The 72,089-nt window shown below is 37.0% G+C and overlaps 1 protein-coding gene and 1 pseudogene across 1 annotated transcript; one reads left to right on the forward strand and one right to left on the reverse strand.

The window, feature by feature from the left end:
- Positions 1 to 26,485: 26,485 nt before the first annotated feature.
- LOC149492742 (uncharacterized) lies at positions 26,486 to 27,689 on the forward strand (annotated as a pseudogene).
- A 24,167-nt stretch (positions 27,690 to 51,856) lies between these two features.
- On the reverse strand, positions 51,857 to 53,476 carry LOC105641826 (RING-H2 finger protein ATL51). Its single transcript, XM_037638059.2, has one exon. It carries the CDS (start codon positions 53,022 to 53,024, stop codon positions 52,011 to 52,013), a length of 1,014 nt encoding a protein of 337 aa, XP_037493987.1. The 5' UTR covers positions 53,025 to 53,476; the 3' UTR covers positions 51,857 to 52,010.
- Between the last annotated feature and the right edge of the window lie 18,613 nt (positions 53,477 to 72,089).

Below are 72,089 nucleotides of genomic sequence, written 5' to 3' on the forward strand. Positions count from 1 at the left end.
GGAGGCCCACGTTTTTTGGTTCAGGGCCATGATGGAGGAGATGTGCCCTCTTTTTGAGGAATTCTGCGCTATTATAGGGTGCGATCCCAATGCCCCTTTAGTCAAGCATGAGGTCAAAATTGGGTATGTTCGGTCGTTTGAAAGCCTATTTTAGTTCAGCCGGCCACAAGCTAGGGCCATGATTATTGGTGACCAGGAAGCAATTCTGCTGCCCCTGATTGACGAATTTTCAGAGGTTCACTCAGACGACCCAGACCGGATGAGGCTGAGAATGCGGGCCTTGGTTTTCTGCTTATTAGCTGGTTTCTTGTTCAACAAGGACCCAGGCTTTGGGGATTTGCGACTTTGCCCCATGATTCGACAGATGGAGGATATGGGTTGCATCGGCGGCATTGTGCTGGCAGAGACTATCAGGAGCCTTGACAGAGCTGCTTTAGGCTTCGATGACTGGACGGTCTCTCCGACTATTCTCCAGGTATTTCCCCTTTTCCTTTTTCCTATTTTTTTTCTTTTTTCTTTTGGTTCATTCCTTTGTAATAGAAAGGATCCATTACTCAGGTTTGGTTAAAGGACCACCTCCAAGTGGTTGCTGCTCCTACTCTCTTGCCCTATAGCCCCGCCCAATACCGTACAAGGAGGATCTTGATCACACACCCGTCTATTGATGCATGGGCCTTATGGCTGATTGAGTTGGGTCCAAACGAGGTACTGTGGTTCATTTCCTTGTATGACATCACCCGCTTTATCCAGGTTAGCTCTCGCCATACTCGGGTTTACCTTTTAGGCCTTACACACTGTACTTGGTACTGCGCTTCGCCCGTTTTGAGGCAGATGGGGATAGACCAGACTGTCCCAATTGTAGATGGCACTTCAGCTGATTCAGCCATCACTCCGGGTGTTACCCAAGCCGTCCTTAGGGCTTGGGTTAGAGACCATCACATGGTTAGGCCTTTACCTAATCCTGCCGGTGTTCAGACTTCTCCTGAGTATCGGACCTGGTTCATTGCCGTTGTCTGGCCGGTTGAAAGGCCAAGGAGGAACGCACTGCTGAGTGTACTTGAAGGTTGGGCTCAGGCTGATGCTGATAATGAGATTGGGACTGATGAGAAGATTGTGTTAGCTCCTCGGACAGGCGAGGTTGGAGAGAGTTCAGCGGCTAGGGATGACTCGGAAGATGTTGTCCCACGGAGGCGACGGGACACCTAGACTCTTATAGGCTTTTGGACTTTTGTTGTTTTTCCCTTATTTTGACTTTTTTGACTTTTTATTTGGGACTTTGACCTTGGATTTTGGATGTATGTTTTTTTTTGGACTTGGACTTAGACTTCATTATTGATTTATTTTTCTTGGACTCTTTTGCTTTCTGCTTGACTTCGAATTGTTTGACTTTATTGCTTTAATTGGGAATGCATTTGACTTTTAAGCTTTCCAAGCATTTTCCAACTTTATTTATTCAAGCTCTAATTTTTGCCTAAGCCGCCCTTTCGGGTTTTCAGCTTAGCGAGCTACCCATTTTTGCCTAAGCCGCCCTTTCGGTTTTTCAGCTTAGCGGGCCCCGACTTTTGCCTAAGCCGCCCTTTCGGGTTTTCGACTTAGCGGGTTTTTCTCTTTTTTTTTTCACTTTTTCTCTTTTTTTTTGGCAAAGAAGAATGAATTATGAAATGATTTTTTCATTAATGTTTAAACCGCACCCAAAGAGGGTTGCCTACATATCTCCGATAGATAATTTCTTTTTTCCGAGGAGAATCAGGTCTAATGTAGCTCTTTTTTACATTATGCAATGCTTATTATACAAAATATCTTTTTAACTAATCTAAATTACATGGATTCGTGAATTCCAAACCATCCAAATCAGTCAAAATGACGGCTCCGCTAGACAATATTTTCTTCAACACATAGGGTCCAGCCCAATGAGGACGAAACTTCCCACGTGGGTCTATGATTGGCTGTCTAATTTCCTTCAGGACCAAACAACCTTCTTCCAGTTTTCGGTCTTTAACCTTCTTATTAAAATGTCGTGCCATTCTTCTTTGGTAAACTTTGAGTCTGGTGGATCCCTCCAGGTAGGCTTCATTCTGAAGAAAATTCTGTATATCCCAATACCAGGGCTTGTCATCCCCCAAATTCATGATATGTGCTGGCTGTTTCTGCAGCTGAACTGTCAAAGGTCGAATTTGATTCCCCTCTACATTGTTGAGCCAATTCGTCCAAGCGTTTTAGGTAAGGAACCAAACGCTCTTCTTTAATTTTCCATTTTCTCAAAGGTTGGGAGACTATTAAATTAGAATCCCCGAAAACCTTGAGGACCTTTATTTCCTTTTCCAGGGCTGCTTCTAACCCCTTTATGCAAGCTTCATACTCAGCTTCATTGTTGGTGCAGTCGAAATCTAATTTGACTGCGATTGGGATGTATTCTCCACAAGGAGTTTTGAATACGACTCCAACCCCATTTCCATGGTAGTTTGAAGCTCCATCGAAGTACATTTCCTAGACTTCACTTTCCAAGCTCAACAAGTCTTCATCAGGAAATTCTACCTCCGGCATTTGGTCTTCGACCGGTAATTCTGCTAATTGATCAGCCAAGGCTTCGCCTCTCACTGCCTTCCATTGTACAAATTTTAAATCATAGGCTGCGAGCACCGACACCCACTTAGCCATCTTACTGTCAAGAACCGGCCTCTCCATAAGGAATTTCAAGGGGTTCGATTTAGAAATAATGTATGTGGTGTAGGACGAGAGGTAGTGCTGCAGCTTTGTACAAGCCCAAACTAGAGCCAGACACAACTTCTCTATCTTATTGTATTTTAGCTCGTAGTCTAGCATCCTTTTGCTGAGGATTAACACGGCATTTTCTACCCTTGTATCTTCTGCTTGTTGAGCTAGCATTGCACCCATCGCTTCTTCTGTCACCGGTAGGTACAATAGCAAAGGCTTTCCTAGCCTTGGTGGCTGTAAAACTGGCGGGGATAACAGATATTGCTTGACTTAGTCAAAAGCTTTCTGACAATCCTCATTCCATTTGATGGCTACTCCTTTCCTGAGTAATTTAAAAATCGGACCACAAGTATTGGCCAATTGATTGATGAACCGGCTGATGTACTATAGCCTTCCTAGGAAACCCCGAACTTCTTTTTCCGTCTTCGGTGCTGGCATTTCCAGAATGGCTTTGGCTTTTGAAGGGTCAATCTCTATGCCCTTCCGACTGACCATATGCCCTAGAAATACTCCGGATGTAGCTCCAAAAAGACATTTCGCCGGGTTGAGCTTTAAATTGTACTTTCGAAGTCTAAGGAAGAACTTCTCAAGTGCTGTTGTATGTTGTTTAGCTGTTTTTGATTTAACAACCATATCGTCCACATACACTTCTACTTCTTTGTGAATCATGTCATGGAAGATGGTCGTTGCCATTCTTTGATAGGTTGCCTCGGCATTTTGAGCCCAAAAGGCATAACCCTGTAGCAGTAGATTCCCCACTCCGTGATGAATGTCGTTTTCTCTTTGTCTGGCAAATGCATCATTATTTGATTGTATCCGACAGCAAGATCGATCAAGGAGACCATCTCGTGTCCAGCCATTCGGTCCACCAACAAGTCAATATGCGGCAGGGGGAAGTCATCCTTCGGACATGCTTTATTCAAATCCCGGTAATCCACACACATTCTGACTTTGCCATCTTTCTTCGGCACCGGCATAATATTCGCTAACCACGTCGGGTAGGCAATGGGTTCTATGAACTTATTCTCCAGTTGCTTGGCTACTTCCTCCTTGATTTTCAAGGACCATTCTGTTTTCAGCCTTCTTAGCTTCTGTTTTACCAGCTTAGCCTCACGGTATACTGGAATCTTGTGCACCGCTATTGCCGGGTCAATTCCCGTGATGTCACTTGCCTTCCACATGAAGCAATCGGCAAACTTCTTCAAGCATTCAATGACCTATTCCCTATTCACACAGTCAGATGCAATGTATGTATGTTCATTTTCTTCTTTGCCAATTATTATTTTTTCTTTTTCATTTTTTATTTCGTTTATTTGATTTTCATTATTTTTGCTTGGAAATGCTTAGAAAGATAGACACGCGGGGTAGCCAATAATTTGCAAGCTCTTATTGATTAGGACGGAATCGTCCTAAAAAATTACATCAAATTTGAAGTCTAGATTTTCTAAATCCGACACGGACGACTCAGAACTGAAACTGGACTCTGACTCGGTTTCAGACTCGGGGTCAGACTCAGACTCAGTACAGGACTTGATTACAGACTTTGACTCTAGGTTTGACTCGAGAGGGGGTTTATCAGCAGCGCGCTCCTCCTCGGCATACCAGTTGGTGAGAGGCCCTTTGTACGGCTTGATCAGGCTCATCAGGTCTTGGTTCCCATCATTTGCTGTAATGATTGCAACCTCGTCAAAGAGACTGGGCTGCATGAAGTCTTCCACTTCCAGTTCAGTTATTGTTTCGGGCTTGTTGCCCTAGACATCAGAAAATACTTCTAACCCAGGCAGCATCTTCTTAGCAGTCGGGCAGTAAAATGGTTCTTGGAAGTCACGATAAGGAATCGTTTCTCCCGGTTTGCAGAAATTACCATTCAAAGTCAAAAGGTAAGGCCGCATCTGTACACTCTTCTTCTTTCTTCTCCCGGTCCTTCCAGCCAGGTCTTCATTATTGGGCTCATATCCTAGCCCAAAAGTCCCTTTATTCATTGGACATTCCCAAGCTTGCAGTGCGGGGTATGTCTTTCCGGACCTTGCCATAACCATTCCTGGCAAGTAGGACATTCTCAGCATCAAAGGCACTATGCAGTTTATTTGCATCATCCCGAAATCAAAGAGAATTCGAGAGTTTGCAGTCTTTCCTTCTATGAACTGCACAGTGTCATATTGAAATCCCAAGAGGGGCAAATTGACATTTTCAGGGTTGACCTCAAAGAGAGGCTGGCCCTTTGGCTTCTAGTTGTTCCATGAGATTTTGGATGTCAGCAAGTGATGCCGTTGGTGCAGTTGGTGAAGCTGGTGAGGTTGGTGAAGCTGGTGATGTTGGGGATGGTACCGTAGGTGTGACTGGCACTGATGTTGGCACTTGAACAGTGGGTAAGTATAAGGGTAATTGGATTAGAGTATAGTGGTTCGTGTATCAGGGTAGCTGATGTGAGGTAGATCGACTCTTTGTCCAACAGTGCATGACTAAAAAAAACAAAAGAATGTTTTGTGTTCTTTTTGTGTTTATTCAATGTTTATGATATGTCGTGAATGCGCACAACAACACGTCATAATCCGTTTTAATGAGATGTTTCAAGCATTGGGTACATACAGCCCTAAAGGATAGGTACTATAGGCTATGACACAAATAGAAAATAGGCTTATAAAGGGACCCTTGAACCTTGAGCATGGATATACCTAACCACATGTGAAACAAGGAGTTTCGCGTGGGTCCGACAGTATGCATACTCATGGGCCACCCCCAAAAGGATTAGGGATGGTTTGCGGTAACAGGGAGGACGCTTTGGCTGTCCGTCGACATAATCAAGGAGACCTGTCGATCAGCGCTACTTGCTATCCAGACTCAGAAGTTTGAACAGAAGAGAAGAAATTCATTTGAAATTCGTTTTTTATGCAATGGAGAAAAAGATTCTCAATCGTGCAAATAAATCAACAAATTTAAATGTTTTAATTAAATTTTACAATTAAGTCCAAATTTCCTTATCAAGTATTCTTAAAGAAAGAACACTTTATTCGTGTTAAGGTACCTGTACAAAACAAAGCACAACAAAATAATACCCTGAAGAAGGGCAGGTTAGTTGATGCAGCAATTGTAGTCCACTTTATGCAAAATGATTACATAACGTCTCCAGTGAAGTCGCCAAACTGTGAACCCCTCCCCCAAATATTGACATATAATGAATATGACTAAGGGCAGAAATGCACGTGAATGTGTGAGTCGCCACCTTGTTTAATTATTTTAGGGTAAACTAGGAAAAAACCCTAGGTTGACTCCAATTTTAATTAACCTAATTACTAGATTAATTATCCCAATGTTTAAGGCATAGTTTGCGAACCCGAGGTGGATCCCGAGACCATGTCAGGTTGATGAACTAACCAATGAATGAAATGCTTTGCGAGGTAAATGATGTAATTGGACCAATGAAATGTTTAAGTGATTTCGACTTGCCGCTCGGGGTTAAATCCCAAACGTGCCTACGTACTTCCGTTTGAATGGAAGATCAAAGTCGACGTAGTTCGATAGGCCTTTTTTAAAGGGCTTTGAATGTGTATGCTTAATGCATGAGTGTGTGTATGCTTCGTGCATTTTTAGGCATTTTGCCAAAGATTGATTGATTTTCTGTTTTAGGCATTTGTTGCCAAAAGGTGTTGATTGGGCAATTTATTGCCAAAAATTGATGTTTGGGCTTTTTGTCACCAAAATGGTTGATTGGGCAATTTATTGCCAAAAATGTTGATTGGGCGATTGTCGCCAAAATGACTAATTTAAGGCTTTTAGCCAAAAGATTGATTAATTCAAGGCATTTTGCCAAAGCTTCGATTTAAGCGATTTGTCGCTAAAAATGGCTAATCTTATTTATAGGCAATTTATTTGCCAAAAGTGATCAATTGAATTGCAATATAGGCAATTTATTGCCAAAAAAACGTGGTCAATTAAGGCTATTTAGCCACAATTATTGATTAATTGGACTTAAGCCGGACTGTTCGAAATAAAGGCGATTATACCATAGTCATTAATTGACTTAGATACTTTAGCCGATATTGTCGGATTTAGGCTTTAACACCACTATTATTAATTAACCGGGCATTTAAGCTTAATCATATCTAATTGAGACAGTTTATTTGCCAAATTGATGATGTGAATGCATTTATGCAGCAGTTTAATTCAGAATTGGAGTAGAAGAGAAATTATGCAAATTATTAAAATGGGCAGAGTTTCATTTATTTACCTGAGTCAGTCGTTGGCCGCTTCTTAGCTTCAGCTTGAAAATTCCAGATTAAGCTCCTTGTTTGGGGAATATTTAATTAAAATTAATTTAATTAAGTGACCAAATATCACAACAGCAGAGTAATAAAAGCCTACACTAAATGCAGAAAAGCAGTAAAAGAACCGCAAGGAGCGTAGGGGAGAAGAGAGCGTCCGTCAACACAGACCGAGTCCCTAAAAAAGACGAATCGAGGCTGTATTTATAGAAAAAAATAGGCCGAACGGCGGGCACTGCCGCCGTGGAAGGCGGGCGCCGCCGCTGTGGACGACGGGCGCAGCCGCCGCCGAGGCTTGTCCACTTTCTAGTTTTTCATTCCGAAGGCTTTTTCGGGAGTTCCATACCTCCAAAAAATATTCTGGGACCAGTTCTGCGATCCTCGTAATTTTCCGGACATTTCAAGTACCATATTGGCATACTTTCGGTGAACTTTCCGACTGGCCTCCGGTCCGGTCGGACTGTTTACAGTCCGGAAAAACAGGCTTTTTGAGCCTCAAAATTTGAGTATTCACATTATTCTGCATAAAATTTTTAAATTTTTCCAAAATTGGTTAGTAATCGTTGGTAATTGGTCGATAAATACCTACAAATTAGTGATAGAAAATTTTATCGCTAATTAGTCGGTAACCTGTCAGTAATTTGTTGCTAAATTTCGTTTTTTACCGCTCATTTATATTCTCCAAAATTCAAAATTTTTATAGATATCAGTCAGTAATCTATCATTAATTAGTAAGTAATCCTGGATAATCAGTCGATAAATTATCAAATTACGCACAAATGTATGGTGCGCTTTATCCCAATAAAATACAAATTTATCAGTAAAATTTGTTAATAATTTATCGGTAATCACTCACTAAAATTACATAACATTTTTCCATTTTAAAATTAAATTTTATCGATAAACAGTTGTTAATTTATTGAAATTACTGAAAAAATCTGTCTATCAGTAAAATCTTTCGCTAAACGCTGATTTTTTATAGTGAGACATCTTCCATCTTCATTTCTATAGCATAATTTAATGGGACTCAGAGGATTTGGGAGAGATTATTAGCAAGGAAAGAAAAATAAAGAAGGGAAAACAAGGAGAAGTGGTTTGGCCATTTCTTGGAGAAGAGAAGGAAAGTTAAAAACAAATGAGGGATAAGAGGAAAATAAAGAGGGAAAAAGAGTATAGCACAAATAAAGGTATGAGGTAAGGGGTAATTAAGTCTTTTGCAGTTACTTCCTTAGGATGTTTTGGATGAATGGTGGAGATTTAGTCTTAGTTAATCCCATCTAATGGCTCACAATAATTTCTAATAATCACTCTTTAAAATTCCATATTTCTCCACAAAACTCCTTAAAAGTTTTCAATGAAATAAATCCTCATTTTTTCTAATTTCTAAAGATACCACAAATAACAATTCATTGGTTACTTAATTCCTTCAAATAAATTCACAACTTATTTTCTATCCACTAAAATAATTAACAAAAATATTAAATATTAATAACAATATTCTTAGGCTGAAAAAATATCGATTTCTAATCGAGTGGTACTATTCACAGTCTGGTAAATCATTATTCAAAACACAGAGAAATCAAGGTGTTGCAAATTAGAACTGTTAATAAACCCAAAAATACAAATAGAATTCAAAAAAGGTCAATTAATGAAAAAATTTACAATCAAAGAATTATGTCTTCTTGGACTCCAATGAAATTTAAAGAAACAAATAATGAGAAAAGCGCTTCTCCTGTAAGATCTGAGTTTGAAAGAAATGTTAAATGGATAGCATTTTATAACTTTTCTATCTCTTATGGGGCATTTTAGACTTTTCACATTCTATTAAGGTGAAAATTACTTAAAATAGATGGAAGGACTAATTTATCAGACCGAGCCAAACTATATAGACTACTTATAGATTTTACCAAAATAAAGTGACTAAATAGTAAATTAGTTCCAACTTCAGGGACTAAATAGTACTTTTCATTTTTCTTATCTTTGATTTAAATTGCTTGAGTTCACCATATAATTTTTTGAATGTGGGCTAGCCATGTGGCACCCAGTTACTGGCCAGCCCTATATCTATTACTATTGATATTATTAGCTTTAAAAATTTATATATATATATTAATTGGCCATCATTAAGGGTATTTTAGAGCATTTTAAATTTCATTAAAGGTGATATCGAAAATCTCACTATTCCCCCTTATTCCCACATTTATATATATGAAATGACCCAAAAATTAATTTTCATAAATTTCTTATTTAAAATAAAATTTTAATATTAACTATTGAGATTGTACAATAAAATATTTTATATTACTTAGTCGGACTCATAAACCAGTTTGAAATATTCAAAATCAAGTGAAAATTGGACTAAACCGTTGATTTGGACCAAATCCGATTTGAATCGAACTGGATCAGCCCAGAGAACCCCAGAAGCATCTTTTTCCTTCTTTTTCTTTTCTTTCTCTTCTTCTTCTTCATTCCAGCACTGGTCAGCCTTTCTTCCTCTCTCTCTCTTTGTTTTCTAACCACTTGAGATAGGTTCGATGCACCATCTTTGCGACGACCATCGCTTCTTGATTTTGTTGGGAAAAAATATTAAAAACAACGATAGTAGGAAGAGAAAATGAGATTAAGGCTGCAGATACTTTATTACTTCTTGGCTAACTACATCAAAAATAGCTATAATGTGCCTATATATATAGGCTTACACTGTAACTAAAAATAAAAAATCTCGGAAATCCACTAAGCCTATCAAAGATTTATTAGCAACAGATCCTACTTAAAAAATTGACTAAAAAATAAATTCACAACTTTTTGAAAACTACTAACGAACTCCTCAAAACCCGGTCAACCTTTGAGTCACATCTCAACACTCCTCGTTGATTCAAAGTTGCAGATGCCAAGTAATCCTCTGAAGTAGCAGAACTTTTCTTTTGATAGAGCCTTGGTAAGTATGTTCACTAGCTATTCATTGGTGTTACAATACTTCAAGACAATATCTTCCTTTACAACAAGGTCACGAATATAATGATGCCGAAGTTTAACATGCTTTGTTCTGCTGTGAAATGTTAGGTTCTTTGCCATGGAGATAGTTGCTTTGTTATCACAAAATATCTCTGTCGCTCCTTTTTGCTCTTTTTGAAGATTAGCTAACACTCTTCTTAGCCAAATGGCTTGACACACTGCTGAAGCTGCTGCAATATATTCTACTTCTGAGGTTGATAGCGCCACTATTGATTGTTTCTTTGAGCTCCAAGTGATCACTCCTGATCCTAGAGTGAAAACATTTGCTGAAATGCTCCGTCTATCATCTAACGATCCTGTCCAATCGCTATCTGTGAACCCGTATAATTTGAAATTAGAAGGTTTAGAATACCAAATTCCATACTCCATAGTTCCAGCAATATAACGCAAGACCCGTTTTGCTGCTCCATAATGAACCTTTGAAGGCAGTTGCATAAATCTGGAAATAACACCAATAGGAAATGCAATATCAGGTCGTGTGTGCATCAAGTAAATCAATCCGCCAACCAAGCTTCTAAAACTTCTAGCATCTGCCATTTCTACTTCATCTTCATGCTGCAATTTCTCATTAATATTCATGGGTATGGCTGCAGGCTTACAACTAAGCATGCCAAATTTACATATAATGTCTCTAGCATATTTCCTTTGCGAAATAAAGATCCCATCTTCAACTTGATATACTTCAAGACCAAGAAAATAGTGCAATAAACCAATATCTGACATCTCAAATTCACTCATCATTTGAGACATAAATTTATCCACAAGAGAATTAGAAGAGCTAGTATAAATGATATCATCAACATAAAGGCAGATAATGATGAAATCCCTTTTACCTTCTTCACATACAAAGTGGGCTCATTCTCACTTCTCATGTGTCCTTTTTCCTAAAAATACCCATCAATCTTGCGATACCAAGCTCGAAGGGCCTGCTTCAACCCGTACAGTGCCTTTTTCAGCTTATATACCTTTGTTTCTTTGCCTTTCTTTATGAATTCCTCTGGCTGTCCTATGTAGATCTCTTCTTGTAAATCTCCATTGAGGAACGCTGACTTGACGTCAAATTGATAAACAGGCCACCACAATTCTGCTGATAATGCTAGAACAGTTCTTACAGTTTCAAAGTGAGCTATTAAAGCGAAAGTTTCTTTGAAATCCAGACCATGTTGTTATGCATACCCTTTTGCCACAAGATGAGTTTTATGCTTCTGTATGCCTCCATCTGCTACAAATTTTGTCTTGAACACCCACTTCAAGTTAATTGCATTTTTGCCATCTGGTAGTCAACCATCTCCTATGTTCCATTCTTCTCAATTGCTTGCATCTCTTCCACCATGGCTTTCTGCCACTCTTCTTTTTCAGCTGCTTCTTCATAACATATAGGGTCTGAAATAGTAAGAGCAAATTAACAAGATGCATATATGTCTTCCAAAGATTTATACTTCCTTGGCAGTGTCTCATATGACGATTCTTCAAGAGAAGAGTTATTGTTGGGCGATGCTGAAGATGACGAGTTTGACAAATTTTGTGTTGTTATAGAGGCACTAGTAGGTGCACAGGAGTTGACTCTTGTTTTTTCATCTGGAGAAACTTCAATTGGAATCTCTCATTGCTCTTGCTTTTTACCCCAATCCCAACTTACATTTTCATCAAATATTACTTCCCTTTTAACTTCATTAAGAGGTTTATACAATTTATATGCTTTTGATTGAGTACAATAACCAATGAAAATGCATTTTTCAGATTTTTCATCAAGCTTTTAACGAATTTGAGAATTTATCAAAGTATAAGCAACACACCCAAAGACTCATAAATGACTAACAGATGGTTTCCTTCCATGCCATGATTCATAAGGAGTTCGATTCATGACAGCCTTTGTTGGTGAGAGATTTAATAAATAGACAGATGTTGCTTTAGCTTCTGCCCAAAATTGGTTTGAAAGTCTCATTGCTTGTAACATGCTTCTTCCCATCTCCACAATAGTTCGATTTTTTCGTTCAATGATGTCGTTTTGATCTGGAGTGTAAGGAGCTATTAACTCCCATTGGATGCCATTTTCTTCAAAAACAGATTGAATTCTTTAGATACAAACTCTCCACCTCTATCTGTGCAAAGAACTTTAATGTGGTAGCCATTTTGGTTCTCCACCATAGCTTTAAAACTCTAGAACTTCTCAAGAGTTTCTAACTTGTGTTTTAGAAGTAAACCCAGCTCATGCGATTGTAGTTATTAGTAAATAGTAAGAAATAACGACTCCCACCTAAGGACTCAATTTGCATTGGCCCACATTAATCAGCATGAATTAGTTCTAGACAATTTGAAGTTCTCTAAGCTTTTCCAACAGAAAAAGACTTCCTAGTTTGTTTGCCATAAATGCATCCTTCACACAAATAATTGAATCAATTTTTGGTAACCCAAAAACCATAACTTTATCACTGAGTAACTTCAGGCCCTTCATATAAAGATGCCCATATCTCAAATGCCATAGCATTGAATCATCTTTTGCACCAGCAGCAAGAGCAAAGTTCTCCATGTTAGAAACATCCAATGGAAACATCTTATTTGAAGTCATGGGAATCTGAACTCTCCGGCCTAATTTCTTATTTCCAATGACACATGTGTTGTCGTCAAATAGAATGGAATGCCCTCCAACCATCAATTGTCCAACACTCAATAAATTGTATCCTAAATCAAGCACAAATTGAACATTATTCAATAGCTTTACCTTACCATGACTGGTTTCAACTTTCACCGTGCCCTTTCCTTCAACTTGTATCTCCTTAATTTGTATTGCCAAGTTGCACCTTTATTCTTCGCGTCTCATCAAGCTCCTGGAATAAGGATTTGGTGCCTGTCATATGGTTCAAGCAACCACTATCAACGAACCACAAGTCACTTGCTTTCGGGTTAGTATCAATACAAGCCATAAAAGACTTTTCTTCTCCTTTTTCATTTTCCTTTGCAAATTTCATCCGCTGATCTTTAAACCAACAATTTGCTTTTATATGCCAATATCCTTTGCAATGGTAACATTGAATGCCATTCCTCATGTTACTTTTCTCATTGAACTGCCTTTGTCCGTCATTTCTCCCTCTACCTCTATTATTACCACTAGCACGACACCGCAAAATCTTCCTATTCCTCGACCTCTACTTGCTGAACGAAATTTTCGCCTTGGTTTGTGGTTGTCTCCTTCACTTGAAGTGCCTTTTCTTCATTCTTTTCTGATGATCTATGATTCTTGACTCATGAGCTTAAAGAGAGCCCATTAGTTCATCAATAGAGAGTACTAATAGACCCGTAGCTTCTTCTATAGAAGCCACCATATGGTCAAACTTTGGAGTTAAACTTCTCAACACCTTTGCAACAATTGTCTCATTTGAAATTCGCTCACCATAGGCACGCATTTGATTGACTATTGCCATTGCTCTTGATAAAAAATAGCAATCGATTCACCATTCATCATAAGCCAAGTTTCAAAATCACATCTTAGAGATTGCAATCTCACTGTTATGACCTTTGAATCTCCTTAAAACTCCTTCTACAGAATTGACCATGCTTGAGTTGATGTGATTGCTGCTGCAATTTGTGAAAAAATAGTCTCATGAACTGCTTGCTGAAGGATGAATAGAGCTTTGGCGTCCTTCTTCTTGGTTTCTCTCAACCTTTCCTCTTCTTCTGTTGTGGGTTCTAGTAAATCAACAAATCCATACTCCATTAAGTCTCAAAGCTCCTGCAATCTAAGTAAGGTCTTCACCTTGATGCTCCACTAATCATATTTCTCACCTTTGAAAATTGGTATAAGTGGTGCGAAGGAAGAAAAACCAGCTACTGCCATTTTCGTAAAAAAAAACCAAAAAAACACTCTCTCTCGTGTTTCCCTTTAGTACCCAAAAGAAGTATTCACTCAGTACCCAACAGACCCAAGCCTCACTTTTCACTCAATAGTCCAAATGGACCAACCTGGCTCTGATGCCAAATTTGTTGGGAAAAGATATTAAAAGAAAAGATAGCATGAAGAGAAAATGAGATTAAAGCTGCAGATGCTTTATTACTTTTTGACTAACTACATCAAAAATAGCTATGATGTGCCTATATATATAGGCTTATATTATTACTAAAAATAAAAAATCTCGAAAATCCACTAAGCCTATGAGAGATTTATTAGCAACAGATCCTACTTAAGAAATTGACCAAAAAACAAATTCACGAGTTTTTGGAAATTACCTACAAACTCCTCAAAATCCGATCAACCTTTGAATCACATCTCAACAGGTTTCTCCCTCTGCTTTTGTTTCTAGAGAACACAGCAGCAGCAGCTTCGACCTTGGTTTTTGATCATCGCTTAGCGTCAATCCTCCTCCGGTCACTATTCGATGTCACATCTTCTCATCACTGGAAACTCCAACGGACGCTACAGCACATGCAAGTTACAATTCCTTCCTCTTGGAGTGACAGTGTAACGCCCCATTTTTCCTGTGTTTCAATAGTAGTTTACCGGTCTGTGAATTGTACCACCGGTCCGGAAGTTGGTATTATTTTTGGTCCGGAAAAATTACTATTTATGTTTTATATTTTATTTAACATTTTTGGAGCATGTATGCATGGTTTTTATGGGTAGAAAGTAAGTAAGGAATATTTTTGGAGAATTTAGATAATTAGTGAATAGTGAATTATGGTAGTATATTAAGTAAGGAAATTTGAGCAATTATTTTTATGGAGGAAATTTGAGGAATTATTTTTATGGAATAAATTAGAGAGTTTTGTGGAGATAAATAATATTTTGAAGGAATTTAATTGGAGAATATTTGGAAAAAAGACCAAAACACCCTCCAATTTGGAGAAAAGACCAAAATACCCCTTAGTTGCTTTCTTAAAAGCAACTATCAATTATTGAGCAACACTTTGTCCTTCTTCTCCTTTTCCTACACGTTTCCTTCTCCTTCTTCTTCTTCTTCTTCTTCTTCTTCTTCTTCTTCTTCCTTTTCTTCAATTCTTACTTAGTAAACACTTAGTAAACACCCATCCAACTTGATTTAAGTCATAAATCTTAGAGAGTGAAGCTAGAGAAGTAATCTTTGGTGACTAATTTCAAGGAATTTGGTGATTTTCCTACTTGGGTCAAGTAAGTGATTTTATGATAATCTCATTATTTTTGGGTTTAGAGTTGTCTTTTAGCATATAAATGCTTAATCATGCTCCAATTACTTCTTTTATTTGTTTTCTTCGTTTGATTTTGAGTTTCTTACATGTAGAGGGTGGAGAGCCTTCTGACAAAGATAAGGGCAAGACCAAAGCTTGAGAAGCTTTGATTAAAGCTTGTTAAAGCTTGTTTTGAAGGTTAGTGTTCATAAACACACTTACCTTACTCAAAATTTTGATTTTGTGCCTTTATGCTATTATGTGTATATTTTGAGATTTTGTATGAAATGATTGATTTGTTGAATTTTGGTTGCCATTACATGCTCTTGGATGATGTTTGATGAGTATTTATGTTGTGGTAGACATTTCTACCTTGTATCTTTGTGGTTCATGTTCCTTTCATGGCTAAAGTAAACTGAATTTGGGAAAAACGTGATTTTGAGTGAGATTTAGGACCATTTTCAATCCTTTCTAATTTCCATCTGTGTCTGAGTCCTTCATAAACGTTGTAGGTCTATCTCTTAGCTTTCCAACCCATCCTCTTGTGTCCCATTTGGAGATATATAACTCAACTTATGGCTAAAACACTCAAACTGACTCTGTTTGTGTCGGGCCACATGCATCACTGAATTGAGTGCCCATTTTGACCACTATAATGACAAGATTAGGTTCTGAGTTCTTCATAAAAGTTGTTGCCCTGTGTCTTGAGAATTCTCTCGTTCTAGATTGGTTTAATTTGAGTGTTTGGTTTAGTAGGAATTCAATAAACAATGGACTTGGTTCTGCTGAATCAGGTCTGGTCTGTTAGTTTGTGTTCCTAGCTTTGTTTTGTTATATTCCATATTGATCTGGGCTATGATCCCTTCATAATATTTGTAGGCTTTTGTCTTAGCTTTCTAATGACTCTGATTTCACTTAATTGGGAGACCAATAACTCAAGTTATGTTTTACAAACACGGCAAAGGTCAATGTTAATTTTATGCCAGAATTTTTCTATGTTAAGTCATTTTGTTTAAGTATGAGAATTTTTATCAATTACTTAAGTTTAAATTAAGTTTTTATTATGAGAAGACTAAAGAAAATGAATTTTATGAGAAATGTTTTTGGGCTCTAATATACTTGGTGTGGATTTGATGCATGATTTGATTTTATTATGTATGATGAGCATGCTCGGCATTTGATGCCCATTATGATAAGAAGCTATGATCATATGCTAGGCACGTGGGTGTCTTATGTTAGGGCAGACGCGCTCTATATGTTATGATAAGGTTGGCGACCTAAGGCCATTATGAATAAGCTATGAAAACTTATCTGCTTCTTTTTCTCCTAAGTGTATGTGAGCCCTTGTAAAATATTTTTAAGGAAGTGAAATAAATGAGATCACATTATGTTAATAACTCTTAGTTTACCATAACGTATTTATGGTGTACATGATATCAAATGAATTTTTAAAGCATGATGTGTTGGTGTACATATGTAATACATGTTCAAATTTAATGATTTTATGTATATAAATGATTTTTAAGTATGTTGTCAGCACAACATTGGTTTGTTGTGTTTTATGAGCACCACTGAGTTTTATACTCAGCGCGTTGATTTTATCACGCGCAGGTTGGAGATTGTGCTTGCTGCTTAAAGATCTGAAGAGTAGCATCAGCGCTGAAGAGATATTTTGGTAGTTACTTAGTTTTTTTTTTTTTTTTTTTTGTAACTAAGAATTATGGCATGTATAAGTATTACATTTTTGGAGACTGTATTAGTGAATTTATAACTTAAGCATATTGCTGTAAATTATTTTGGTGTATATATTGGGAGATAAACTTGGACTTATTTAATGGTTAGAACATTAGAAGTTGATATGTTTAAATGAATGTACTGAATTGATGAATATTATAATGTTATTGAGGATATGAAATGATAGAAGTGCTATTGTGTTGTTATTGGAGTTTGATGGGGTTTGGAGTTTGTGTAACATCCCTTTCCGGTCCACCCGTTAACTCAAATGAACCGAGCCGAGACGTTACAAACTGGTTAACTTTATGGTCTGACATGCTGAAATCATAATGTATATTGAATATAATATCATGCTGATGTTGTTTACAATAATAATGTAATTTATATTTACAAGACATGATACTAGTGTCAAATGAAATGGGCCCAACTGTGTGCCCTGTACATGCCATAAAAAGGGTAGACAAAAGATACACATCCAAATGAGTAGCTACCCTGAAGACTGAGTCTTCTACAGATGAACTGCAGCAGTTGCAAGCTGACTCTCTACGGTCCAATCTCAAAACCTGCGAGTTAAACAGGTAACTCGCTGAGCAAATAAAGCTCAGTGGATATCTCAACATATAAAGAAACAATTAAGCACATACATAGATAAAAATGAGCATGTAAATGCATATGGATAACTAAACATATAAGCGCATATAGCATGATCCTTTCCTTATACCTTGATTATCTTTCGTTGAAATGTTATGTCAAGATATTTGTATGGCTCCATAAGGTTATAGTGAAACCGAAGTGATAAGAAAAATTGTATGAAACTGGATGAATACTGTATGCTTGGCTGCTATGGCCCATATATATAATCATATCCACTCAACGGCCTGTAGCCGGAGTACCAAACTGTATGGGGTGCAGATCTGCTATCCTATGTCGCGACATAGCCTTATCTACATGGTTTCTACCGAACCTCAATGGAGCATAATGTTGGTATGTCAATGATATAACACAACATCATATTCATAGTTCATAACTTCATAAATCATAATGTTTATTTGATTTCACATCATTTGTATGCTTGCATGTTGTTTTGATACATGATTTAATGTTGTATTTTTGTTGTAAAATGATTGGAGGCATACAAGTTGAGCAAAGGAATCCAATTGCATAGAAAATAAAATCCAAAAATGCATGAAAACACAAGTTGCGAGCGCGCCTTGCAAAGTCGCGAGCGCGCCTTGCAAAGTCGCGAGCGCGTAAAGTGCAAAATGAGAGTCAGTGTGTTATCGGGCACAAGTCGCGAGCGCGCAGTGCAAAGTCGCGAGCGCGTAAAGCACCAAATGAGAGTCAGAGAGTTTCAGGTGAAAGTCACGAGCGCGCAAATGAAAGTCGCGAGCGTGTAATGTGCAAAATGAGAGTCAGTGAGTTTCAGGCACAAGTCGCGAGCTCGTCATGCAATTCGCGCGCGCACGTCGCGTTTTCCAGCCTGCACAGTCTGTACTCTTTTGGTCATATCTCTCATTATACAACTCCGATTTGGATGATTCAAAAACCCATGTAAAGCTAACACATAGAGGAACAAATAACCCTTCTATAACACTTCCTAATTCCATCATTAAATGGGGTCAAAATCAAGATGAAGCTACTGGTAAAATTTCCAGTAAAACCTGTTTCAGCATAAACTCACTATTTACTTCATTTATTCAACTCCTCCCCTGTTTTCTCACCATGACCAGTCCTCCCACTCAACATAAAGCTGTATTGTCTCATTAGCAATACACCACACAAATTCTCATGCAAAGAAAATGGTAAATGAAAAGAGATATCAAACCTTTACTCCAAAAAGCTTGAGCTCTTCTTTAACTTCTTTTTTCTACTACCTTTGAACTCCCTTCTCCTATACACATCAGAATTCTTATAACTTATCTACAATATAGCTCAATTAGAGGTTGAATAATATAAAGCTTCAAGAAATTCTACTTACTTGGAGAAAATTGAGGTTGCCTTAAACTACCATGAAAATGGATGGAGAAAGGAAGGAGATGGAGAAGATGAAGATAAGAATGAAAATGGGAAAGTGAACTGGTTATTACGGGTAGGCCATCAAAATATCAATGAATTTATGTGAAACTTCCTAAATGGTACCTCAAGTGGCAAAAGGCTATAACTTAATACCCAAGCTTGATCTTTTAATGCAAATAAATCCTCACCCATATGCTTTGATCTTTTTCTGTCAATCAAGTAAGTCCACTTATAATCCCATTCTACCCCAACCGAGTTTGGTTTGGCCCGACTCAACTCGACTCTATGAAATGACTTGACTCAGTAGGATGTCACAGTTCTCCCCTCCTAAATAAAAACTTCATCCCAAAGTTTACCTGTTGTGAACAATTGCGGATACTGTTGTCGCATGGTGTCTTCAGATTCCCAAGTTGCTTCTTCTGTCTTATGATTCCTCCAAAGAACTTTTACCAATGCTATTTTCTTATTCCGTAATTCTTTAATTTCTCTGGCTAAGATCTGAACTGGTTCTTCTTCATAAGTGAGATCCGGCTGAATTTCAATCTCTTCTGCTGATAACACGTGTGATGGGTCTGATCGATACCTCCTTAACATTGATACATGAAAGACATTATGAATCCGATCTAAGGTTGAAGGTAACGCTAGGCGATACGCTAATGGTCCTACGCGTTCAACAATCTCGTATGGACCAATGAACCTAGGGCTAAGCTTACCCTTTCGTCCAAACCTTAGGATCTTTTTCCATGGTGAAACTTTCAGAAATACCTTATCACCAACCAAGTACTCAATATCCTTTCTCTTTAAATCAGCATAAGACTTCTGTCGATCACTTGCTTCTTTCAGCCGTTTTCTGATGATTTCCACTTTCTCTTCTGTTTCTCTAACCAAATCTGGACCCAAAATCTTCTTCTCACTCAGTTCTGTCCAACACACAGGTGTCCTACATGGTCTACCATACAATGCTTCATATGGTGCCATCTTAATGCTCGATTGGTAGCTGTTGTTGTAGGCAAATTCCATGAGAGGTACATATCTGTCCCAACTGCCTTCAAATTCTATCACACATGATCTCATCATGTCTTCCAGGATCTGAATGACTCTCTCTGATTGGCCATCTGTCTGAGGATGAAATGCAGTGCTGAAATGCAATTTTGTCCCTAATGCTTCCTGCAATTTACCCCAAAACTTCGATGTAAACCTTGGATCACGATCAGATATAATGGATGATGGAACTCCATGTAGTCGAACTATTTCGCTAACATAAATGTCTGCTAACTTGTCCAGAGAATAGTCCATCCGAACTGGTAGAAAGTGTGCAGATTTAGTTAATCTGTCCACGATCACCCATACTGCATCATGCTTCCGCTGCGTTTGAGGTAATCCAGTAACAAAATCCATCGTGATCTGATCCCATTTCCATGTTGGCACTGTTATTGGATGAAGTAACCCAGCTGGCAGTTGATGTTCTGCTTTTACTTGTTGACATGTCAAACATCTTGTTACAACATTTCCGATATCTTTCTTCATGCCCGGCCACCAATAGCCTTTCTTCAAATCTTGATACATTTTGGTACTACCTGGATGCATTGTATATGGACTGTTATGAGCTTCATGCAGAATCTTTTGTCTAAGCTCCCCTATCTGTGGTACAACAACTCTGTCTTCATAGAATAAGACTCCACTGTTATCCAATCTGAATTTCCCACCATGATCTTCCTGTACTTGTTTCACCCATAGTGCTGTTTGTGCATCTTTCTTCTGTGCCTCTGCAACTTCCTGAACCTAAGATGGCTGTACTTGCATCTGTGCTAGAATAACTCCCTGCTGTTGTAACTCTATGCTAATTCTCATTGCTCTCAAAGCAAACAATGATTTCCGGCTAAGGGCATCAGCTACCACATTAGCTTTGCCTGGATGGTAATTAATGGCATAATCATAATTAGCCAGAATCTGCATCCACTTCCGTTGTCTTGAATTCAAGTCCTTCTGTATCGGCAAATACTTTAAACTCTAATGATCTGTGTAAATGTAACACTTTTGACCGTACAGATAATGCCGCCATACCTTGAATGCTAGAACAATGGCTGCCAATTCTAAATCATGGGTTGGATAATTCAATTCATGTGGCTTCAATTGTCTGGAGACATAAGCTACCACTTTTCTGTCTTGCATGAGTACACATCCTAACCCAATATGAGAGGCATCACTGTAAATCTCAAAGTCTTTACCTGACACTGGCTGAGTCAACACTGGTGCTTCAGTCAACTTTTTCTTCAAAGTGTCAAAACTCTACTGACATCTATTATCCCATTGGAATACAACTGCTTTCTTCAATAATCTTGTTAAAGGTGATGCAATGATGGAGAATCCCTTTATGAACCTTCTGTAATAGCCGGCTAAACCTAGAAAACTTCGAACTTCTGTGACATTTCTGGGTGGTCTCCAATCAACAATAGCTTCAATCTTATGAGGATCCACTCTGATACCCTCCGATGACACCACGTGTCCTAAGAAAGAAACTTCTTCCAGCCAAAACTCACACTTACTGAGCTTGGCATACAGCTATTTATCCCTCAGTGTCTGAAGTACAATCCGCAAATGTTTATCATGTTCGACCTTATCTTTGGAGTAGACCAGAATGTCATCTATAAACACCACCACAAACTGATCCAGATATGAATGAAACACGCGGTTCATGAGATCCATGAAAACCGCTGGTGCATTTGTGACACCAAATGGCATGACTAAAAATTCATAGTGACCATATCGGGTCCTGAATGCAGTCTTAGCGATATCTTCTTCCTTTATCCGCAACTGATGGTATCCCGACCTAAGGTCGATCTTAGAAAACATACCTGCACCTTTTAGCTGATCAAACAAATCATCGATTCGAGGCAATGGATACTTATTCTTGATTGTCAGTTGTTCAGTTGTCTATAGTCAATGCACAATCTGAGTGATCCATCTTTCTTCTTTACAAATAATACCGGTGCTCCCCAAGGTGATACACTGGGTCTGATAAAGCCTTTATCCAATAACTCCTGTAGCTGAATCTTTAACTCTTTTAGCTCTGCTGGTGCCATTCTGTAAGGTGCAATTGATACTGGTGCTGCTCCAGGATAGACATCTATGGTAAACTCCACTTCCCTCCTTGGTGGTAACCCTGGTGACTCGTCTGGAAATACGTCTGGATAATCACACACTGTTGGTATGTCTTGCACTTCTGACTATTCTTTCTCTGCTTGTAATGCACATATCAAGTATGCTTCACAACCCTTCTGAATTAATCTCTTTGCTACCATGGCTGATATCACATTACCCAGAAAATCTCGCCGCTTCCCGACTACTGTAATCTCTTCCCCTGCTGTTGTATATAATGTCACCCTTTTCTTTGCACAATCAACTATAGCCTGATGTCTGGATAGCCAATCCATACCCAGAATAACATCAAATTCTCTAAATGGCAACTCCATCAAATCTCCTAGAAACTCTTTTCCATGAATAACAATTGGACATCCTTCGACCACTGTATGAGTTTGTACTACATCTCCTAATGGATTAGTAACCAACATACCCTGACTCACATATGCAACTTCTAACCCTTTAACCCAAGGTTTAGGTACACTAATGTATGAATGAGATGAGCCAGGATCAATTAAAGCATAAACTGTATGATCACCTAAAGAAAACTCACCAACTATTACATCTGGAGCTTCCTCATCTTCCCTGGTTCGCATCGCATAGACCCTGGCTGGACCTCTTGTATCGGGTCTGTCTACAGTCTCTGACTGCTGTCTCTGCCCTCCGGAGCTCTCACCTCTCCCTCTGCCTGCTATGAACTGTATAGGAACTTTTGCCCTCTTCGGACAATCCTTCTTCTGATGGTTTGATGCTCCGCATATCCAACATTTACCAGTCACCAACCAACAATCTCCACCATGCCGTCTGCCACAATGCTCACAAGGTGGAAAAGTATAACTGGCTGACTCTGCACCTCTACTGGTGCCTCTACCAATTCCTCTGCCTGAACCTCGACTACCACCAGCAGAACTAGCCACAACTGATACCGCTGGTGCGTTAGCAACCCTAGCTGCGCCTTGGCTAAAGGGAGGTCTAGAACTAGCTGAACTACTAGCACCTCTGAATCGCTTGCTTTTTGACTGATATGCATTGGGTGCACTCTGAGTTTGGTCTCTCCTCTGCTGAGACCGCTGGCGTCTGGTACGCTGACTGGCCTGAATTCGCTCTATCTCCTGAGCTGCCTCTACCAAAGCTGAGAACTCTCTGAATCTGGAAGCTACCACTCCCATTTGAATCTCATCGTTCAGGCCTTCCTGAAACTTTTTACACCTCTCGGCTTCTGTAGCCACTATCCCCTTACCATACCTGCTGAGTCTGGTGAATTCTCTTTCATATTCTGAAACTGACATTCTGTTCTGTCTCAGGTATAAGAATTCTTTCCTTCTCGCATCTAGGTAAGCCTCTGTGATGAACTTTTTCTTAAATTTATCCAAGAAGAATTGCCATGTACGCTGCTCTGCTGATACCCGCTGCTGAACAGTAGTCCACCATATGTATGCCTCATCTATCAGCAATGATGTGGCACAAACCAACTTGTCCTCTGGTGTACACTGTAATTGTTCCAGAACTCTCGATGTCCCATCTAACCAATACTCAGCTATTTCTGGACTATCATCCTTGTTAGCACTGAATTCTTTCGCCCCATATTTCCGAAGCTTCTCTAGTGGGGGCTTTCTTTCTCTTTCTACTACTATTGGTGCTTGAGGTATCACCCCTGCAATCTGTCGAAAAGTATCCGCAAGTTGCTTTAACAACACCTCTTGACCTGGTGCTATTGGAGCCTCACCCTCCACTGGTCTGGAGGCGTGTGACTCGCTCTCACCTTCCTGTGACATCCTCCTAAAAGACAACAACTGCTTAGTTCATCAGGGTAGTCATGGCATGTACACTATACTGACTTATGCATGTAAGCCCGGGGAAACTAGACCTAGGGCTCTGATACCAAAATTTGTAACATCCCTTCCCGGTCCACCCGTTAACTCAAATGAACCGAGCCGAGACGTTACAAACTGGTTAACTTTATGGTCTGACATGCTGAAATCATAATGTATATTGAATATAATATCATGCTGATGTTGTTTACAATAATAATGTAATTTATATTTACAAGACATGATACTAGTGTCAAATGAAATGGGCCCAACTGTGTGCCCTGTACATGCCATAAAAAGGTAGACAAAAGATACACATCCAAATGAGTAGCTACCCTGAAGACTGAGTCTTCTACAGATGAACTGCAGCAGTTGCAAGCTGACTCTCTACGGTCCAATCTCAAAACCTGCGAGTTAAACAGGTAACTCGCTGAGCAAATAAAGCTCAGTGGATATCTCAACATATAAAGAAACAATTAAGCACATACATAGATAAAAATGAGCATGTAAATGCATATGGATAACTAAACATATAAGCGCATATAGCATGATCCTTTCCTTATACCTTGATTATCTTTCGTTGAAATGTTATGTCAAGATATTTGTATGGCTCCATAAGGTTATAGTGAAACCGAAGTGATAAGAAAAACTGTATGAAACTGGATGAATACTGTATGCTTGGCTGCTATGGCCCATATATATAATCATATCCACTCAACGGCCTGTAGCCGGAGTACCAAACTGTATGGGGTGCAGATCTGCTATCCTATGTCGCGATATAGCCTTATCTACATGGTTTCTACCGAACCTCAATGGAGCATAATGTTGGTATGTCAATGATATAACACAACATTATATTCATAGTTCATAACTTCATAAATCATAATGTTTATTTGATTTGACATCATTTGTATGCTTGCATGTTGTTTTGATACATGATTTAATGTTGTATTTTTGTTGTAAAATGATTTGAGGCATACAAGTTGAGCAAAGGAATCCAATTGCATAGAAAATAAAATCCAAAAATGCATGAAAACACAAGTCGCGAGCGCGCCTTACAAAGTCGCGAGCGCGTAATGCACACCTGAAGGTCAGTGAGTTTCCAGGTGAAAGTCGCGAGCGCGCAGTGCAAAGTCGCGAGCGCGTAAAGTGCAAAATGAGAGTCAGTGTGTTATCGGGCACAAGTCGCGAGCGCGCAGTGCAAAGTCGCGAGCGCGTAAAGCACCAAATGAGAGTCAAAGAGTTTCAGGTGAAAGTCGCGAGCGCGCAAATGAAAGTCGCGAGCGCGTAATGTGCAAAATGAGAGTCAGTGAGTTTCAGGCACAAGTCGCGAGCTCGTCATGCAATTCGCGCGCGCGCGTCGCGTTTTCCAGCCTGCACAGTCTGTACTCTTTTGGTCATATCTCTAATTATACAGCTCCAATTTGGATGATTCAAAAACCCATGTAAAGCTAACACATAGAGGAACAAATAACGCTTCTATAACACTTCCTAATTCCATCATTAAATGGGGTCAAAATCAAGATGAAGCTACTGGTAAAATTTCCAGTAAAACCTGTTTCAGCATAAACTCACTATTTACTTCATTTATTCAACTCCTCCCCTGTTTTCTCACCATGACCAGTCCTCCCACTCAACATAAAGCTGTATTGTCTCATTAGCAACACACCACATAAATTCTCATGCAAAGAAAATGGTAAATGAAAAGAGATATCAAACCTTTACTCCAAAAAGCTTGAGCTCTTCTTTAACTTCTTTTTTCTACTACCTTTGAACTCCCTTCTCCTATACACATCAGAATTCTTATAACTTATCTACAATATAGCTCAATTAGAGGTTGAATAATATAAAGCTTCAAGAAATTCTACTTACTTGGAGAAAATTGAGGTTGCCTTAAACTACCATGAAAATGGATGGAGAAAGGAAGGAGATGGAGAAGATGAAGATAAGAATGAAAATGGGAAAGTGAACTGGTTATTACGGGTAGGCCATCAAAATATCAATGAATTTATGTGAAACTTCCTAAATGGTACCTCAAGTGGCAAAAGGCTATAACTTAATACCCAAGCTTGATCTTTTAATGCAAATAAATCCTCACCCATATGCTTTGATCTTTTTCTCTCAATCAAGTAAGTCCACTTATAACCCCATTCTACCCCAACCGGGTTTGGTTTGGCCCGACTCAACTCGACTCTATGAAATGACTTGACTCAGTAGGATGTCACAGTTTGGAATTGGGAGTGCTTTGTATTCATATGTTTGGCAACTTCTATTTTTAGGGGAAACTCTTGCAGTTTTTCTGTAGGACTCTCCCAAATCATTTTCAAAACAAAATATTATTACTTGCTAAACTTATGAATACTAAGTCACTTCTAATTCATAATATGATTGTATGATTTATATGTAGGTTAGGACGGTGCCTCCGGCACCGAATGTGGCATCCACCGTCGGGTCTTTTGGGATCGGGCGGCGGGTGTTACATTTAGTGGTATCAGAGCATAGGTTTAGGCGGTTCTCGGACTATATGCATATATAGGAATTTATCTATTTTGAAGTGAGAGTATGAGTAATTTAAGTTAAATACATGCCATATTGATTTGGTTTGGAACTTCTCTCTGATGCGAACCTTTTGGTCTTTGTAGGAGTTGAGTGATGTCTCAACATCTGTCTGATGAGGAGGTGGATAGTTATGTCCCTCCTAGTGGTGGTATTCCTGTTGGAGATGCCGCTAGTGGTGCTGTGGGTTCTGATGTGGAGCACGCCTCGAGGGTGGGGCAGGCTGCTGCAGGTACTGCTGGGCCTAACCAGGATACGTTTGTTCAGCAGTTAGTTGCTGCTTTGAGGCAGGCAGCGAGAGCTGTTCCCCAGGCTCCAGTTGCTCCAGCCCCTATTCCAGTTCGTACCCCTATTGAGAAACTGAGGAAATATGGAGCTGTTGAGTTTATGGGTAGAAAGGATGATGTGGCTTCTACAGTAGAGTATTGGCTCCAGTCTGTGGAGAGGATATTGGAGCAGATGCAGTGCTCACCTGTAGATAGTTTGGTTTGTGCCACTTCCTTATTGAGAGAGGAAGCTTACCAGTGGTGGGATACTGTATCACGAACAGTTAGTGCTGAGCAGAGGACTTGGGACTTCTTTCTTTCTGAGTTCAGACAGAAATATATTGGGGAGCTTTACATTGATCAACGTAAAGCCGAGTTTTTAGAGTTAAAACAGGGCAGAATGTCTGTGGCTGAATATGAGAGAGTTCATCCGGTTGAGCAGGTATGCTACTGAGATGATTCCTACTGAGTTTGATAGATGCAAGCGCTTTAGGAAAGGCTTGCATGATGAATATCGCATTCATCTAGTTGCTCATCCTCATACATCATTGTCTTCCCTAGTGAAGGCAGCTTTAGAGCTTGAGGAAGTGAGGAATGAGCAGCAGGCTAGGAGGCAACGGAGTCAGCAGGGTCAACAAAAGAGGTTTCAGGGTATGGTATCTGGACAGACTTCTGGGGCTCAGTCTAGTAGTAAGAGGCATAGAGGTTCATCACAGACCTGGTCTAGACCGATTCAGAGACATGGACAGGGTACTCATGGCAGAGTAGCTCCACAGACCACATCTGTTGCTAGTGGTGGAGGTGCTACATGGATTGATATTCCGACATGTACTCAGTGTGGAAAGAAGCATCCTGGGGTTTGTAGGAGATTTTCTGGGGCATGCTTTCGATGTGGGTCTACAGAGCATTTGCTTCGAGACTGCCCTATGACTTTGGCTAGTGCAGTTCCTCAGGTAGGGAGGTCGGCTCCTTATGTTTCGAGAGGCAGAGGCAGAGGCAAAGGCCATGGTGATATAGGAGGCACTGGGAGTTAGAGGCCAGTTTCAGAGACAGTGGAAAAACTTGAGTCCAGAGCACCTGCTAGAGCGTCTGCTATTCGGACTAGGGAGGAGCAGGATGCCCCAGACGTTATCATTGGTACATTCTCTCTCTTTGATAATTCTGTATATGCTTTGATTGATCCTGGCTCTACTCATTCATATTTAGGCATACATGTGGGTAGATTGGGTAATATGCATGCTGATATGTTAGAGCATAGTATTGAGGTTACTAATCCCTTGGGTCATAGTGTCGTAGTTAATCGGGTGTATAAAGATTGTCCATTGGTAATCTATGGCCATGTGTTTCTGGGAGATCTAATAGAGTTGCCTTTCCGAGAGTTTGATGTAATCTTTGGTATGGATTGGTTATCTAGACATGGAGTTATGATTGATTGTAGACTTAAGAGGATTACACTCTAGACTTCATCTGGTGAGGAGATTGTAGTTGTGGGTGAGAGGTCGGATTACCTCTCTAATGTTATTTCTGTTTCTACTGCTAGAAGATTGATCCAGCATGGTTGTGAGGCCTACTTAGCCTGTGTACTTGCTCTAGAGTCAGAATCTCCTAGTGTCCATGATATACCCACAGTATGTGATTTTCCGGATGTGTTTCCAGAGGAGTTGCCTGGTTTACCTCCTGAGAGAGAGGTTGAGTTTGGTATTTAGGTTATGCCTGGTACTGCACCGATATCCATTGCTCCGTATCGGATGGCGCCTGCTGAGTTGAAAGAGTTAAAGATACAGATTCAAGAGTTGCTTGATAAGGGTTTTACTCGTCCTAGTGTATCTCCGTGGGGTGCTCCAGTATTGTTTGTAAAGAAGAAGGATGGATCACTTAGATTGTGTATTGATTACAGACAACTTAACAAAGTTACTGTGAAGAATCGGTATCCATTGCCTCAGATAGATGATTTGTTTGATCAGTTGAGAAGGGCTAGTGTATTCTCGAAGATAGATCTGAGATCAGGTTATCATCAGCTAAGGGTGAAGGCATCAGATGTACCTAAGACTGCTTTCAGGATACGCTACGGTCACTATGAGTTCTTGGTAATGCCGTTTGGTTTGACTAATGCTCCTGCAGTGTTCATGGATTTGATGAACCGGATCGTTCATCCTTACTTAGATCAGTTTGTGGTTGTGTTCATTGATGACATCTTGGTATATTCTCAAACTAGAGAGGATCATGATCACCATTTGAGAATTGTACTTCAGATATTGAGAGAGAGACAGTTGTATGCTAAGCTGAGTAAGTGTGAATTCTAGTTGTCTGAGATTGCTTTCTTGGGTCACATTATTTCTGTTGAGGGTATCAGAGTTGATCCGAAGAAGATAGAGGCAGTGCTTGAATGGAAGCCACCGAAGAATGTTACAGAGATTCGGAGTTTCTTAGGATTGGCTGGTTATTATAGAAGATTTGTCAAGGGATTTTCTCTCATTGAGGCTCCTTTGACTAGACTTCTTCAAAAAGATGTCAGATTCGAGTGGAATGATAAATGTCAGAATAGTTTTGAGAAGCTTAAGGCGATGCTTACTGAAGCTCCAGTGTTGACACAGCCAATTTCAGGTAGACCGTATGATGTGTATAGTGATGCTTCACATAATGGATTGGGTTGTGTGCTTATGCAGGAGGGTAAGGTAGTCGCTTATGCTTCTAGACAGCTTAAACCACACGAGAAGAACTACCCTACTCATGATTTGGAGTTAGCAGCTATAGTCTTCGCTTTGAAGATTTGGAGGCATTACTTGTATGGTGAGAAATGTCATCTGTATACGGATCATAAGAGTCTCAAGTATCTGCTTACTCAAAAGGAGTTTAATCTGAGACAGCGCAGATGGTTAGAGCTACTTAAGGACTATGACTTCACCATTGATTACCATCCAGGTAAAGCTAATGTGGTAGCAGATGCACTTAGTAGGAAGTCCTTGGTTGCTTTACGTGCTATGAATACTCGATTATCTGTAGCTAGTAATGGTGCACTCGTGGCAGAGCTTATGATTAGACCTAGTCTACTTCAGCAGATTCGAGATGCACAGAGGGATGATGAGACAATTGCCTTGTGGAAAGACCTAGTCAAAGATGGAAGGAAAAAGAGATTTATGATTAAAGATGACTTTGGGGATCGGATTTGTGTGCCTAAATTTTCAGAGCTGAGGAAGAGTATCTTAAAGGAAGCTCATAGTAGTCCCTATGCTATGCATCCTGGCAGTAATAAGATGTATCAGGATTTGAAATCACAGTATTGGTGGCCGGCGATGAAGAGGGATATCACAGATTATGTGTCGAGGTGTTTGACGTGCCAGCAAGTGAAAGCAGAGCATCAGTTTCCTTCTGGTTTGTTACACCCTACTTCTATTCCAGAGTGGAAATGGGATAAGGTTACTATGGATTTTGTGACTGGATTGCCTTTAACTTCTAAAAAGAAAGATGCGGTATGGGTCATAGTTGACAGATTAACTAAGTCAGCACACTTTCTTCCTGTTAGGACCGACTTCACCATGGAGCAATATGCAGAGCTATATATAGATGAGATAGTGAGATTACATGGGGTTCCTTCTACCATCATTTCAGATAGAGATCCGAGATTTACTTCTAGATTTTGGTAGAAGCTACATGAGGCCCTAGGTACTAAGCTGAATTTCAGCACAGCTTTTCATCCTCAGACAGATGGTCAATCAGAGCGGGTTATTCAGATGTTGGAGGATATGCTAAGAGCTTGTGCTATTGAGTTTGAGGGCAGTTGGGAGAAGTACATTCGACTTGTAGAATTTGCCTACAATAACAGTTATCAGTCGAGTATTCAGATGGCCCCTTTTGAAGCACTATATGGTAGGAGATGTAGGACTCCACTGTGTTGATCAGAATTGAGTGAGGCCAAGATGGTAGGTCCATATTTGATTCGGGATACAGAAGAAAAGGTCAGAATTATCAGAGATAGATTGAAAGCAGCTTCAGATCGTCAGAAATCTTATGCGGATTTAAAAAGGAAAGATATAGAGTATGCAGTGGGAGATAAGGTTTTCCTTAAGGTATCTCTGTGGAAAAAGATATTGAGATTTGGAAGAAAGGGGAAGCTTAGTCCTAGGTTCATTGGTCCATATGAGATAATTGAGCGTGTGGGTCCATTAGCCTATAGACTAGCTTTACCATCAGACCTGGATAGGATACATAATGTTTTCCACGTATCTATGTTGAGGAGGTATCGGTCCGACCCATCACATGTAATATCAGTGGAATCTGTGACTATAGAGCCAAATTTAACTTATGAGGAAGAACCAGTGAGGATACTTGCTAGGGAAATCAAGGAACTAAGGAATAAGAGAATTTCGTTGGTAAAGGTTCTTTGGAGAAACCATAAGACCGAGGAAGCTACATGGGAAAGTGAAGATATTATGAGACAACAGCATCCTCAGTTGTTTAATTCAGGTGAATTTCGAGGACGAAATTCTTTAAGGGGGGGGAACTGTAACGCCCCATTTTTCCTGTGTTTCAATAGTAGTTTACCGGTCTGTGAATAGTACCACTGGTCCTGAAGTTGGTATTATTTTTTGTCCGGAAAAATTACTATTTATGTTTTATATTTTATTTAACATTTTTGGAGCATGTATGCATGGTTTTTATGTGTAGAAAGTAAGTAAGGAATATTTTTGGAGAATTTAGATAATTAGTGAATAGTGAATTATGGTAGTATATTAAGTAAGGAAATTTGAGCAATTATTTTTATGGAGGAAATTTGAGGAATTATTTTTATGGAATAAATTAGAGAGTTTTGTGGAGATAAATAATATTTTGAAGGAATTTAATTGGAGAATATTTGGAGAAAAGACCAAAACACCCTCCAATTTGGAGAAAAGACCAAAATACCCCTTAGTTGCTTTCTTAAAAGCAACTATCAATTATTGAGCAACACTTTGTCCTTCTTCTCCTTTTCCTACACGTTTCCTTCTCCTTCTTCTTCTTCTTCTTCTTCTTCTTCTTCTTCCTTTTCTTCAATTCTTACTTAGTAAACACTTAGTAAACACCCATCCAACTTGATTTAAGTCATAAATCTTAGAGAGTGAAGCTAGAGAAGTAATCTTTGGTGACTAATTTCAAGGAATTTGGTGATTTTCCTACTTGGGTCAAGTAAGTGATTTTATGATAATCTCATTATTTTTGGGTTTAGAGTTGTCTTTTAGCATATACATGCTTAATCATGCTCCAATTACTTCTTTTATTTGTTTTCTTTGTTTGATTTTGAGTTTCTTACATGTAGAGGGTGGAGAGCCTTCTAACAAAGATAAGGGCAAGACCAAAGCTTGAGAAGCTTTGATTAAAGCTTGTTAAAGCTTGTTTTGAAGGTTAGTGTTCATAAACACACTTACCTTACTCAAAATTTTGATTTTGTGCCTTTATGCTATTATGTGTATATTTTGAGATTTTGTATGAAATGATTGATTTGTAGAATTTTGGTTACCATTACATGCTCTTGGATGATGTTTGATGAGTATTTATGTTGTGGTAGACATTTCTACCTTGTATCTTTGTGGTTCATGTTCCTTTCATGGCTAAAGTAAACTGAATTTGGGAAAAATGTGATTTTGAGTGAGATTTAGGACCATTTTTCAATCCTTTCTAATTTCCATCTATGTCTGAGTCCTTCATAAAAGTTGTAGGTCTATCTCTTAGCTTTCCAACCCATCCTCTTGTGTTCAATTTGGAGATATATAACTCAACTTATGGCTGAAACACTCAAACTGACTCTGTTTGTGCTGGGCCACATGCATCACTGAATTGAGTGCCCATTTTGACCACTATAATGACAAGATTAGGTTCTGAGTTCTTCATAAAAGTTGTTGCCCTATGTCTTGAGAATTCTCTCGTTCTGGATTGGTTTAATTTGAGTGTTTGGTTTAGTAGGAATTCAATAAAAAATGGACTTGGTTCTGCTGAATCAGGTCTGGTCTATTAGTTTGTGTTCCTAGCTTTGTTTTGTTATATTCCATATTGATCTGGGTGTGATCCCTTCATAACATTTATAGGCTTTTGTCTTAGCTTTCTAATGACTCTGATTTCATTTAATTTGGAGACCCATAACTCAAGTTATGTTTTAAAAACACAGCAAAGGTCAATCTTAATTTTATGCTGGAATTTTTCTATGTTAAGTCATTTTGTTTAAGTATGAGAATTTTTATGAATTACTTAAGTTTAAATTAAGTTTTTATTATGAGAAGACTAAAGAAAATGAATTTTATGAGAAATGTTTTTGGGCTCTAATATACTTGGTGTGGATTTGATGCATGATTTGATTTTATTATGTATGATGAGCATGCTCAGCATTTGATGCCATTATGATAAGAAGCTATGATCATATGTTAGGCACGTGGGTGTCTTATGTTAGGGCAGACGCGCTCTATATGTTATGATAAGGTTGGCGACCTAAGGTCATTATGAATAAGCTATGAAAACTTATCTGCTTCTTTTTCTCCTAAGTGTATGTGAGCCCTTGTAAAATATTTTTAAGGAAGTGAAATAAATGAGATCACATTATGTTAATAACTCTTAGTTTACCATAACGTATTTATGGTGTACATGATATCAAATGAATTTTTAAAGCATGATGTGTTGGTGTACATATGTAATACATGTTCAAATTTAATGATTTTATGTATATAAATGATTTTTAAGTATGTTGTCAGCACAACATTGGTTTGTTGCGTTTTATGAGCACCACTAAGTTTTATACTCGGCGCGTTGATTTTATCACGCGCAGGTTGGAGATTGTGCTTGCTGCTTAAAGACCTGAAGAGTAACATCAGAGCTGAAGAGATATTTTGGTAGTTACTTAGTATTTTTTTTTTTTTTTTTGTAACTAAGAATTATGGCATGTATAAGTATTACATTTTTGGAGACTGTATTAGTGAATTTATAACTTAAGCAAATTGCTGTAAATTATTTTGGTGTATATATTGGGAGATAAACTTGGACTTATTTAATGGTTAGAACATTAGAAGTTGATATGTTTAAATGAATGTGTTGAATTGATGAATATTATAATGTTATTGAGGATATGAAATGATAGAAGTGCTATTGTGTTGTTATTGGAGTTTGATGGGGTTTGGAGTTTGGAATTGGGAGTGCTTTGTATTCATATGTTTGGCAACTTCTATTTTTAGGGGAAACTCTTGCAGTTTTTCTGTAGGACTCTCCCAAATCATTTTCAAAACAAAATATTATTACTTGCTAAACTTATGAATACTAAGTCACTTCTAATTCATAATATGATTGTATGATTTATATGTAGGTTAGGACGGTGCCTCCGGCACCGAATGTGGCATCCACCGTCGGGTCTTTCGGGATCGGGCGGCGGGTGTTACAGACAGCGATGCTAACCACGGTGTTAAACTCCTGTCGAGCCTGCTCCGGTTGAATAGAAGGCCGATCTCGTGCAACTAACGCTAAAAACAGACTCCTCGATAAAAAGCCAGGTGGTGCGAAGAATGGTCGATTCTGGACAGCCACGATTTTTTGACCACCGTAGACGGCAACACCGGCGATGGTCTGACGACCGGCCCGCGAGACCCCGGGATGCAGAAATATGGGATTAATACACTAAACTCGAATCTGAAATCCGATTTTTAATCGGTATATTTTAAGATTCAATTTGTTAAATTCAATGTACATTTCAAGTTTAGAAATTGTTGTTATTAATTAAATTAGTTTTGATTAAAATAATTAAGGGTTAAGAATAAAACAAGGTTTTACTAAATTAGACCAAATTATAATTGCTATTATGTGAATAAATTGAGAATTTGATAAATATGAAGTTAATGAGGATTTTAGATTAATTAAGTAAAGCATATAAATTAAATACTTGGTCATAAGGAATACAATTATTTAAAAGAAAAAGTATAATTAAATTAAATTGGTTCCTTAATTTAATTTGAACTAGGTAGTATTAAGGACTATAGACTAGATGAAAAAACAAGTTAAATATTTAAGTGTTATACAAATTATCTTAAGGATGGAAAGTGATTTAAGTAAGAAGAAACTTATTTTTGGATGGGTATCAATTATTTTGGAATTAGAGTTATACTATATGAATTAAAATGATAAGCTAAAGCATTAGTTTTAGTAGTTAATCCAAATTTAATTAAAAGATAATATATTTCAAGTAAAATTAATTAAATAAAGGATTGTTTACATAGCATATATAAGAAATTTATTATTTGGTGACTGATTAAGGAAATAAATTATATCGAGATAAAGTAAAAATATTTAAGGATGTATTTGGATTAGATCGAAGGTTATCTTAATCTATAAGCTATGAGTTGAACGTAAAATTACTACTTGTGGCAGTTAGATATTTGAATCGATTGATTGCCCGATGGATGGCTGTGTGAGTAATAATTGATAGTGTATTAAGTTACTAATATTCAGACTAGTGGAAAATCCTATTTTGAGGGAAATGTTGTCAGGAGTATTGATAAAATTTAGATTAATGCTGTAATTGCTTATTTAAGGAAAGTCATATGTTTAATGCAGTTCTTCATTTATATTCATGTTTTATCTAGATCGTCCGAGTTTGTCTACCGCTCCAGCTAATCAAAATCGAATCAAAGCTTGCTTTATGTCTCATCACTGTGAGTAATAATTAATGGTGCATACCATTATCTGCGTACATACATCATTCATTTTATACCTTATAGATATATATTTAATATTTAGCCCTTATCTCCACGTATTAATATGATATTATTGAAATACAATTATTATTATCGTTGTCTACTTTATAAATATAATACTACAATTATATGACTACTATATATTATACACACCATGACTATACTCATGTATCGCATAATGATTATCGATGAGATCTATTATGTTGAATAAATTGTTTGGATTACTTATGATGTGATAATGATGTGCCTTATGTAACACCCTCCGCCGAGTCCCATGAGACCAGATGACGGGTGCCACATTCGGTGCCGGAGACACCGTCTTAACTTAACATAAAAATCATTAAATAAGATTATGAATTAGAAGTAATTGAGTATTCACAAGTGTAGCGAGTAATTTTTTTTTTTTTTATAGATAATCATTTCATTTCGTTTTCATCTCTTTTTTTTTTTTGAAAAATAAATTGGGAAAAATCTTACATAAATACTGTAAGAATTTCCCTTTTAAAAACTGAGCTCGCCAAACATGTGAATACAAAACACTCCCAATTAAACTCCAAACTCCCAACATCTCCACATAATCATCATAACACAACAACACTCCTATATTTTCATAATTATATAAATCCTCAATAGCAGTTTAATATTCATCAATTAATGGCATTCAGTATAAATATCAAGTCTTAATAAACTAATCATACCAACTCTCTTGAAATATTTTATATTCAATCATTTAATGAATCTTATGCTTATCTCCGAATATAGACATCAACATAATTGCTAATTACATGCTTAAGTTATATACAATCTCTGAAAATATAATACTTATACATGCCATAGTTCTTAAGTACATAAATCTCAATCTACTACTACCACAATAGTCACTTCTGCCCTGATTACTCTTCTAGTCTTCAAGCAACAACCACAGTCTTTAACCTGCGCGTGATAAAAATCAACATGCTGAGTATAGAACTCAGTGGTGCTCATAATTCACATACTTACTAAAGTTGTGATGACAACTTACTTAAAACACAAATGACATAAAATCATTAAATTTCAACATACATGTACATTTATAGCAAAAGAAATATCAAATAAACTATTAATTAATAAACATAAAGAATTTAATTCTTTCAACTCATAAATTCATTACTTGAACATTTATTATACCAATACGTATACTATTTATGTTTAAAACCATGTACCGGAATATCATGCTTATGAAAGCACCACCATGGCCTATGAAAGCACCACCGTGGCCTATGAAAGCACCACCGTGGCCTATAAAAGCACCACCCCCATCACACCACCGTGGCCTATAAAAGCACCACCCCCATCACACAATCGTGGCCTATGAAAGCACCACCCCCATCACACAAATAAGCGTGTCCGCCTATTTATAAGGGCTGATAACCCTAGCATATGATCATAGCTTCACATAACAAAATCAATCTCATCATACCACGTTTCAATCATGCATAGTAGAGCCCAAATCAAAATCATTCTTTCACAAAAGCAATAATTCTTAATCAAAAACTCTTCATTACTTAATACCCATCATTTCAAATTTCTCAACTTACAACTTACAAAAATTTCCACATTCTTCAAAGGAAATATTTCAAATATATATATATATATATATATAGGAAAATTTCTCATCAATTCCTTTTCTTTTAAAACTTTCTTAACATCATAATGAAATTTATCATACTTTCCTTATTCAAAATTCAAAGCACATACACCTTAAATACCCTTTTTTTTTAAACTCTAAACATATGAAAGTTATCAAAATAATCATACTTATGTCATACTTATACCATACAAAAAAAATAAGTAAGTAAGCCTTACCACCCTAGAGTGGTTTGGCCTCTTAATGAAAACCAAGGGGAGGAATTTCCTTCTCCAACCAACATACTAACTGTTTTCGTCGAAATCCCCCCCGAAGGACCCGAAAACATCCTTTTTGTGATTTTTTGATAAAATATTTTTATTTGGATGCGACGCCGATAAATCGGTCTTATAAACAATTTTGAGTCGCCGCCCATTGTTTAGGCAATGGGACCGTTTTTATAAAAATGACTCCATTTTAAACCCAATTTTGTTTTAAGGCCAAATTATTAAAAGACTGGTCAGGCGCACCAATGCGATTCTGGGTAAGGGAATTGGGTACGCCGGCCCGTTGGAAGCCGACACCCGGAAAACCGGCCTCTATTATTAACCTATGATTTCTAATTTATTTTAGTTAGAAAACCCAAATTATTTATTTACTTAAACCCAACCCAAATAAATCGGAACGAGTTCCTATTTGGAAAATTATTTAATCATCCCAAACAAATCTAATTATCACATAACAATTATTCAAATCAAAGCAATTAAACCAAAGTAATTAAACCAAATAAATAAAAAGACCCGCTCTTGCCTTATGGTTAAAGGCGGGCGACAAACCGAATCAAAAATATTAAATGAAATAAATAAATGACCCGCTCTTGCCTTATGGTTAAAGGCGAGTAACAAACCGAATCCAAAAATATATATATACAGATCGAATCAAAAATTAAATCCATAAACCAATAAAAATTCATACAAATAATAAAATAATAAAATTCATACAAATAAATATATATAATCACATTTTAATATTTTAAGCTTAATTAAATTATAATATGTTCATAGTTGGGTATTCTCAGATTTATTGAAGAAATTAAACTTTATTTTTGTACAAAATTTATATTTTTTTTTTGTCATTATTTCTGGAAAAATTGATGAATAGTACTGTTCATCGATGAACAAACAGTTACTATTCATCAATTATTTCTGGGAAAATTGATGAACAGTTACTGTTCATTGAATAAACAGTTACTGTTCATCGATTATTTATGGGAAAATTGATGAACAGTTACTGTTCATCGATGAACAGCTGTGTGATTTTTGCCCAGAATTCATTTTTAAGTAATTTTTTTACATCATTTCTTATTTAAATGTGATTTAAGTACATATAAAATGGCCAAATATGAACAGAATACAATTTAAAAAAGCTTAAATTACTAAAATCACAAAAATAAAAAAAAATACAAAAATATGTAAAGAAAAAATACAAAAAATGTTAAGGAAATTACCCGATCCTCAGATTGAGGATTGTAAATGGATCAAATGTCCAGAAGCTTTGTTTCCAAGGATTTAAGTGTGTTTTCTTTATTTTTTGATTTTTTTCTCTCTTTTTATGGTTTAATTCACCTAAAAATGATATCTAATGGCAATTTTTCTCCAAACTAACTCACAAGAGTTTCTAGAGGAGAATGTGGTTGCAGGGTATTTTTTTGGGTTTTTTAGATTGTGAAGTTGTGAAGAGGTAGTGAAGAAGTAGAGTGAAAATTGTGAGAAAGAGATGAATTTATAGAGCTAGGTTAGACTGTAGCAAACGGCTACTGTAGCACACGGCTACTGTAGCACACGTTAGCTACTGTAGCACGCGTCTTTTTCTTTTTTTTTTAATTATTTATTTTTCTTTATTATTTATTTTTTTAAATCCTTGGATTAAAAGACTTCTAGCATTAAGACAATCCATATCCTCGTGTCCTCATTGGATCAGGTGGGGCATAAAAAACACGCGTCAATAGTTTGCCCCCACTTAAGCATTAATTGTATAAACGATTAATGTTAAAGTGGTCCATTGACGCGCCTTCGATATGGCAATCATCTTCAAAGCTCGGTTTGATTGGCTTGAAAGATGTTGGGTTGGCTTGATCATCTGGTCACCTCCTTAGCTCAGTTTGATTGGCTTTGTCGGCTCCCGTCGAATCTGTGAATAACTCCAAAGCTCGGTTTGATTGGCTTCGAAGACACCTCCGAGGCTCGGTTTGATCGGCCTGAAGGATTTGAATTTGAAAATCTGGTCACCTCCTCAGCTCGGTTTGATTGGCTTTGTCGGCTCCCGTTGAATCTGTGAATGACTCCAAAGCTCGGTTTGATTGGCTTTGAAGACACCTCCGAGGCTTGGTTTGATCGGCCTGAAGGGTTTGAATTTGTGATCATCTTCAAAGCTCGGTTTGATCGGCTTTGTTGTCCACCTCCTCAGCTCGGTTTGATCGGCTTCAGGGGATTTAGAAAGGATCCAAAGCGCGGTTTGATCGGCTTTGTTGTCCACCTCCTCAGCTCAGTTTGATCAGCTAGGGAGGATTTTGTTGTTGAAAAGACCTGAAGGCTCCAGTCGGACTACTTTAGCGTTCTAAGCATTGGCAGTCATCTGGCCACGTTCAAGGGTTCTGTCGAGAAGAGCAATTTCTCCTCAGCTCAGTTTAATCGGCTTCGGAGTTTTTAGTATGGAGAATGTCTTGATCATCTTCGCAATACACCATCACTAATTAAGAAAGGGACCTAGCTTCGCAATACATCATCACTGCTTGGTGGGACCTAACGGCTTTGAGAGACCATCACTGGTTGGTCATTGAGATTGTCCTGATCAGCTTCGCAATACATCATCACTAATCAGGAAAGGGATTGACTCGATCAACTTCGCAATACATCATCATTGACCGGGAGGAGAAAACCCAAACAGCTTCGCAATACATCATCACTGTTCGGAGGTTGAAATTGTTCTGATTAGCTTCGCAACACAACATCACTAATCAGGAAAGGGATTGACTCGATCAACTTCGCAATACATCATCATTGACCAGGAGGAGAAAACCCAAACAGCTTCGCAATACATCATCACTGTTCAGAGGTTGAAATTGTTCTGATTAGCTTTGCAATTCATCATCACTAATCAGGAAAGGGATTGACCCGATCAACTTTGCAATACATCATCATTGACCGGGAGGAGAAAACCCAAACAGCTTCGCAATACATCATCACTGTTCGGTGGGACCTAACGGCTTCGAGAAACCATCACCGGTTGGTCTGAAAAATTTTTCAAAAGAAAAGAGCAATTTCTGTGTACAAACAGATTTCGCCTTTGTTAGATGTTGGAGCATCAAATGCCCCCATGCATTAATAATCATGAATATTTGAAATTTTGGAATTTTTGCATCAGGGCAAAAGATTATATTTTTGCCCCCAGTGTGGAATTCTGTCCTGAGACAAAAAATATTACCTTTTGGGCAAACCTTGAAAACTTTATTATTTTTTTTGAAATTTTAGCAAATTCTCAGTTATGCCCTTCCTGATGTGGGGTTTGAGAGGGTAATCTGGGCAATTTGATGCTAGTGATCAATGTTATTTACATGTTCATTTCTTACAACTTGTGAAATTTGATTCCTGCATAAACAAAATACAAACACAAGAACACAAAATAGCGGTATCCCACTTATTCACAAGAGTGGTCCACCTTGTTAATGATCAATGAACCAATTTATTGTAAATGAATAAATGGAATGAAATGAAATGAAAGATTAAATAAGGAACTTAAAGTGAAACACGACAAAAATCAATTAGAAATAGAAGTGGATCGTAGTACTTACCTGACAGGGCGGTCCACTCGGTGAATGCGGACGTAATGGCTCAAACATCCTTTCTCGGTTAATGCGATCATAAAGGCTCAACTTCCTTATTGTACAAACTGTCCTTTCTTAATGCAGGCATAAATGTCCACCAACTGGAGTGACCTATGCATAAATGCTCTTCCAACCACTATTGACGGTAAATATCAAGTCTGATAATGATGGTGCTTCGTTCATGAAACCCTTTACACTTCTATAAATGGAGGCCTTCCCTTGCTTCTTCTTCACTCCAGCATTCAAAGCAACTCTATCTCTTGAATAATCCCCCCTTTTCATGGCTTTTAGGAACCAAGTTTCATCCTTCGTCCAATCCATCCCTGACGACTTATGGCAGATTCCCCTATGGACCAACTCGCCTGGCTGAAATATTTCAAAGACCTAAAACCCAACCATGGCTTCTTGTCTTGGCTCGTTGCGCACTTCAACCCTAACACCATGGTTTTCCGGCTTGAAGACGCTGAAATAACTCCGACCTATGAGGAGATGTGTGCTGTGATGGATCATCATCCTCAATAAGATGAAACTCCGGCTTTGCCCCCGGGCCCTAGTGTGATTTAGCCGAGATTGCGGCCCTGTGTCTAGTTTACCTTCCTAACGGCATAAACACGAATCAAGGTCTTCCTTTAGAGCCTTTTCTGAGTAAGGTTCTGGCCATGGATCTAGATCCCTCTTGGATTCAAGCTTGTTGCTTTTTGCTGTTGAATGTGTATGCCATGAAGAACCGTCAACCCGGAGTTGGAGACTTCCGTCTTCTGACAGTTGTTCGTGACATGCAATTGTATCATCGTACCGTATTCATGATGATTCGGTGTGTTCCCAGGATCCATAACTTTGAGAGCAGTCTAATGACACTGCATCTGCTGACCAATTTAGCTATCCGCTGGCGAAGCCGAAACACCAGGTACCTAGGTGAAGGAGTGATGCAGGACACTGTGACACCCGAGTATGTGAACTGGTTTTTTTACCCCATGATGATGTTAAGTTCTGCAAGGATCGGTGTCTGATGGTAGCCCATACTGAAATAAATGTTGTTATTGCTTTCTCTATCCTCTTTTCTTTTTATTAGTTCCTTGTATTCCCGGGCCATGAGCTCCCAGTTAATGTATCTCTTTTCTTTCAATTACTGACTCCGTTCTTTCTTTATTAATTTTCGCTTTCTGCATACAAGGACAACAAAAGACAACAAAACTTTTCTTTCGAACTTATTTGTTGTGTTAGTTATTTGGACCCACTGCCCCTAGATTAGGAAATGAAAGAACATTAAAGTGGATTATTTAACTAAGGACGGAAATTTACATTTTTTTTTTTTTGAAAAGATAGGGTGATCTGCAATATTCAAAAAGAGATAAAATATGCAACTCCCTCATGTATAAAAAATTTTTTTTTTGTTTTTTTTTTTATTATTTTGTGAACAAAATTTTTTTTTTGAACAAATTGTATTCCTATAATCATTTTAAAATAACACGAGCAAATGTAAAATGTATAAAAACATGCAGTCATGCAAATCATATGAAAATAACATAACAAAATTTGCCCGCTTTGCGAGGCTATCAATTCCTCCACACTTAGTTCTTTGCTTGTCCCTAAGCAAAAACATTCATCTTTTTTTTTTGAACTCATGTTGATCACGTTTATTTTTGCTCGTTGATTTAGACTTCTTAAGTAATCTACCGAAGATAAGAGATTGAAGTGTTTATGAACCAAGTAGTATGAATGAATATGACATTTAAAATTGTTAATATAGCTATACAAAAATCTAAATTATACAAAATCTAGTCATTTAAAATATGAGATAGGCAATCCTCCCTCCTTAGAATGCAAAATAGGAAGTACTTAGGACAATTCTAGCACACATGTATTGTTTCTTATCTCAAGGTATTTTTAGGTAATCTATTTCTTTTTCACAAAGTGGTTGCATTTTATGCTCCATACCACATTTTTCTCTCTCTTTTTTTTTATGGAGAGATATATGTGGGAATGTAAATGGTAAGTGGTTGCATTTTATGCTCTGTACCACTTCGTTTTAGAACGGATTTCCGTTACTCCCTCTGTCGTTTTTTTGTTTTTCTCTTAAAATACCCTCATCCTTTATTGACTCGAAACATACAAGCATTATGGCTCTAGTTTCCCTTTCCTTCCTATTCTTCATTTAAGTTTAGGATTCCTGCTTCTCTAAAGTCAAAGATAAATTAAAGATTAATATTTGCAAAGAAAAATTTTATATGTCATATCTTAATAACTAAGTTCATAAAATCATTTAAATCTCTCAATCACGGTATACTATTTAAGACTTCTATTTCAACAAGCAAAATATAAACAAATCAACATGTAGGGACGAAAACATTGAACTAAGGAAAAGGAGTTTGACCCCTTTTTTTATTTATATATTTTTTTTAATTGTCACACATTTTTTTATAAGTGGAATGAAATGAAATGAAAATATAGTTCTCCTCCACACTTTGAAAGACACAATGTCTTCATCATGGAAGGATACACGCATAAAATACAAAATGCATATGCATAAAATACACAAGAAATTAAAAAGAAATGAAAAACAAAGGACAGAAAATCCCTAGGCCTCCTGAACCTGAGGGTGACAGAGTAAAAAAGATTTTTTTTTTATTTTTTTTATTATTTTTTATTTTTTATTTTTTATTTTTTTGGAAATATTTCATCCACTTCCATACATGCTTAGTTTGCCTGGATCATGTGCAGTTGTTGTCCCATATCAAAAACTGTGATATGCAAATTCTCCTGTGTTGCTAAGGCATCCATTTTGCTCACAATTTGCTTTCATCCATCGTCTTCTTCTTTCGCTTGAGAAGATGATGTGACTGGTGTTTTGCCTTTCCTCTGTCTTTGCACTTGCACATAGGATGAGAAATGCAGATCTAATGTTCTAATAATCAGTATGGTAATGAGATCTCTTTTTTTTTTTATTGGACCTAAAATTCAGCATGAATAACATAGCAATAATTTATTTTGTATTCAAACATTTCCGGTATTATCTGTCGTCGACCGTTCCTTTTGGATTTTACGTTCGGCTATTTTCTCTCAAGTCCCTAATTTTTTCCTTGGAATAAAAGAATTTCCAAGCGGGATATATTTTTTTTATTTTTTTTTTTTTTTTGCTTTTACTTTTGTGCCTTTACTTTTTGCCTTGGAATAGATGGTCCCAAGTAGGATACAATTTTTTTTTTTTTTTGCAATCTCACACTTATTTTCAAATAATGCGAGAAATGTGAAAATTCAAAAGAATCTCAACCCCCTTATAGCTCTCCCTTTTTTTTTTTTGGTATTAATTCACTATAAATGATTGCATTATGTTATTCAAAATGAATTAGAGGTCCACTCTCAAAATCAAAATCAAGATCAAATGTCCATACCAAAAATTGGCTCTTATTAATGCATGGCTGAAAAAAAAAATGATGCATGAATATCACAACATATGTACAGTTTATATCATACAGGGGAACGGGAGTTGGGAAATGCATGCCTTCCAACCTTATTTCTCCCACACACGGATTCCGTTGGTATAAATTCCGACATCTGTTTCCTAGGAATTGGTCTAATCTCGACAACCAACAAGGGGTTTTGAGATTGACGATATAAACTCTCGGAAATGAATGCGGCATAACAATAGCAAACAGAATCGGGTATACCTTAGGGGAAATAACTAAGGTTTTCAACTATATGCATTGGCTTCAGTCTTATTGGGCTTAACAAAGTCTAGGTTCCGCAAACAGGATTCGAGCTTTGTTGGGCCTACTCCTTTTGACGTACCTTTAAGGTACTAGGCTTGCGGTTGGTAATAATGTTAATTCTCGGATGGATGCACCTAAATCGCATGGTTTAGGCTAGATCCACCGTCAAACTTAACACCAGTACCGAAGGGTAGCATGGGTAGAATGAGGTGAGAAGAGAGAAATGCGGTATGAATGCAAAAAAATCCTAGAAAGAAAAGGAAAGCAATTAAACATATACGGACGATTAAAAATTTTCCAACGGCTTTTCTAACCAATTTTATTTTTTTTAAAAAAAAAAAACATAGTTTTTGAGAGTTAATTCCTAATCACAACCATCTAATTAAAAAACAATCGGGGACTAGTGGTTGTATCCCCAGCAGAGTCGCCAATCTGTTTTCGTCGAAATCCCCCCGAAGGACCCGAAAACATCCTTTTTGTGATTTTTTGATAAAATATTTTTATTTGGATGCGACGCCGATAAATCGGTCTTATAAACAATTTTGAGTCGCCGCCCATTGTTTAGGCAATGGGACCGTTTTTATAAAAATGACTCCGTTTTAAACCCAATTTTGTTTTAAGGCCAAATTATTAAAAGACTGGTCAGGCGCACTAATGCGATTCTGGGTAAGGGAATTGGGTACGCCGGCCCGTTGGAAGCCGACGCCCGGAAAACCGGCCTCTATTATTAACCTATGATTTCTAATTTATTTTAGTTAGAAAAGCCAAATTATTTATTTACTTAAACCCAACCCAAATAAATCGGAACGAGTTCCTATTTGGAAAATTATTTAATCATCCCAAACAAATCTAATTATCACATAACAATTATTCAAATCAAAGCAATTAAACCAAAGTAATTAAACCAAATAAATAAAAAGACCCGCTCTTGCCTTATGGTTCAAGGCGGGCGACAAACCGAATCAAAAATATTAAATGAAATAAATAAATGACCCGCTCTTGCCTTATGGTTAAAGGCGAGTAACAAACCGGATCCAAAAATATATATATACAGATCGAATCAAAAATTAAATCCATAAACCAATAAAAATTCATACAAATAATAAAATAATAAAATTCATACAAATAAATATATATAATCACATTTTAATATTTTTAAGCTTAATTAAATTATAATATGTTCATAGTTGGGTATTCTCAGATTTATTGAAGAAATTAAACTTTATTTTTGTACAAAATTTATATATTTTTTTTGTCATTATTTCTGGAAAAATTGATGAATAGTACTGTTCATCGATGAACAAACAGTTATTGTTCATCAATCATTTCTGGGAAAAATAATGAATAGTGCGTGAATAGTGTGTAAACAGTGTTATGAATAGTATCGATTTCTGGAAAATTAAGAACAATTACTGTTCATCGATGAACAAACAGTTACTATTCATCAATCATTTCTGGGAAAATTGATGAACAGTTACTGTTCATTGAACAAACAGTTACTGTTCATCGAATATTTCTGGGAAAATTGATGAACAGTTACTGTTCATCGATGAACAACTGTGTGATTTTTGCCCAGAATTCATTTTTAAGTAATTTTTTTAATCATTTCTTATTTAAATGTGATTTAAGGACATATAAAATGGCCAAATATGAACAGAATACAATTTAAAGAAGCTTAAATTACTAAAATCACAAAAATAAAAAAAAATACAAAAATATGTAAAGAAAAAATACAAAAAATGTTAAGGAAATTACCTGATCCTCAGATTGAGGATTGTAAATGGATCAAATGTCCAGAAGCTTTGTTTCCAAGGATTTAAGTGTGTTTTCTTTATTTTTTTGATTTTTTCTCTCTTTTTATGGTTTAATTCACCTAAAAATGATATCTAATGACAATTTTCCTCCAAACTAACTCACAAGAGTTTCTGGAGGAGAATGTGGCTGCAGGGTATTTTTTAGGGTTTTTTAGATTGTGAAGTTGTGAAGAGGTAGTGAAGAAGTAGAGTGAAAATTGTGAGAAAGAGATGAATTTATAGAGCTAGGTTAGACTGTAGCACATGGCTACTGTAGCACACGTTAGCTACTGTAGCACGCGTCTTTTTCTTTTTTTTTTTAATTATTTATTTTTCTTTATTATTTATTTTTTTAAATCCTTGGATTAAAAGACTTCTAGCATTAAGACAATCCATATCCTCGTGTCCTCATTGGATCAGGCGGGGCATAAAAAACACGCGTCAACACTAACATAACTCTTATGCACCAAGGTATCCATTTCTATCCTCATCATGCATTATCTAAACTAATTCCACACTTTATCCCAAAATTTCCAACAATTTTTCCCATTTATATCCATTTAAACATATCCACAATACCACTTTTCAACCTTATATCTTATTTTTGTCAAATCAATCCTCAAACATACAAATAATCAAGAGAACCTCATCACACATGATTCATACATACATTTATCCAAATAAACCTATGAGTCAAGGCATAGGAAATTTTCAGCATTAAAATATCCTTGACCTTTGCTGTGTTTTTAAGACATAACTTGAGTTATAGGTCTCCAAATTGAATGAAATCAGATTCATTAGAAAGATAAGATAAAATTCTACAAGTGTTATGAAGGGACCACAGCCCAGATCAATGCGTAAGGTGGTAAACAGAAGCTAGGAACACAGACCAACAGTCCAGACCCGATTCAGCAGAACTAAGTCCAATGTTTATTGAATTCCTACTTAACCAAATACTCAAATTAAACCAATTCAGAACCATGGAAGTCTCAAGACACAGAGAAACAACTTTCATGAAGACCTTAGAACCAAATCTTGTCATTATAGTGGTCAAAATGGGCACTCAATTCAGTGATGCATGTGGCCCGACATAACAGAGTCAGTTTAGGTTTTTCAGCCATAAGTTGAGCTATGTATCTCCAAATTGGACACAAGAGGATGGGTTGGAAAGCTAAGAAGTATACCTACAACTTTCATGAAGGACTCAGACACAAATGAAAAATAGAAATGGTCGAAAACGAGTCCTTAATCTCACCCAATAACATTTTTTCCAAAATTCAGCTTACTTTAACCATGAAAAAAAAACATGAACAACAAATATGTTAATTCTTTAGTTAAGGCTTGTACTAATACAGAATGAACATAAGCAGATTTGATCGTGGCCTATGAAAGCACCACCGTGGCCTATGAAAGCACCACCCCTATCACACAATCGTGGCCTATGAAAGCACCACCGTGGCCTATAAAAGCACCACCCCCATCACATAATCGTGGCCTATGAAAGCACCACCCCCATCACACAAATAAGCGCGTCTGCCTATTTATAAGGGCTGATAACCCTAGCATATGATCATAGCTTCACATAACAAAATCAATCTCATCATACCACGTTTCAATCATGCATAGTAGAGCCCAAATCAAAATCATTCTTTCACAAAAGCAATAATTCTTAATCAAAAACTCTTCATTACTTAATACCCATCATTTCAAATTTCTCAACTTACAACTTACAAAAATTTCCACATTCTTCAAAGGAAATATTTCCAATATATATATATATAGGAAAATTTCTCATCAATTCCTTTTCTTTTAAAACTTTCTTAACATCATAATGAAATTTATCATACTTTCCTTATTCAAAATTCAAAGCACATACAAATTAAATACCCATTTTTTTTTTAAAACTCTAAACATATGAAAGTTATCAAAATAATCATACTTATGTCATATTTATACCATACAAAAAAAATAAGTAAGTAAGCCTTACCACCCTAGAGTGGTTTGGCCTCTTAATGAAAACCAAGGGGAGGAATTTCCTTCTCCAACCAAGCATACTAACATAACTCTTATGTACCAAGGTATCCATTTCTATCCTCATCATGCATTATCTAAACTAATTCCACACTTTATCCCAAAATTTCCAACAATTTTTCCCATTTATATCAACATATCCACAATACCACTTTTCAACCTTATATCTTATTTTTGTCAAATCAATCCTCAAACATACAAATAATCAAGAGAACCTCATCACACATGATTCATACATACATTTATCCAAATAAACCTATGAGTCAAGGCATAGGAAATTTCCAGCATTAAAATATCCTTGACCTTTGCTGTGTTTTTAAGACATAACTTGAGTTATAGGTATCCAAATTGAATGAAATTAGATTCATTAGAAAGCTAAGATAAACTTCTACAAATGTTATGAAGGGACCACAGCCCAGATCAATGCGTAAGGTGGTAAACAGAAGCTAGGAACATAGAACAACAGTCCAGACCCGATTCAGCAGAATGAAGTCCAATGCTTATTGAATTCCTACTTAACCAAACACTCAAATTAAACCAATACAGAACCATGGAAGTCTCAAGACACAGGGAAACAACTTTCATGAAGACCTTAGAACCAAATCTTGTCATTATAGTGGTCAAAATGGGCACTCAATTCAGTGATGCATGTGGCCCGACATAACAGAGTCAGTTTAGGTTTTTCAGCCATAAGTTGAGCTATGTATCTCCAAATTGGACACAAGAGGATGGGTTAGAAAGCTAAGAAGTATACCTACAACTTTCATGAAGGACTCAGACACAAATGGAAAATAGAAATGGTCGAAAATGAGTCCTTAATCTCACCCAATAACACTTTTTCCAAAATTCAGCTTACTTTAACCATGAAAAAAAAAACATGAACAACAAAGATACAAGGTAGAGATTTCTACCACATACTAAATGCTCATCAAACATCACCCAAGAGCATGTTATTGCAACCAAAGTTCAACAAATCAATCATTTCATACAAAATCCCAAAATACATGTATGATAGCATAAATGCACAAAATCAAAAATTCAAGTAAGGTAAGTGTGTTTATAAACACTTACCTTAAAAATAAGCTTTAGCAAGCTTAAATTAAAGCTTTCTAAGCTCTAACTTTACCTTTACTCCATGGTAGAGGTTTCCCCAACCTTTGGCTTAAGTAGAGAATCTCCAAATTTCTTGAAACTAATCACCACAAATCACTTCTCAAGTTTAATTCTCTAAGATTAATTACTTAAATCAAGTTGGGTGGGTTTAATTTGGTGGATTTAACAAGTTAGAAGTAAAGAAAAACAAAGAAGAGAAGAAGAAGAGGAAGTGGCGTTGAAGAGAAGAAGAAGAAGAGAAAAAGTGGTTGCTCAATAATTGAAGTTGACCTTATAAAGTGATCAAAGGGTATTTTGGTCTTTTCCCCATAATTGGATGGCTAAGATTAAGCTCATCTAATTGCTAAAAATATTCTCCAATTCAATTCCTTCACAATATTATTTATCTCCACAAATTTCTCAAATTACTCCATAAAAATTATTCCTCAAATTTCCTTAATTAATAAAGCATCATAATTCACTATTCACTAATTATCTAAATTCTCCAAAAATATTCATTACTTACTTTCTATCCATAAAAATCATGCATACATACTCCAAAAATATTAAAGAAAATATAAAACATATATAGTAATTTTTCCGGACCAAAACAATACCGACTCCCGGACCGATAGTACTATTCACAGACCGGTGATACTATTCATAGACTGGTAAATCACTACCCATTCATAGTTAATCATACTCAATATCTTCCTGGGATCTAAATAAAATATTATCCCCTTTTTTGTAGCACCATTCATGACCCGATAAAATAATATTATTTTAAGATTCGAAAATTTTGGGGCGTTACACCTTATATCCGGGTGAAATTAGGATGAAATGGGTCACCATGGGATTGTGAGAATGATCCGAGACCATTGGCCGGTTACGGGAGTTGGCCCCCATGTGCACCTGACGAAATATGATATGGATGATATGGCAAAATCACAGGATGACCTCCTATCAGTAACGAAAAGAAAGAGGGAATGGAAAAATAATGAGAGGACTGGTCAAGTGAGGATTAGACCAGTTGACCATATAAGGGAGATTGGCTCCCTGGTGCACACATATGAGATGACAGGCCATGTGCGAGGACGGTTTGTCGGGGGTTTTGTCACGGCATTGACGAATCTCCATTTGATGTGATTATTTGAAGGTGATAATACTTATGGGTTGTGATATTGTGACATGTGCCTGATTGGATGAGTGTTCATCATAATAAATGTGAAAAGCATCATATGTGATTGTTTGGGTTATGCATTATTTATTTTATTCTCTGAATTTATGAAACTCACCCCCCTTCCTTAAATTTCTTCCAAGAGGTAGACATTGTGCTGATTCAGATCACCTCTGCTTCTCTCTTCGTAGAATTAAAGTAGAAATTTTCAGTTTTTGATAACATTTGAGTATATAGTATTGTGTATAAGAATGTATTTATCTTTATACGAGATCCGTAGATAGAGTCACATATTATAATTCACCATATGAAAGTTATCGGTGTGTTGTTCAATAAACTTGTGGAATTTTTCAATTGACTCTCGAAAAGTACGATTGGCCCAATTTGCCCATATTATGAACGATGTGAATATTATATGATATACAGGCCCGAGCTATGAATTATTTGAAAATAAAAGCTGAGCTAGAGACTTGATTTGATAATATGATTAAATATCGCCGTATTATGAGCTTATTGTTCCTGGAATCGACTTTAAAGAGGTGAATTAATGTGAGTTAGATTCACTGTAATTCTTGGGGGCCTTAAACTTACCTGGACCCTAGTGTCGCTCCGGCCGTCTTGACAATATAGTATAGTTATAGAAGTATAGATATCCCAACCGTATATCAGATTTGGGTTTGCTCATTGGACTAATTTTATTTATTCATCCTCGACCTTACATATTAAAAGCCCAAACATACTCTAACAAACAGTCTAACAATACACGTTGACATGGCTGACGGTTATAGATATGCTAGTTGTAGTCTTTATTGTTAGATACAGATATACAGCTAACCCAATATAAATATCTTGTCATTCGATCATAATCAATACAATAGAGAATTTTTCTCTCTAATTTCTACTTCTAATGAAGCTCAATTCAATTTCTCCTAAACTTGACCTGTGGTCTTAGCATTCCTTTACTGTTTATATTGATTTAAAGCTGATTAATTAAGCACTAATGTATTTATCTTAGAAAATTTATATTTTTGCAAATCATACGACAAGCATTTTCCCAACGACAGAGGCATAAATATTCCTCACTAATTATATATTTTTTTTTTCTGGATAAAATGTAACAGAATAGCAATTATACGGGCAATAACAAAAGAGTGAATAGAGGGGAAGGAACATCCTCTATTCACTAATTTTCGATAACTCTCATTCATAAATATAAATAGCAATATTTTAAAAACATGCCAGTACAAATTTAACATATTTGATAATAAAATGTCTCTCAATTTCTTCTTACATAATTTCTCAAAAACAGAAAAGAAAAATATAAAAAACTCCCTAGAAAGAACTTTATTTATTTGTTTATTTTATACATAGCTAACGTTGTCACGCACCCTTCCATGCCTAGCGAGGAAAAATCTTCCACAAGAAAAAGATCTCTTCATTGTAACAGGATTAAGTACACATTGCAAGACTCTTCTTCTATGGCTACACTTGCTGATCTGTTCCACAGGATGTCCTGATGAGCAATCTTCTGCAACCGAATTGCGCCCTTCATATGGATGATCCATTGAAAATGATCTTCTAATCTCAATTACTATATCTCTTTGCTGCAAGTTCCCTAAATCGCTAAACACACGAAATGGTGTCTTAGGAACACCATTATTTTGCACTATAATTTCTTCTGATGATTCTGAAACAACTCCACTGGTTTGAAGGCTTTCCGCAAGAGGCGGAGGTGGAGGAAGAGGCTGAGGTAGAGAAGGAGGCAAAGGAGTGAGCGAAAGGCTAAGAATAGCAATATTAGCGCGACACAAGGGACAATTAGAGTGAGATTTAAGCCAAGTATCGATGCAAGAGACATGAAAAGCATGGCTGCACTTAGGCAAAAGCCTCAAGTTGTCATCTTCTTGAAATTCACTAAGACAAACAGAACAATCTGTCCCTTCAATCAAACCATCTCCCTTTTCATACTTCACAATTGTGATTGATTTTATTAGAGCCTCATCTAATCCATTTGTGACTAAATTCCAAGGCTCGTGAAGAGATGGGTTATGATTGTTGTCTTCAAATTCTTCACTTCCAATTTCTTGATCTTCCCTTCTAATTCTTGATGAGTGATTGTTGTTTCCACAGTATTTAGAAATTATGGTGTAGTAACTTACTAGAAGGAAAGCACTAGCTAAAATTCCAATAATTGCAATAAAAAGAGGAGATAAAGGTGAGCTTGAATTGTCATTAGGGAAATCATAAAAAGGAGGTGGTGGAGGAAAGATTACATAGCACCATTGAGGACAATACAAGCTGCAAAACCCTTGAGAACAATCTCTATTGTTCATATAGGGAATCAAATTTTTTGTGGTGGTGCCTTCTGATGCCATTACGAGGAAATAATTTAGCAAAAGAATTAAAGAAACATGTTGGTATTTTGTGTTACACCTTCAAGATATCAACTAAATTAAATTAAAAATTTTATATTGAAAAATACATATATATAATGGTAATGTGCGAGAAAAGGGGAAAAAAAGGAAGAGACTACCTTAGAATATGACCTTGCAGGAATTCTTCTCAGATAAAACAAATTGACATTAAATGTAGATTGAGGTAATGGAGAGGCTAGCAAGAACAGCAAGCATACAGAGAGTTCCTGTGAAGAAAATTCATGAAGGTCTAAGACAAGAAGGCGATTTGGAAAAAGCACTAAATGGGGCTTACATGGAAAGGAGAGAGTGCTCAGTGCTGGAAGGGAATTCTTTCTTTTTCTTTTGTTTTTTATTTTATATTATATTATTTATTTTTCTTCTCTCTTGTAGTTTCTTTTTCTTGTTCGTCTCCTTTTCTTTATCATCTCGTTGAAAGATGATTATTTGTTGACTAAGGAAAGAGTAATGTTAGTTGGGAATTCATTAAAGCAATAAATGCCTTAATTATTGACCAAGCCATTTGCAGTTGGGAATTCCAATTTAATTAGCTAAATTTTATATTCATATATATGTATGATCTGCTTTTTTAGAAGTGATATGTATAATCTAGTTTCAGTTCTGTACAGCAGATGGATAAATATTTTCTAAAAAAAAAAAAGAAAATATATAAATTTCCATTTTAGCTGTATAGAAATGTAAATAACATTTATTTATGGTTGTGCATGAAACCGCATGTATCCCGACCAGTTCTTGAAATTAATTTAACAGTTTCAGCCATAATCTTGTCCTGAAATTAATTATGGAAAAACACTAGTCATTTGATTAAGATCGATTCGTATTAACTCAAGTTCCATCCCATCTTATCACAAAAATTGGGTATTCTCGTTACAATGTTTCTTTATGAATTTCAAATTATGTACATAAAATCATAGATGTTTGATGAAATGCTTGAAAGAAAGTGTGTTGTTGATATCTTCACTTATGATAATTTGTTAAAAGCTTTGTGTTTCTTTTTAACATATGGGTTGTCGGATTCAAAGTTTCCATTAGAGGTTGTAGAGATTTTGAGGATTCTATTGACTAACTGTCAAAATGCTCAGATTTTTTATTTTATTTAATAAAAATTAAATTAAACCCATCAATTTCAATTCTTTCCATTAAAATGACAAAGTTTTCGTAGCCTTACCAATATCTAATAATGTAGCCCTAGAATTCTAATCCTTATTTGGGAGCAAATGTGAATACATGAGATAATATAGGCACTAAAACCTTTTCTTTTTTTTTTTTTTTTTTTTTTTTTACATTTATACTAAGTGAATATGCACCTAAATATGTAGCAAAGATCAAAATTAGTGTTGTATCGATTAATTTATTCATTATAATTTTAAAATGCATTATTTTGAGTAAAAATTAAATTCTTAATTGTGAATATATACAATATAAAAGTTTTTTAGTGTGAATCTATTATAGTATTTTTCAAATGAAAATTTGCAATTTATACAAATAAAATCAAAAATAATTTTTATTAATTTTTTATCTTTCAAATTTTAATTTGAGTGAATTTAAAAAAAATTATAAAAATATAAATTTATATAGATATTATTATCCTTAGGTTAAAATAAGGTATCAAAAATTATTATTTTATTGATTGAACTAATAAATAAATAAATAAATATTGTTTTAAAAATAGTATTAGTAAAGATTTATATAAGTTTACAAAACCGATCTTTAATTTACTTGAAAATAAATTATTATGGACATTTAATGATTAATATTTGATGAATTGTTTATTATAAATGCAAGTATTGATAGTACTTAATGTTAATAGTAATATGTTTGTATGTGAACTACAAAATTTCCAAATTCTAATGATTTTCATTATATGATAGAAGATGTATGACATTTATTAATTAATTGAGTCTAAAAAAAATGAAAAAGTATGGAAATAAATGAAATTAACGAAGAAAGTTAATATTTAATAATTATTTATATATAAATTAATGGTACATCAATTTTATATATTAAAAAATTAACTATTCAAATTATTTATAATCATGTATTCAAAAAATGGAATGGAAAATTCATATTAAGTTTCTCTATCTATTATGTCTCTCGCTAGATTGTAGTTCTCATATTCGCGAGTTTTATCCCTTTTAATTTTATTAATAAAATTTCTATAATTTCTGATAAAAAATTAGAAAAATTTTTAATTTAAGAAATCTTAAATGAATAATTATTTAAGCTATAACAAGGATTTAATTAAAGAATAATAAAAGGGTTAAGTGCCAAAATAATATTGGACAGGAATGTGATTAAATAACTATAAAAGGATTAAATGGATAAAATACTATTGTGGCAAAATTTTAATTAAAGAATAATAAAAGGATTAAAAGAAAATATTATAGGACCAAAATATAATTAATAAAAATTAAAAGAGCTAAGTGGGAAAATCATTATTACGAGCACGACAACACTGTTTTCTCACGCGGTTTATTTAATTTTGATTGATCATACTAATTTTATATTTAAATCTAAATTATATTGCATAAAATAAAAAATTATATATATATATATATATAAGGTATATATAAAATATGATAATACTATTCGGTTTCACCTTTTTTATAATTGGAGTCGGTGATTTTGAAAGCAAAACCATATAATATTAAATTAAATAATATATATATATATATATATATTAAATATGATAATATACATAGTATATGGTAATATAATATAATATAATATAATAATACTTTTTGATGGATTCCAAAGAGGTACTTATTAAAATATTTCAATATATATATGGTAAGAATATAATATATTTAATTATATTTTTAATAAATATTTAATTTAATTAGTTATAATTATTTTCTATAGATAACTTATTTTTAAAAAATAAAGTAATTTATTATTATTTATTAACGAATATATTATAAAATTTATAATTATTATTTGGTATAAAATAGCAATTAAAACTCAATAGAAAAATATATAAATATAAAATTATAATATAACACGTTATATTAGCATATCATACAAAAAATTGAAAGAATTTTTTTTCAGAAAAAAACATAAAATAAATTATATGCACATAGACTTTGACAAAAAGTAAAAAGAAATGCCAAAATTATAAATAATGCTTTAAAATAATGATTAATATATTAATTATTATAATAGCTAATACTTTCTTATATTTTAAAAATACAGACAATTTATATTATCACATTATATATGAAAAAATTAAGTTAATCAAATTTAAATTGATTGATAAATAATTCTATTATGATTATATTTTTTTCTTAATAAATTATTTAATAATTGCATTTCTTAGTTTTATCATTTTATAAACTTTTTTATAGTTTATGAATAGTATTAGATTTTTAATAATATAAATTATTCATAAGATTATAATTTATAAAAAATAATAAAAAATTTATATATAACAATTGAATTATATTTATTTGTAAACTTGTAACTTAGTATGTATAAAAGAGAAAAGGCAAAATAAAAAATGTGTACGTGAAAAAGTTAAGAATATATGTGGGGTCACTATTCACTAGAACATAATTATTCAACACTACAGTAATGTCCCATTATGTCTTGTAAATGCGACAAAGTGCCGGCATGTGGGCCCGGATAAATGGTCTGGAGATTCCACCACATATACGCATATGTTCTTCTCAAAGACACCAAGAGTTGACCCAAAACTTAAGTACTATTATTATTTATTGATTTGCATTTGGATCTATAATAGTCTTAACTTTTCCATTTTGTTGAATTTTTTATAAAGTAAAACTTCATCAAATGTTGAATTGAGTTTTCAACTGGTGTTGTTCTGCATTTTCTGCTATTTTCTGTAGTTTTGCATGTCTTTTTTTTAGCGTTTTTTAAAATTTTTCCAATTTTGCATATATTTTTTTATTGTTCAGCATTTCATATTTTTAAGCTTTTTTACACTTCTTCCAGTTTTGCATGTGTATTTTTTTTATTGTTTAATTTTTTGTATTTGATTTCTCATTCTTCTTCGTGCATTTTGTGTTCTGTAGATTGCTCTTTGCATTTTCTCATTTTTTGCATTTTGCATTTTGCTTTATTTTTCTACAATTTTTGCATTTTTCTGTTTGTTCTTTTATTTTGCAGGTTGATCTTTCTTTTTTTTTTTTTTTATAATTTCTTTTGGTAGAATTTTTTTCTTCTAATTTTAATTTAACATGAAACTTTCAATATATTCATTTACTATATGATTTTATTGTTAATGATGGTTCATAAAAGAAAAGTTAATAATGGTATAAATAGTTTTATTATTTAAGAAGGAAATTTTGTTATTTGTATAAAAGACATTAAATTATTTTCTTTTTAGTTGGTGCATGTGTTTCACTCTCAAAACTGGATCTATTTTTGACTTTTCAAGTGCTTAATTATTACAAAATTAACTATAAATTGAATTTTTTTGATAGAATCCTTTAATAAATAATAAAATAAATAAAATTGAATTAAAACTCAAAACTAAAAAAATTAAAAGGCATGATAAATCATTTGTTAGGTTTAATAAAATAGGGTCCTCTCCTTATGAGAATTAGGTTTTTTCTCTCTATAAGAATTAGGGTTTCTCGATTTTTCAAAACTTTGTCCTCTATAGTTGGGAGTTTTATGCATTTTTCTTCGTATTCTCTCTATCTTTCGTAACATTTTTTGTCTAACCCCCTTTCCCGTCATTTGTGCACTTTGCCTGTCTTTCTTATCACCTGCGCTCTAGTTTTAGGAGTGTTGTTATTTTTTTCTGTGTTTTCTCTTACCTTATGTTTTCTGGCTTCTATAGGTGTTGTTGCACGTGAATGGAATAAGGAGATAATTTTGTTTCAGTTCCACCATGGTCAGGACCTTCAATTTATTTTGGAACGAGTGCCGTGGCATTTTGAAAAGAGTATCCTGGTTCTTAAACAGTTTGGAGGAGATGAGCAACCATCCTCCATTGATCTTCTGCATTCGCCATTTTGGGTGAGAGCATATAACTTACCACTTAATGGCATGAATCTCACAGTGGCTCAATATATTGGAAACAAATTGGGCACTTTTGCTACATGGGCTGAAGACAATGAGAAGGGCTGGGGGAAGTCCCTAAGGTTCCGAGTCGTGCTTGATCTATGCTAGCCTTTGAAGAAGGGAAAGTCAGTTTAGGCGGAAAACACTTTTGGATTCTTTTGAAGTACGAGGGTCTACCAAATTTTTGTTATTTCTGTGGTCGATGTGAGCACTTGTTTAAGCAATGTGAAGAGATGCATTTGCTAGTGAGAACAATAAAAAGCAGCTGCTATTTGGGGAAGGTAATCAAGGCCTCACCTTTTCAAAAATTTATCAGGTTTTCTAATGGGATTTCTTCTGAGACTGCATCTCGTAGGAGTCTGTTCCCTGGGAAGGAGAATGACCCAAATAACAACAATGATGATGTCCCCACCCCACCTCAGAATCTTTCTCCCAAAACAATTAGCCAAACTGATGAAATGCTTTCGCTTCTCTAGAAAATGAACATGAATAAAGCAAGACAACCTCAGAGCCTTAATGACAATTTTGAGGAGCATCTTAATGGCACTAGAGCTGTCCACTTTCATTGACTGTCTCAATTCCTGTAGCAACCGAATCCCTTATCATTATCATATCTCACAATTCACCCACCCCTTAAACTCCTAGCAATAGTGACCATCATGCCCTGCTTCTTGTTCCAGTGGTGCATGATACCCGAACTATGAAAAATCACACCACTACTCACCCAGTCCAATAGCAACCTGATAACCCATCCCTGAACACATTAGCTTCGAATCTTGGTGCCATTATCCCCTCAACAGTCTCATATTCCTTCCAAACCCCAACCTAACGAAACCTATTCCCACCCTCCCCCTCAGATAGCCATCCCTCCCTAATTAATCTTGACCTGTCAGGACCCTATTCCTCCATCTCAACCCATATCTACCTCAGACCACCCCAGTAATAATAAAACGTGGAAAAGACTAGCTAGACAGAAAGGTAGTGACCATGGCAGCACTATTCACAGACAAGGCCTACTAAAAAGGAAAGGACAGGTGCTGGAGCATGAGTTACATGGATATGGACACTGATTTGGGTCTCAAAAAGATGAAAGAGAATTGGTTGCACTCTTCTTTTTCAGAAAATTCATCGGCGGAGACTGCCGATCACCATGAGTCTCTTATTTTCGAACTATCATGGGCTTGGGAACCCTTAGGAAAGTTTGGCATTTGAAGAAGTTATCACAACTTCAAGCTCTCGACATTGCTTTTCCCATGGAAACTAGATTGATGGAAGAGGAAATTGGTAAAATGTGTGAGAAGTGCAATTACAAGAATTTTCTGGCTTTTTCGTGTGACATATCAGTAGGGAGAAGCGGTGGATTGGCTATTTTTTGGTTGGATAGGGTATCCATTCAACTGTTATCATCTTCTTTACACCACATGGACCTAAGTATTGATTGAACATAGAGATATAAGAGATTTTATGGCTAGCCTTAAGAACAATACAAACAGAAATTGTCACGCCCCGACTCTAATCACTAGAGGAATTATCCGCTTTGGATCAAGCCAAATCCCCCATACAAGATTGGCAAGACCCACACGGTTTTGTCCCGTAGGTGAAATGGGAAACTTCCCAAGAGGTCACCCATCCTAGGATTTTCGTTATACGAGCACGCTTAACCCTGGAGTTCTTCCAACTCTCCAGCCATTCCACCAAAAGGCACCTCTAATGATTAGTTTCCCCCTTTTCGATATATGATTCGATTCATTCCTATGTCCCGCATTCCATTACCCTAGCTAGCCTGCCATCCTAGAAGCTAGCCAGGAGCTTCGCTCTACCCGCCCTCTTAGGATCGCTTTGCCTGGTCGGGATGTCACAGGCCCACCAGCTTCTGCGTGGTTCGTCCTCGAACCATACATCTAGTGGAGGGGGTCAGGCTCTGATACCAACTGTCACGCCCCGACTCTAATCACTAGAGGAATTGTCCGCTTTGGATCAAGCTAAATCCCCCATACAAGATTGGCAAGACCCACACGGTTTTGTCCTGCAGGTGAAATGGAAAACTTCCCAGGAGGTCACCCATCCTAGGATTTTCGATAAGCGAGCACGCTTAACCCTGGTGTTCTTCCAACTCTCCAGCCATTCCACCAAAAGGCACCTCTAATGATTAGTTTCCCCCTTTTCGATAAATGATTCGATTTATTCCTGTGTCTCGCATTCCACTACCCTAGCTAGCCTGCCATCCTAGAAGCTAGTCAGGAGCTTCGCTCTACCCGCCCTCTTAGGATCGCTTTGCCGGGTCAGGATATCATAGAAATCATGAGAGTTGCTCCGTGAATTGGCGACTGACTCTTCTTTACTTTGGTTGTGCGAGGGTGACTTCAATGAGATCCTATATAATTTTGAAAAATTAAAAGGTTCTCCTAGAGATCAGCAAAAGATGGATGATTTCCATAAGGCAATTGATGAATGCCACTTACTCGACCTGGGGTATAATGGCTACAAATATACATGGTACAATAGGCAGGATAATAATTCATGGATAGAGGAAAGGCTTGGTCGTTTTCTTACCACTGCAAAATGGGTGGGGCAATTTCCTAGTTATACAATTTCTCATCTCCAGAGAAGCCCATGCATAAGAAATGCAGAAGAGTCCTACCTTTTCGATTCGAACACATGTGGTAGAGGGAATCTTCTTACAGCAAGGAAATTTCGGAAGCCTGGTTTGAAAATGATATTGTTGAGCCAATAAAACAGAAGCTGTATAGGTGTTGTGACATCCTACCGAGTCGAGTCTTAGCACTGAGTCGAGTCTTTGCATAGAGTCGAGTTGAGTCGGGCCAAGCCAAACCCGGTTGGGGTAGAATGGGATTATAAGTGGACTTACTTGATTGAGAGAGAAAGATCAAAGCATATGGGTGAGGACTTATTTGTATTAAAAGATCAAGCTTGGGTATTAAGTGATAGCCTTTTTCCACTTGAGGTACCATTTAGGAAGTTTCACATCATTTGTCCTGATATTTTGATGGCCTACCCGTGCATATCATTTTCACTTTCCCATTTTCATCCTTATCTTCATCTTCTTCATCTCCTTCCTTTTCCTTCCTTTCTCCATCCATTTGCACGGAAGTTAAGCATTAAGTCAACCTCTATTTCTCCAAGTAAGTAGAATTTCTTGAAGCTTTATATTATTCAACCTCTAATTGAGCTATATTGTAGATAAGTTATAAGAATTCTTATTTATAGGTGAAGTGAGTTCAAAGGTAGTAGAAAAAGGAAGTTAAAGAAAAGCTCAAGCTTTTTGGAGTAAAGGTTTGATATCTCTTTTCATTTACCATCTTCTTTGCATGAGAATTTGTGTGGTGTGTTGCTAATGAGACAATATTGCTTCATGTTGAGTGGGAGGACTGGTAATGGTGAGAAAACAGGGGAAGTATTGAATAAATGAAGTAAATAGTGAGTTTATGCTGAAACAGGTTTTGCTGGAAATTTTACTAGTAACTTCATCTTGATTTTGACCCCATTTAATGATGGAATTAGGAAGTGTTATAGAAGAGTTATTTGTTCCTCTATGTGTTAGCTTTACATGGGTTTTTGAAGCATCCAAATCGGAGTTGTATATTGAGAGATATGACCAAAAGAGTACAGACTATGCAGGCTGGAAAACGCGACGCGCGCGCGCAAATTGCCTGAAGAGGTCGCGACTTGTGCCTGAAACTCACTGACTCTCATTTTGCACTATACGCGATCGCGACTTTCATTTGCGCGCTCACGACTTTCACCTGAAACTCTCTGACTCTCATTTGGTGCTTTACGCGCTCGCGACTTTGCACTGCGCGCTCGCGACTTGGCCCTTGGCCTGTAAGCGCTCGCGACTTTCATCGCGCGCTCGCGAATTTGGACTAGGAACTCACTGTCTCTCATTTTGCACTCTACGCGCTCGTGACTTTCAAGTGCACGCTCATGACTTGTGCCCGATAACTCACTGTCTCTCATGTGGACATCTCGCGCTCGCGACTTGGTTTTTCAGGCACTTTTGGACTTTCTTTTCTATGCAATTGGATTCCTTTGCTCAACTTGTATGCTTCCAATCATTTTACAACAAAAATACAACATTAGAACATGTATTAAAACAACATGCAAGCATACAAATGATGTGAAATCAAATAAACATTATGATTTATGAAGTTATGAACTATGAATATGATGTTGTGTTATATCATTGACATACCAACATTATGCTCCATTGAGGTTAGGTAGAAACCATGTAGATAAGGCTATGTCGTGACATAGGATAGCAGATCTGCACCCCATACAGTTTGGTACTCCGGCTACAGGCCGTTGAGTGGATATGATTATATATGGGCCATAGCAGCCAAGCATACAGTATTCATCCAGTTTCATATAGTTTTTCTTATCACTTCGGTTTCACTATAACCTTATGGAGCCATACAGATATCTTGACATAATATTTCATGAATCATACAGTATTATAAGCAGTACGAAAGATAATCAAGGTATAAGGAAAATGATCCTGCTATATGTGCTTATATGTTTAATTATCCATATGCATTTACATGCTTATTTCTATCTATGTATGTGCTTAATTGTTTCTTTATATGTTGAGATATCCACTGAGCTTTATTTGCTCAGCGAGTTACCTGTTTAACTCGCAGGTTTTGAGTTTAGACCGTAGAGAGTCAGCTTGCAACTGCTGCAGTTCATCTGTAGAAGACTCAGTCTTCAGGGTAGCTACTTATTTGGATGTATATCTTTTGTCTACCCCTTTTTATGGCATGTACAGGGCACACAGTTGGGCCCATTTCATTTTGACACTAGTATCATGTCTTGTAAATATAAATTACATTATTATTGTAAACGAGATCAGCATGATATTATATTCAATATACATTATGATTTCAGCATGTCAGACCATAAAGTTAACCAGTTTGTAACATCTCGGCTCGGTTTATTCGGGTTTATGGGTGGACCGGGAAGGGATGTTACAAATTTTGGTATTAGAGCCCTAGGTTTAGTTTCCCCGGGCTTACATGCATAAGCCAGTATAGTGTACATGCCATGACTACCCTGATGAACTAAGCAGTTGTTGTTCTTTTAGGAGGATGTCACAGGAAGGTGAGAGCGAGTCACACGCCTCCAGACCAGTGGAGGGTGAGGCTCCAATAGCACCAGGTCAAGAGGTGTTGTTAAAGCAACTTGCGGATACTTTTCGACAGATTGCAGGGGTGATACCTCAAGCACCAATAGTAGTAGAAAGAGAAAGAAAGCCCCCACTAGAGAAGCTTCGGAAATATGGGGCGAAAGAATTCAAAGCTAGCAAGGATGACAATCCAGAAATAGCTGAGTATTGGTTAGATGAGACATCGAGAGTTCTGGAACAATTACAGTGTACACCAGAGGACAAGTTGGTTTGTGCCACATCATTGCTCATAGATGAGGCATACACATGGTGGATTACTGTTCAGCAGCGGGTATCAGCAGAGCAGCATACATGGCAATTCTTCTTGGATGAATTCAAGAAAAAGTTCATCACAGAGGCTTACCTAGATGCGAGAAGGAAAGAATTCTTATACCTGAGGCAGAACAGAATGTCAGTGTCAGAATATGAAAGAGAATTTACCAGACTCAGCAGGTATGGTAAGGGGATAGTGGCTACAAAAGCCGAGAGGTGTAAAAAGTTTCAGGAAGGCCTGAACGATGAGATTCAAATGGGAGTGGTAGCTTCCAGATTCAGAGAGTTCTCAGCTTTGGTAGAGGCAGCTATGGAGATAGAGCGCATTCAGGCCAGTCAGCGTACCAGACGCCAGCGGTCTCAGCAGAGGAGAGACCAAACTCAGAGTGCACCCAGTGCATATCAGTCAGAAAGTAAGAGATTCAGAGGTGCTAGTAGTTCAGCTAGTTCTAGACCTCCCTTTAGCCAAGGCGCAGCTAGGGTTGCTAACGCGCCAGCGGTATCAGTTGTGGCTAGTTCTGCTGGTGGTAGTCGAGGTTCAGGCAGAGGAACTGGTAGAGGCACCAGTAGAGGTGCAGAGTCAGCCGGTTATACTTTTCCACCTTGTGAGCATTGTGGCAGACGGCATGGTGGAGATTGTTGGTTGGTGACTGGTAAATGTTGGATATACGGAGCATCAGACCATCAAAAGAAGGATTGTCCGAAGAGGGCAAAAGTTCCTATACAGTTCATAGTAGGCAGAGGGAGAGGTGAGAGCTCCGGAGGGCAAAGACAGCAGTCAGAGACTGTGGACAGACCCGATACAAGAGGTCCAGCCAGGGTCTATGCGATGCGAACCAGGGAAGATGAGGAAGCTCCAGATGTAATAGTTGGTGAGTTTTCTTTAGGTGATCATACAGTTTATGCTTTAATTGATCCTGGCTCATCTCATTCATACATTAGTGTACCTAAACCTTGGGTTAAAGGGTTAGAAGTTGCATATGTGAGTCAGGGTATGTTGGTTACTAATCCATTTGGAGATGTAGTACAAACTCATACAGTGGTCGAAGGATGTCCAATTGTTATTCATGGAAAAGAGTTTCCAGGAGACTTGATGGAGTTGCCATTTAGAGAATTTGATGTTATTCTGGGTATGGATTGGCTATCCAGACATTAGGCTATAGTTGATTGTGCAAAGAAAAGGGTGACATTATATACAATAGCAGGGGAAGAGATTACAGTAGTCGGGAAGCGGCGAGATTTTCTGGGTAATGTGATATCAGCCATGGCAGCAAAGAGATTAATTCAGAAGGGTTGTGAAGCATACTTGATATGTGCATTACAAGCAGAGAAAGAACAGTCAGAAGTGCAAGACATACCAACAGTGTGTGATTATCCAGATGTATTTCCAGAAGAGTTACCAGGGTTACCACCAAGGAGGGAAGTGGAGTTTACTATAGATGTCTATCTTGGAGCAGCACCAGTATCAATTGCACCTTACAGAATGGCACCAGCAGAGCTAAAAGGGTTAAAGATTCAGCTACAGGAGTTATTGGATAAAGGCTTTATCAGACCCAGTGTATCACCTTGGGGAGCACCGGTATTATTTGTAAAGAAGAAAGATGGATCACTCAGATTGTGCATTGACTATAGACAACTGAACAAACTGACAATCAAGAATAAGTATCCATTGCCTCGAATCGATGGTTTGTTTGATCAGCTAAAAGGTGCAGGTATGTTTTCTAAGATCGACCTTAGGTCGGGATACCATCAGTTGCGGATAAAGGAAGAAGATATCACTAAGACTGCATTCAGGACCCGATATGGTCACTATGAATTTTTAGTCATGCCATTCGGTCTCACAAATGCACCAGCGGTTTTCATGGATCTCATGAACCGCGTGTTTCATTCATATCTGGATCAGTTTGTGGTGGTGTTTATAGATGACATTTTGGTCTACTCCAGAGACAGGGTTGAACATGATAAACATTTGCGGATTGTACTTCAGACACTGAGGGATAAACAGTTGTATGCCAAGCTCAGTAAGTGTGAGTTTTGGTTGGAAGAAGTTTCTTTCTTAGGACATGTGGTGTCATCTGAGGGTATCAGAGTGGACCCTAAGAAGATTGAAGCTATTGTTGATTGGAGACCACCCAGAAATGTCACAGAAGTTCGAAGTTTTCTGGGTTTAGCCGGTTATTACAGAAGGTTCATAAAGGGATTCTCCATCATTGCATCACCTTTAACAAGATTATTGAAGAAAGCAGTTGTATTCCAATGGGATAATAGATGTCAGCAGAGTTTTGACACTTTGAAGAAAAAGTTGACTGAAGCACCAGTGTTGACTCAGCCAGTGTCAGGTAAAGACTTTGAGATTTACAGTGATGCCTCTCATATTGGGTTAGGATGTGTACTCATGCAAGACAGAAAAGTGGTAGCTTATGTCTCCAGACAATTGAAGCCACATGAATTGAATTATCCAACCCATGATTTAGAATTGGCAGCCATTGTCCTAGCATTCAAAGTATGGCGGCATGATCTGTACGGTGAAAAGTGTTACATTTACACAGATCATCAGAGTTTAAAGTATTTACCGACACAGAAAGATTTGAATTCAAGACAACGGAAGTGGATGTAGATTCTGGCTAATTATGATTATGTCATTAATTACCATCCAGGCAAAGCTAATGTGGTAGCTGATGCCCTTAGCCGGAAATCATTGTTTGCTTTGAGAGCAATGAGAATTAGCATGGAGTTGCAACAGCAGGGAGTTATTCTAGCACAGATGCAAGTACAGCCATCTTGGGTTCAGGAAGTTGCAGAGGCACAGAAGAAAGATGCACAAACAGCACTATGGGTGAAACAAGTACAGGAAGATCATGGTGGGAAATTCAGATTGGATAACAGTGGAGTCTTATTCTATGAAGACAGAGTTGTTGTACCACAGACAGGGGAACTTAGACAAAAGATTCTGCATGAAGCTCATAACAGTCCATATACAATGCATCCAGGTAGTACCAAGATGTATCAAGATTTGAAGAAAGGCTATTGGTGGCCGGGCATGAAGAAAGATATTGGAAATGTTGTAACAAGATGTTTGACATGTCAACAAGTAAAAGCAGAACATCAACTGCCAGCTGGGTTACTTCATCCAATAACAGTGCCAACATGGAAATGGGATCAGATCATGATGGATTTTGTTACTGGATTACCTCAGACGCAGCGGAAGCATGATGCAGTATGGGTGATCGTGGACAGATTAACTAAGTCCGCACACTTTCTACCAGTTCGGATGGACTATTCTCTGGACAAGTTAGCAGACATGTATGTTAGCGAAATAGTTCGACTACATGGCGTTCCATCATCCATTATATCTGATCGTGATCTAAGATTTACATCGAAGTTTTGGGGTAAATTGCAGGAAGCATTAGGGACGAAATTGCATTTCAGCACTGCATTTCATCCTCAAACAGATGGCCAATCAGAGAGAGTCATTCATATTCTGGAAGACATGATGAGATCATGTGTGATAGAATTTGAAGGCAGTTGGGACAAATATGTACCTCTCATGGAGTTTGCCTACAACAACAGCTACCAATCGAGCATTAAAATGGCACCATATGAAGCATTGTATGGTAGACCATGTAGGACACCTGTGTGTTGGACAGAACTGAGTGAGAAGAAGATTTTGGGTCCAGAGTTGGTTAGAGAAACAGAAGAGAAAGTGGAAATCATCAGAAAACGGCTGAAAGAAGCAAGTGATCGACATAAGTCTTATGCTGATTTAAAGAGAAAGGATATTGAGTACTCGGTCGGTGATAAGGTATTTCTGAAAGTTTCACCATGGAAAAAGATCCTAAGGTTTGGACGAAAGGGTAAGCTTAGCCCTAGGTTCATTGGTCCATACGAGATTGTTGAATGTGTAGAACCATTAGCCTATCGCCTAGCGTTACCTTCAACCTTAGATCGAATTCACAATGTCTTTCACGTATCAATGTTAAGGAGGTATCGATCAGACCCATCACACGTGTTATCAGCAGAAGAGATTGAAATTCAGCTGGATCTCACTTATGAAGAAGAACCAGTTCAGATCTTAGCCAGAGAAATTAAAGAATTACAGAATAAGAAAATAGCATTGGTAAAAGTTCTTTGGAGGAATCATAAGACAGAAGAAGCAACTTGGGAATCTGAAGACACCATGCGACAACAGTATCCGCATTTGTTCACAGCAGGTAAACTTCGGGACGAAGTTTTTATTTAGGAGGGGAGAATTGTGACATCCTACCGAGTCGAGTCTTAGCACTGAGTCGAGTCTTTGCATAGATTCGAGTTGAGTCGGGCCAAGCCAAACCCGGTTGGGGTAGAATGGGATTATAAGTGGACTTACTTGATTGAGAGAGAAAGATCAAAGCATATGGGTGAGGACTTATTTGCATTAAAAGATCAAGCTTGGGTATTAAGTGATAGCCTTTTTCCACTTGAGGTACCATTTAGGAAGTTTCACATCATTTGTCCTGATATTTTGATGGCCTACCCGTGCATATCATTTTCACTTTCCCATTTTCATCCTTATCTTCATCTTCTTCATCTCCTTCCTTTTCCTTCCTTTCTCCATCCATTTGCACGGAAGTTAAGTATTAAGTCAACCTCTATTTCTCCAAGTAAGTAGAATTTCTTGAAGCTTTATATTATTCAACCTCTAATTGAGCTATATTGTAGATAAGTTATAAGAATTCTTATTTATAGGTGAAGTGAGTTCAAAGGTAGTAGAAAAAGGAAGTTAAAGAAAAGCTCAAGCTTTTTGGAGTAAAGGTTTGATATCTCTTTTCATTTACCATCTTCTTTGCATGAGAATTTGTGTGGTGTGTTGCTAATGAGACAATATTGCTTCATGTTGAGTGGGAGGACTGGCAATGGTGAGAAAACAGGGGAAAACAGGGGAAGTATTGAATAAATGAAGTAAATAGTGAGTTTATGCTGAAACAGGTTTTGCTGGAAATTTTACCAGTAACTTCATCTTGATTTTGACCCCATTTAATGATGGAATTAGGAATTATTATAGAAGAGTTATTTGTTCCTCTATGTGTTAGCTTTACATGGGTTTTTGAATCATCCAAATCGGAGTTGTATATTGAGAGATATGACCAAAAGAGTACAGACTGTGCAGGCTGGAAAACGCGACGCGCGCGCGCGAATTGCCTGAAGAGGTCGCGACTTGTGCCTGAAACTCACTGACTCTCATTTTGCACTATACGCGATCGCGACTTTCATTTGCGCGCTCGCGACTTTCACCTGAAACTCTCTGACTCTCATTTGGTGCTTTACACGCTCGCGACTTTGCACTGCGCACTCGCGACTTTCATCTCGCGCTCGCGAATTTGGCCTGGGAACTCACTGTCTCTCATTTTGCACTCTACGTGCTCACGACTTTCAAGTGTGCGCTCGCGACTTGTGCTCGATAACTCACTGTCTCTCATGTGGACATCTCGCGCTCGCGACTTTGCAAGGCGCGCTCGCGACTTGGTTTTTCAGGCACTTTTGGACTTTCTTTTCTATGCAATTGGATTCCTTTGCTCAACTTGTATGCTTCCAATCATTTTACAACAAAAATACAACATTAGAACATGTATTAAAACAACATGCAAGCATAAAAATGATGTGAAATCAAATAAACATTATGATTTATGAAGTTATGAACTATGAATATGATGTTGTGTTATATCATTGACATACCAACATTATGCTCCATTGAGGTTAGGTAGAAACCATGTAGATAAGGCTATGTCGTGACATAGGATAGCAGATCTGCACCCCATACAGTTTGGTACTCTGGCTATAGGCCGTTGAGTGGATATGATTATATATGGGCCATAGCAACCAAGCATACAGTATTCATCCAGTTTCATACAGTTTTTCTTATCACTTCGGTTTCACTATAACCTTATGGAGCCATACAGATATCTTGACATAACATTTCATGAATCATACAGTATTATAAGCAGTACGAAAGATAATCAAGGTATAAGGAAAATGATCCTGCTATATGTGCTTATGTGTTTAATTATCCATATGCATTTACATGCTTATTTCTATCTATGTATGTGCTTAATTGTTTCTTTATATGTTGAGATATCCACCGAGCTTTATTTGCTCAGCGAGTTACCTGTTTAACTCGCAGGTTTTGAGTTTGGACCGTAGAGAGTCAGCTTGCAACTGCTGCAGTTCATCTGTAGAAGACTCAGTCTTCAGGGTAGCTACTTATTTGGATGTATATCTTTTGTCTACCCCTTTTTATGGCATGTACAGGGCACACAGTTAGGCCCATTTCATTTTGACACTAGTATCATGTCTTGTAAATATAAATTACATTATTATTGTAAACGACATCAGCATGATATTATATTCAATATACATTATGATTTCAGCATGTCAGACCATAAAGTTAACTAGTTTGTAACGTCTCGGCTAGGTTTATTCGGGTTTATGGGTAGACCGGGAAGGGATGTTACAGGTGTAGTAAAGCTCTACGGCGGTGGGATCTGTGAACCCTTCCCCAAATATCAAAGCATATGAATGCATGTGACTAGGGAAGAAATGCACGTGATGTGTGTGAGTCGCCACCTTGTTTAATTATTTTAGGGTAAACTAGGAAAAAACCCTAAGTGACTCCATTTTTAATTAACCTAGTTACTAGATTAATTATCCCAATGATTAAGGCACAATCTACGAACCCGAGATGGATCCCGAGACTATGTCATGCTGATGAACTAACCGATGAATGAATGCTTTGCAAGGTGAATGATGGATTAATGAAATGTTTGAGTGATTTCGACTTGCCACCCGGGGTGAAATCCCGAACGTGCCTACGTACTTCCGTTTGAATGGAAGATCAAAGTCAACGTAGTTCGATAGGCCTTCTTTGAAGGGCTTTGAATGGGTATGCTTAATGCATGAGTGTGTGTATGCTTCGTGCATTTTTTGTTTAGGCATTTTGCCAAAGAGTTTGATTTTTAGGCATTTGATGCCAAAAAGTGTTGATTTTAATGACTTTAAGCCAAAAAGATTGATTTAGGCAATTGTTGCCAGAAATGATTAATTTTTAGGCGATTGTCGCAAAAATGATTGATTTTAAGGCTTTTAGCCGAAAAGAGTGATTTAGGCAATTGATTGCCAAAATGAAGTTGGTTGGGCGATTGTCGCCAAAATGATTGATTTTTCGGTTTTAAAACCCAAAGATTGATTGAGTTTTAAGGCATTTTGCCAAAACTTTGATTTAACTGTAGGCAATTTGTTGCCAAAACATGATTGATTAAGGCTTTTAGCCACAATTATTGATTAATTGGAGTTAAGCTGAAAATTGTTCGAAATAAAGGGAATCATACCATAGCCATTGAATGACTAGATATTTTAAGCCAATATTGTCGGATTTAAACTTTAATACCACGATTATTAATTAACCGGGCATTTAGCTTAATCATATTTTAATTGAGGCAATTTACATGCCTATATTATGGTATGAATGCATTTATGCAGTTGTAGAATTTTTAGTAGTAGAAAAGAAGCATGCATGAAGTGCTAAAATTAAATAGGTAAAGTTTGACTTACGTACCTGATTTAATCGTCGACCGCTTCTTAACTCCAGGTTAAGCTCCTCGTTAAGGGAATTAATTTTAGTTTAATTTTAAGTGACCAAGTATCACAAAAATAAAGTAAAACTAAAATTTAAAAAAAAAAAATGCAAGAAAGCAGTAAAGAATTGCAAAGAGCGTAGGGAGAAGGAGCGTCCGTCAACACAGACTGAGTGTCTCAAAACGGAGCCCCAGAGCCGTCTTTTATAGGACAAAAGTGACCCCAGGCGCCCCTGCCCGCCTTCAAGGGCGGGCGTGCCCGCCTGGGCTGGGCGGGCGTGTCCGCCCAAGCTGGGCGGACATGCCCGCCTGGGCTGGGCGGGCGTGCCCGCCCTAGGCGGGCGTGTCCGCCCAAGCTGGGCGGGCGTGCCCGCCCTAGCTGGGCGGGCATGGCCACCCCTCGGGCGGGCATGTGTGCCTTCTTTCTTTTTCTTAATCTTTTTTCATTCCGGAGGCTTTTCCGGGAGTTCCGGACCTCCAAAAAAATATTCCGAGACCAGTTCCGTGATCCTCGTAATTTTTCGGACATTTCAAGTACCATATTGGCACACTTCCGGTGAACTTTTTGAATGACCTCTGGTCCGACCGGACTGTTTGCAGTTCGGAAAAAATGGCTCTTCGAGCCTCAAAATAAATGGGTATTCACAGGCGGCCGCCACCGCTGCGGTCGGGAAAACTGGCTTTTTGAGCCTCAAAATTTAGGTATTCACAGGATCGTCTCCACTTTGGTCATGTTAACAGGGATCTAGCTGCTAACTAGAAACATTTATACCAGTTGTAGAGTGGTTCGCAAATGGATTCGGCAATTAGTGAGCAAAGGGTGATTAAAAACAATATTAATGAACTGTTAGCGCAGGAAGAGTTAATATGGAAGCAACACTCTCGGATTGATTGGCTGAAGGAAGGGGATAAGAA

This window comes from Jatropha curcas, chromosome 11 (genome assembly GCF_041381405.1).
Source record: "Jatropha curcas cultivar XTBG-Jc1 chromosome 11, XTBG_Jcur_1.0, whole genome shotgun sequence".
In the NCBI taxonomy this organism is placed as follows: domain Eukaryota; kingdom Viridiplantae; phylum Streptophyta; class Magnoliopsida; order Malpighiales; family Euphorbiaceae; genus Jatropha; species Jatropha curcas.

Coding starts and splice junctions, on each gene's coding strand:
- LOC105641826 (XM_037638059.2), bottom strand. CDS start 53,024: ATGGCATCAGAAGGCACCACCACAAAAAATTTGATTCCCTATATGAAC.